Genomic DNA, 72089 nt, shown 5'->3' with positions numbered 1-72089 from the left:
ACGCGAATTGCACGTAGCACAGTGCAAACTAGCGTAGCGTAGCGCAGCGGTCATTTTGTGCTTGCTCGTGGTCCTCAACGTCAAGTTGGCGACCGCGAGCAAGCAAAATGACATCCCGGCTAGACTTTTTCCTCGTTCCCGATCAGCAACATCAAGTTGCCAATCGCGAGCATGGAAAATAAACCTCCCGGCGACATTCAACACGGGGAGGTCAGGTTTCTCATTGCTCATGACCGCTCGCGTTGAGAAACTACCAGTCCGCGTTGAGAAACCTGCCGCTCGAGTAAAAATCTACTCGAGCGGCAGAAAACTGCAGCTCGCACTGTGCAAGATGCCGTTTTCAATGATTGCACAGTGCCGGATGCTTGTCCGCACTGTGCAATCATTGAAAACGGCATCTTGCACTGTGCGAACAGGGTACTACGCAGTTCGCATAGAGCTACGCGTAGCTCAAGTGGTGTGAAGTGCACTTCGCGTAGCACTACTTCGCGAACTGCGCCCAGGGTTAGTGTAGACGCTCTTACATACCCCAAAGTCTCACCGTCTGCATCAAGCATCAAGCATGAATCCTCAGTGACAGCAGGAACAAAGGCAGATGTAATCGAAAGACTGATTAGCTGGACTAAAAGAGGGCAAATAATTGAAGGCCGTTTGCTGATGATATGTGGAGGGGCCGGATCTAATAGAGAACCTGAACAAGCATTTACAATGCAATGGTTTTGCCTTTGTTAAAGTTTGAGCTATTGGCATTGCTCTTGACAATATTTTTATTTATGTTTTTTTTAACATAAATAAATGGCATTGTCATTTACAATGCCACTAGCTTGAACTCTCGCAAATGACACACACAAACACCCACAGAGAGCCCCCCCAATACACACTCAGAGGCCTCCCCACACACACACCCACACAGAGCCCCCCACACACCCACAGAGCCTCCCTACACACTGCGAGCCCCCCCACACACTGCGAGCCCCCCCACACACTGCGAGCCCCCCCACACACTGCAAGCCCCCCACACACTGCAAGCCCCCCACACACTGCAAGCCCCCACACACACTGCAAGCCCCCCAACACACTGCAAGCCCCCCAACACACTGCAAGCCCCCCAACACACTGCAAGCCCCCACACACTGCGAGCCCCCCCACACACTGCGAGCCCCCCAACACACTGCTGGGGAACTAAAGCACTCCAGCAATCCCTGACAGAACATGCGCAAGCACAGGCAACAAGCACTGGTAAAGCTAATAGGTGTGGATTTCTCAACGTTTTCAAATACATGTGCAGCACTGCAAACTTGGGAAATGATTAAAACAAAGAGCACAGAGGTACGAGGCACAGCACGAAGCCAAGCATTGATAAGTCCGTATTAACTCTCTGAAGAACAGCATGCGAGCACGAAGGAAAGCACAACAAACGTGTATTTACATTGCTGGAATCAAAGTGCGACCACTGAGATGTATATATATACACACATACATACATCATGTCAGCACGAAGGTGAGCTCTAACTTATAAATACGCTGCTGGGATCAACATGTGATCAGAGGTAGATACACACTGCCAGGAAGGGCGTTTAGGCAGAACGGTGAGCACAAACATGGGTATGCACTGCAGAACAACATGTGAGCGCAAACATGTCAACACACTTTAAAGAACAGTGTGTGTGTACGAAGGTGTGATCAGCTAGTAATCAAGAGTGTGAGCACAGGATACTTTTTATTAGTTGCGGGGATCATGTTAGTGTAGGGCGAGCACAAGCACATGTATGTGCTCCTGAGATCATCATGTGAGCGTGGGCTGAACACAAGCACATGCATATGCTGCTGAGATCATCATGGGAGCGTGGGGCAAGGACAAGCATGTATATGCTGCTGAGGTCATTGTACACTGCCTACGCTACAGTGCTGGATAATGTGGTCTTCTGTGAGGGTTACCATTACAGCCTCCACCACAGCGTGCTCGAAATTGCTCTAAATGTGAGCTCTCGAAAATAAACACACTGATCCCACGCTGGACATCCATGTGTGCAGGGAATTCAGCAACGGCGCGAAAAAGAAATCTTGTATGAACTTCAGTCAGCTTAAGGATTCGACAGAACATTTGAATTTTGGCCAAACGAAGTAATTCCAGACATTTCCCTGTATGTTTACCTATTGGAAGCTTTACTTGGGTGAGTGACTCCATAACCCCCAGGCTTGTTTCTCCTAGACTGAAAGTAGCTGCCCCGTTCACGGACCCTCGGGGCATGTATGCACCCCCAAGAAACAACCAACCACAGTGCGCAGCTCCAACAAGCATACCGGTTCTGTGCATTGCATACACAGGCAACCTAGTCCAGTACTTCATTCACTTGACGCTTTAAATAAGATTTCCACATCGAATGTATTTGCACAGTATAGTTAGGTAATTGCTCCAGCAGTAGAATTAAATGTACATTTTCTAAACGTGCCTTCTGCCAGAAGAAAAAGCCCCATCCTAGAGTGGCACATTCCCTCCCTTGGCCTACATCTCACAACTCCTGATGCAGGATAACACAGGGCCGCCTCGGAGGCAACACTGTTAGCATGCACTGGCTCCATCTGGGACCGAAGGGCTTTTCTTAATTTCACCGTCTGGTGTCTGACCATTTTCTATTACATGCACCTGCCTGCCGCGGTTGTGGGGGCTCGCTGGGCATGCGGATGGCTGGCTGGGCACCACACATCCAATGCCTGCATTATCGGCAAGGCCAGGGACGATGCTATGTGCCCTCGTGTAAGCTTCACAGACAAAAGATGGAAAGGACTCGCAGCGACATTCACTTACGCACCAATGAAGGTACCGAGAACAAACACTGCTACGAACATGCAGCGAGCTGGGCGGGCAGAACCACTAATGCACACTCACGTGAGCTGCAACCCCACCGGACACACTTCTATACAACCTCCTTTAAACTGTAAGGAATTAAGACAAAAACATTGCTACCCGTGTTCGCCTAAAGTTAGAGACTGACGGAAATAGACACAACCACTTACAAAAAGCATTTTCAAACCTCCATTCTTTTGCACATACGCCGACTACTGTTCACACGGCTTTACATGTCATTTTAAAATGGTTTTTTTCTTTGCTCACACCTATGTTAAGCGAAAGTTTCTTAGTGTTTACAGTTCCCAATTTTAACAATGCTCTTTAATAAAAAAACAGTCGAGTACATAATCCCTTTAGGGTAATAAAATAAATATAACGCACACTCTCGCAGTGGGCGTGTCTGCCAGTGATGGTGTACAGAGTGGTTTGTGCTTTCTATAATCTGTGCTGCTCTCAACTGGGAGAGCCACAGTTTAAGAGGCAGCGAGGTTAAACGATTACTCCATAGTTAGCCAAACGGCAGGAGAAACATTGCAAGCAAGCATTTTTAAGACACCTCAGATGGAGATAAGCCGATTACACGTGGCTGTTTGTTTTGATGGTAAGTCAGCGCGTCAAGCACCCATTTCATGTTGGCTCCTGTCTGATCAGCGCGGAGCCGGAGTTAATTTAATAATCCGAGCTGTAGGAGGGCTGACACCATGCCCCAAAGGGTCCCTGCATGAAGACGCAGAAGTGCCGGCAATGCCGGACCAGATTCGGGGGCGTTCCCGGCTTTCGGCTGACGTCGCGTGACGTCGGCAAAGGCCAAAGAATCTCGGGAACGCCCCCGAATCTGGTCCGGCATTGACGGACAGGCCCCTCGTCCAATGGCTAGGCTCCATTTATGGAGCCAGCCAATGAATGACGAGGGCCGACCCAAAGCCACACTACAGTTCTCATCAGGTTTTCGCCTGCGCGAAAAAGATGCGCAGAGCGCATCTTTTCGCCAGGCAAAACCTAACAAGCATTTACAATGCAATGGTTTTGCCTTTGTTAAAGTTTGAGCTATTGGCATTGCTCTTGACAATATTTTTATTTATGTTTTTTTTAACATAAATAAATGGCATTGTCATTTACAATGCCACTAGCTTGATCTCTCGCAAATGACACACACAAACACCCACAGAGAGCCCCCCCAATACACACTCAGAGGCCTCCCCACACACACACCCACACAGAGCCCCCCACACACCCACACAGAGCCCCCCCACACACCCACAGAGCCTCCCTACACACTGCGAGCCCCCCCCACACACTGCGAGCCCCCCCACACACTGCAAGCCCCCCCACACACTGCAAGCCCCCCCACACACTGCAAGCCCCCAACACACTGCAAGCCCCCCAACACACTGCAAGCCCCCCAACACACTGCAAGCCCCCCCACACACTGCAAGCCCCCACACACTGCGAGCCCCCCCACACACTGCGAGCCCCCCCACACACTGCGAGCCCCCAACACACTGCTGGGGAATTAAAGCACTCCAGCAATCCCTGACAGAACATGCGCAAGCACAGGCAACAAGCACTGGTAAAGCTAATAGGTGTGGATTTCTCAAAGTTTTCAAATACATGTGCAGCACTGCAAACTTGGGAAATGATTAAAACAAAGAGCACAGAGGTACGAGGCACAGCACGAAGCCAAGCATTGATAAGTCCGTATTAACTCTCTGAAGAACAGCATGCGAGCACGAAGGAAAGCACAACAAACGTGTATTTACATTGCTGGAATCAAAGTGCGACCACTGAGATATATATATATACACACATACATACATCATGTCAGCACGAAGGTGAGCTCTAACTTATAAATACGCTGCTGGGATCAACATGTGATCAGAGGTAGATACACACTGCCAGGAAGGGCGTTTAGGCAGAACGGTGAGCACAAACATGGGTATGCACTGCAGAACAACATGTGAGCGCAAACATGTCAACACACTTTAAAGAACAGTGTGTGTGTACGAAGGTGTGATCAGCTAGTAATCAAGAGTGTGAGCACAGGATACTTTTTATTAGTTGCGGGGATCATGTTAGTGTAGGGCGAGCACAAGCACATGTATGTGCTCCTGAGATCATCATGTGAGCGTGGGCTGAACACAAGCACATGCATATGCTGCTGAGATCATCATGGGAGCGTGGGGCAAGGACAAGCATGTATATGCTGCTGAGGTCATTGTACACTGCCTACGCTACAGTGCTGGATAATGTGGTCTTCTGTGAGGGTTACCATTACAGCCTCCACCACAGCGTGCTCGAAATTGCTCTAAATGTGAGCTCTCGAAAATAAACACACTGATCCCACGCTGGACATCCATGTGTGCAGGGAATTCAGCAATGGCGCGAAAAAGAAATCTTGTATGAACTTCAGTCAGCTTAAGGATTCGACAGAACATTTGAATTTTGGCCAAACTAAGTAATTCCAGACATTTCCCTGTATGTTTACCTATTGGAAGCTTTACTTGGGTGAGTGACTCCATAACCCCCAGGCTTGTTTCTCCTAGACTGAAAGTAGCTGCCCCGTTCACGGACCCTCGGGGCATGTATGCACCCCCAAGAAACAACCAACCACAGTGCGCAGCTCCAACAAGCATACCGGTTCTGTGCATTGCATACACAGGCAACCTAGTCCAGTACTTCATTCACTTGACGCTTTAAATAAGATTTCCACATCGAATGTATTTGCACAGTATAGTTAGGTAATTGCTCCAGCAGTAGAATTAAATGTACATTTTCTAAACGTGCCTTCTGCCGGAAGAAAAAGCCCCATCCTAGAGTGGCACATTCCCTCCCTTGGCCTACATCTCACAACTCCTGATGCAGGATAACACAGGTCCGCCTCGGAGGCAACACTGTTAGCATGCACTGGCTCCATCTGGGACCGAAGGGCTTTTCTTAATTTCACCGTCTGGTGTCTGACCATTTTCTATTACATGCACCTGCCTGCCGCGGTTGTGGGGGCTCGCTGGGCATGCGGATGGCTGGCTGGGCACCACACATCCAATGCCTGCATTATCGGCAAGGCCAGGGACGATGCTATGTGCCCTCGTGTAAGCTTCACAGACAAAAGATGGAAAGGACTCGCAGCGACATTCACTTACGCACCAATGAAGGTACCGAGAACAAACACTGCTACGAACATGCAGCGAGCTGGGCGGGCAGAACCACTAATGCACACTCACGTGAGCTGCAACCCCACCGGACACACTTCTATACAACCTCCTTTAAACTGTAAGGAATTAAGACAAAAACATTGCTACCCGTGTTCGCCTAAAGTTAGAGACTGACGGAAATAGACACAACCACTTGCAAAAAGCATTTTCAAACCTCCATTCTTTTGCACATACGCCGACTACTGTTCACACGGCTTTACATGTCATTTTAAAATGGTTTTTTTCTTTGCTCACACCTATGTTAAGCGAAAGTTTCTTAGTGTTTATAGTTCCCAATTTTAACAATGCTCTTTAATAAAAAAACAGTCGAGTACAAAATCCCTTTAGGGTAATAAAATAAATATGAGCGCACACTCTCGCAGTGGGCGTGTCTGCCAGTGATGGTGTACAGAGTGGTTTGTGCTTTCTATAATCTGTGCTGCTCTCAACTGGGAGAGCCACAGTTTAAGAGGCAGCGAGGTTAAACGATTATTCCATAGTTAGCCAAACGGCAGGAGAAACCTTGCAAGCAAGCATTTTTAAGACACCTCAGATGGAGATAAGCCGATTACACGTGGCTGTTTGTTTTGATGGTAAGTCAGCGCGTCAAGCACCCATTTCATTTTGGCTCCTGTCTGATCAGCGCGGAGCCGGAGTTAATGTAATAATCCGAGCTGTAGGAGGGCTGACACCATGCCCCAAAGGGTCCCTGCATGAAGACGCAGAAGTGCCGGCAATGCCGGACCAGATTCGGGGGCGTTCCCGGCTTTCGGCTGACGTCGCGTGACGTCGGCAAAAGCCAAAGAATCTCGGGAACGCCCCCGAATCTGGTCCGGCATTGACGGACAGGCCCCTCGTCCAATGGCTAGGCTCCATTTATGGAGCCAGCCAATGAATGACGAGGGCCGACCCAAAGCCACACTACAGTTCTCATCAGGTTTTCGCCTGCGCGAAAAAGATGCGCAGAGCGCATCTTTTCGCCAGGCAAAACCTAAAAATGGCATTAACTAAATTGAAAAAGGAGTCCATTTGGATGGGGCAAAATTGTCAGGCAAGGGATTGATGAAATAAAGGGCTCAAGAGAGGTAGGTGTTTCAACTTTCTGAGCCTCAGGAGAAAAAGTGGCAGAAATGTAAGCGGCTTTTCTTTTTACAAAAAAAAAGGCATCTTACCCACTGAGTCCAAGAAAAAGGTTTACTATGGAAAAAAGTCTTTAGGAGAATTTGAAGGTCTTCAGTTCTGGTGGCATAAGAAAAAGACCAGGCTTTTCTAATGACTTTTGCAGTGCTGGTTTATTTTTTTGCATATTTATGTAGTGCGAACTCGACCCGAAGGTATTGGAGCTCTTTACATGAGCACCGTATTTACATTACACATTCAGGCACAGGGAGATTAAGTGATTTGCCACAGAATCACAGGATGTGTACGCGACCCGAGGCTCGATACCCTGGGTTCCAGCACCAAAGTCGGCAGTCTAGCCGATGGACCACTTCCTCTCTCTGGTTGAGTTGTTTGCCCAAAGCACGTTCAAGGCTCTCACAGAATTTCTTAAGAGAGATAAGAAGGCTATTAAACTAGTGGGCTGGAGGCTTCGTTCTCTTGGTGGAAGAAGATGCAAGAGGAATAGTCATATCAATAGCTATAGGTAACCAGATGCTAACAGAATTATCAGGAAACATCCTTTCAGACGAAGCTGGAATCACGATGTACCAACAGAGCCCTAGCACTAGAACGAACACGGCATTAGCACTCATTCATTCAGCACGCAATTAGTTGCTTTTAGGAGGGTGCATTGGTGGAATAGTGTTGGATTTAAAGTCCAACACCTTCCCTACCGTTGCGCAGACTGGAGTTGTAATAGTAAATTAAACTATTTCAACATCCAGCACCCCCCTAAGGCAAGTCATTAAAACGACTTGCATGCTGAACAAATGCGTCCTAAAGACGCGTTCGTTGAATAGAAGGCATTCTGAATGCATGCGTCCTAAACACATGCTGAATACCGTCATACATTCGAATTATCAGCCTCATTCATGAAAGATGCAAGTATAGGTTTAGATGCACAGAGGAGTTCACAGAAAACTGAAAGTAAGTTAAGGCCAATGTCTAACCAGGGTGGGCATCAAAGTACTGTGGGGGCTGGGGGGGCGTGCAAACATCCACAGAGAGGGAGATAGATATGGCACAGTGGTAAGACCATGTAAGAGAAATAGGTGGGTCTAATCTAAGGCTGGTTAAGTTAGTAAACAGCAGATTTAAGAAATGACATGCTTTATGAGTAGGTGCATTAACCTATTGTAAAATCTGAATACCTTTCAAAACTTAGTGAGTTTGCCAACAGTAGTGCACTTGAGAATCTGAAATCTGAATCTGATAAGGTGTTAAATATGAAAATGTTATGACATGGGGGCAGTGTCGTCAGTTAAATTGAGAGAGAACTTGTGTTCCGGATCCTGAATATGAAGAAGGGGAATAAGGATGGTCCCCATAGGAAAAGACCTTAGAGAGCATTATCACTACCCACAAGTAAGTGATGAATAAGTTCCTCTAGGTCCTCTATTTTTGGGAGGTCCCTTTAAATACAGATTGTAGCACCAGGACACATCCTGTGGTGCAGGTTTCTAGGGAATTTCCTGGGCCACTTGGCAAATCCATGCCAGCATCCATTTTGTTGGCAGAAATGTTGGCTCCTTCTTTGACCTTGGCTTTTGCTTTCTCTCGTCTATTCTTCAGGATCAGATCCACTGGTGTTGCAATGCGTTGCCACATCAGATGGTCACAACATCCGAGATTGGCCAGAGCGTTCCCAGCCCTCATTCGTGTTAGATGCAAGCATGAAGGATTTCACAGAAACGTGAAGATAAATGTTTAGACAAACGTCTAATCGGGACGGTAACAAAGTACTGACGGGGGCATGCAAACATTCACAGAGAGGGAGATAGATAGGGCAGAGAGGTCAGACCATGTAAGAAAATACACATGTACAAAATTTACCACTGACCAATGAGTACTCAAGATGGTGGAGGCTAGGAACATTGGAATGAATGCACAAAGCGCTTCATCTTCCACCCAGTAAGAAACAACTTTTGCACATTAAAGAGCTCCAGCAGGAATTTCTTTTTTTCAAGGGAGTTGTTAAAAACTACCAAAGGCCCAAACAAAACTCAAAATCCCTCCTGGGAGCATACTGGCCGATCATGGAGCTCTGAAAACTGAACAATTCCCTAAAAAACCAGTCATTCTGATGGTCCCCCATGTAAAGGTTCTATTGCTGCAGGGATGAGAGTTCCTCACCTCTAGAAATACAGGACACCTGTTGTCATGTCCCCATACACGAGAACCAGAGGCAGTATCTGAGATTTTAGGTGACTGTGAAACATTGTCAGTTCAAAACCCTCCCTTTCGACTTGAAATCCATCACCAGGATATTCACAAAATGTCTTGCCTGGGGCACCACCGCCAGTCTTCAGTGGCAAGCCCACTAAGTATTCCCATACCTGGTTTTGTAGCTAGGGGAATCACCCTCAGCAGAGGAAGCCTACACCTCCACAATGGCTTGGATTAGTCTATTTTGCAAACTGGGAATGACACTCAATGTGCAAAAGTTTTCCGCCTGTCCCCCTACTCAGCTACAGTATGTGGGAGTGATCCTGGATACACCACTTACAAGGCCTTTCTTTCAGTAGAAAACACTGTATAACCACTGCCATTAGCTACAAACGTCTGCTGACCTGAGAAGATCTGAGTCAGGACTCTTAAGTCACACCTAGGCCTTACGTTGTGCTTCACTTTTGACTTTTTTAATAAAAAAGTTGTATTAATATTTTCCGTGAGCTTTACATTCCAGACACATCATATATATGTGCTTTTCCTTGTTCATATTCACTAAATGACATATATATGCCTACAAGCTGCACACATTTTCACATATTGTGTGCTTTTCTGGTTTTGTGGTTGCTCATGCTTCAGCCCACTTCATTCTTTTATCTTCCTCTGCATTCATTGACCAACAGCGCCCCTTTCTAGACCCCCCACCCCCCCACATTTCTTTCTGGTGTCCAATTTTGCAGTTGACCCATTTAATAAAGCCTAATTTTGGTAAATGGGTTTCTAATTTATCAGATCACTAGCATGACTATAGGTTCTCCTTTTTTGAGCCTCCGATCATCTTATGGCACTACTAAGATGTATAAAGGTCGTAATCACTTCCATCCATACATCTGCTATAGGTGTTTTACATATGCCCCTCTGCTCCTCATCTCTTTGGGTTGCCCTCTCTGCTATGGCCCAGCTATCCACTGCTCTCCTCCACCCGGTGTGTGGTGGTCCCTCTGATGATCACCAGTGTTGTGCTCTGTCCCTGCAAGCGACAACCACGTCCAGGCTTACTAATCTGTTGCCCACTTTGATTGCTTACTGTGCTGGTATAATCCCAACAGGAACACTCCCATCATAAGCAAGGCCCTTCTATTTAGTGTGCATTCAATGTCCGCCACAAACCTTGTCCAGAAGAGTATAATTAGGCAGCTCCATACCATACTGGGGCCCTCGACTCTCTGATCCCGATGTGTTGGTCCAAGTGTCGTCAGAAGGAGCCGAGCCCATGGTATGATAGTGCCTTGGCATCTCTTAAAAGAGACTGCAGACAGGCTGAGAGATTATGGACGAAGTCGTTCGACCCGGAACTGAAGATTTGTTACCTTGCTAAGATCAAAATCTACCAGAGGGCAGTGGGTCAAACACGAGCCTCCTTCTATGCCCATGAGTTTCAGAATTCTGCTAACCCTTCGAAACTCATTTTCAAGGTATTAAAGGACTTGATGGCTAAGAGAGCAACCGCGGCGGAAATATGTTCGGACACCCACTGCGAGTGCCTGGCCTCTTTCTTTCGCGAAAAAGTGCAAGCCATTTATCGCACTTTCCCTATGGGCTCCTCCACTTTAGAGCGGGTTGGTTGCACTTTGGGTGACGGGGAGTGTCTTTCCATCTTGCCCCCCTTATCTATGGAGTTGTTTGACTCTCTCAGTCTTAAAATTAAGTCAGAATCTCCGGCAGATCCGCTGAAACCGGCCCAACTTAAGATTTTGGCGCCGGTCTGTCGCACCCCGGTGCTGTCTCTGATCAACCTGTCCCTCTCCTCTGGAGTGGTTCCGGTCAAATGGAAGCAGGCTGTAGTCACGCCAATTTTGAAGAAGGCGACCCTTGACCCCCTTAAACCTGAAAACTACAGCCCTATCTCCTTACTTCCGTGGGCCACGAAAGTTGCGGAGGCCCACGTGAATGCCACTCTTTCAGACCATCTGGCTAGGGCTAACATTCTCGACCCTACTCAGAACAGGTTCCGTGCGGGTCACAGCACGGAGACGGCCCTCCTCTCCATGGTCGAACATCTGCGTTCCGTGCTTGATGCTGGTCGGACGGCGGCACTATTGTTATTAGATCTCAGTGCTGCCTTCGACACGGTCTCGCACAGGATTCTGCTTCAGCGACTTGAGGAAGTGGGCGTCTCTGGCCTCGCCCTATGCTGGTTTCGATCTTTTCTCACGGATAGGTCATTCCAGGTGGCGATCCCGCCCGGTAAGTCGTCATCCTACCCGTTAGATCTGGGGGTCCCTCAGGGGTCATCGCTGAGTCCCACTCTTTTTAATCTCTATGTGAGACCGCTGGCTGCGGTCGTCAAACGGTGGGGCCTGACGATGGTCTCCTACGCAGATGACACGCAGCTGGTGGTCACACTGAGTGGGGACTCAGATTTGGAGGCTCCCAGGTTCTGCGATGGTTTACGGGCAGTGGCTAACTGGATGAATTCCAACTGTCTCCAGTTAAACACCAAGAAGACTGAGATTATGGTGGTTGGTAAACAGGCGGCACTGTGGGGTGACAAGTGGTGACCTTCGGACTTGGGTGTGACTCCTTCTCCAGCATCGGAGATAAAAAACTTGGGGGGGTGGCTTGACCCATCCCTCAGTTTTATCTGTCATACCAAGAAGGTGGCGGCTTCTTGCTATGGCATTATTAGAGGACTTCGACCTATCCTCAAATTCTTTGATGCACCCACGAGACAACTGGTGGTTCAAGCATCAGTGTTGTCTCGGTTGGACTATGCCAGCTCACTACTGGCGGGGATTAACCAATCAGAACTTTCTCGGCTGCAGCGAGTTCAGAATGCCGTGGCCCGAGTGGTGACAGGTTTGCCTAGGCGGTGCTTGGTGTCTAAATCCTTGCGCTCTCTCCATTGGCTCCCTGTGCAGCAGAGGATTAAATTCAAGGTTCTCTGCCTTGCATTCAAAATCCTCAGGGGTACAACCCCCCAAATCTTAGAGAATTTGTTAACACCTTATGTTCCTTCGCGCACTCTTAGATCTCTGGGTCAGAACTTAGCAGTGGTCCCGCGTTTTAAATTGAGTAGAGTTGGTGGCCGCTCTTTTCGAGTCCTGACGGCAAGCTGGTGGAACTCTCTTCCTCTGCAAATCCGGGCCATAGATGAGCTCCTTCAGTTCAGACGGGCCATCAAGACCTTTTTATTTGCTTAAGCCTTTATGATGTTTTTCTTTTCCCTTTTGTTTCCTTTTAGTGCTGTGTTATGTTCGCCTTATCAAAGCGCCAGGACGCCCCTTTGCTGGGGCAGCTGTGCGCGGAACAAATAAAAATAACATAACATAACATAACATATGTGCAGAGTCAGTATCAAGTGAGGACCAATGGGAACAAGGCGTAGTGTCTATCTGCATCATGATATTCCATCGAAGAGGGTATGCAGTGTGCAGGTAATTGATTTTGTGTATATTTAAAAGGGGTGTTCCCGGAAGCCTTATGGGCTTGTTGTAATGTCTGCTCCCATTCCTCCCCCCTGAATGCTGTGCCCAGTGCTGCTTATGACTCACCTCTTTCTGCTGACTATGGATGAGATCGATCAAGAGAAGCTGAACTTCAGTGCCAGCCATTGACGGGGTGATATTGCAAAAGTCTCTCACCATCTCAAGCAAGCTTTGTTGTGGGGGAGCTTTACAGAAAACCGCAGCAGAGCTCTGCCTTTTCAACCTAAAATGGACAGAATAATGTTGAAAGCAGATGCTTCCGTACAAAGTTGAGGAGCTGCCTCGCGGGTGCTTTCAGGACAAGCCAATGGTCAGAAGAATAGGATTCCCCCGCGTCAACATTTGAAAACCATGGACTGACCTGTGAGGGGTCCAGTCATGACTGGTGAACTAGGCCATTCTGATCAGAACTGACCACACACCCTCCATGAGTTATATCACCAAATAGGCGGCTTCGTGGTTCTGCACCCTATAGCGAAAGTACCGCTATTATGGGACTTTGCAGTAGCTTCATAACCCCAGTTAGCCCATAATTGCATTTTCTATTGAGGGGAGGACAACAATAATATATCACAGCAGCCCTCTTGAAATTAAACTGTAAGTTGATTTCTTTCTTCTCTTGTGCTACTCAGGGGGCCCACTAGAGAGTGAAGATGTATTCCGCCCGGGATCGGACAGCGTGGACTTACCTGTGGCAGCCAGAATTAGAACCCAGGTTTCTATCCGCAGCTTTGGGGAAAATCCATGCAAAGTGGCTCGAAGTAGCTCAAAACTTTCTTGGGTGCTGGAAAAGTGTTTTTGTGCAAATAGCGTTTTTTCTGTTCCGGGCCACTTTGAGTCAACGGTGTGTTACCTGGGAGGTATTTGGATGGTGCAGCTCAACCACCTATGTTTTTTCACACACAACCCTAGCTACTAAAAGTATCAGACTGTGTAAAAAACATAATGCTTTCATGAGGTAGGTGCAAAGTTGGAGAAATATATGTATTTCTCTAAACAGTTGATACATTGCATGTGGGCTACATTATACAGTAAACATCCAATTTGCAAATTTTTAAAAAATTGTCTTAATTAGGATTGTGTACTGGAAGTGTATATTTCAGTGCAGAACCTATGCTAGACATCAGGCACACATCTGCTGCAAAGGTTTTGTTCTTGCCGCTAGGCAGCCGGTTTGTCAGCGGCAGCCAGCACAGGATGGGGCAGAAGAGAAGAGAGGAGGGGTGGGAGGGAACGTCGTTAGACGATGGTATAGATATAATTAAATAAATGAAGAATAACTATTCCGTCATCTGTTGACTCGCCCCGCCCTACCACGCTTACCTGTGCTGGCCGCCGCTGCGGTTTGTGCTCCAGTGCAGAGGAAGAGAGAAGCAGCTCAGCGTATTTAATACATGTGGCTCTGAACTTCCGCCGCACCTTTGTGCTACACATCTCAGCAATTGATTGCTAAAAGTATTATATTTTTACATATATTTGTTGAGCTAAATTTGAGGTATTTTATCTATTCTTAGCTTGTGTAACAGCACAAAAGTGAAACCATATGAAGCAGTGACCTTCACCCTTTGAAACTTTACACTGATCTTACATGAGAACCTATACGCAGCAGTAGTCTCCTATATCTATATCTATATCTATACCAATATTATAAAGAGAGAGCCCAAACCTTTGAGGCGGGTAATCTCAGGAACCACAGCACCAATCACAACACCCAATACAGCGTTGGAAAGGGCAGTTGCAGCAGGACATAGGCTATGCAGACGCCCACCATATACATTTAAAAGGTAAAAGAACCGTGCCAGCAAAGTAGTCCCTTGTGGGCGTTTCTGCGTTGTGCAGTGGGTGTGTGCTGGGGGCGTGACAAACGCTGGGGGCGTGTGGTATGTTCCGCCCTTCATGCCATGCCTCATAGCGTGTGCTGTGAGCGTGTGCTGTGGGCGTGTGCGGGGTGCGTGATTATGCAAAAAAAAAAAGCGAGCGTAGTGCCCAATATTTCTTTGTTTTTTCTTCCCAGGCTCTGTACATTCCAGCTCCGGGTGTCGCCCCGGCTCCCTTTAAATACCCCTGCACCCCATAATCATAACCCACCCTTACTCCTTAAAATACCCCAACACCCTTAAACACTAACCCATCTTAACCCTATAAATATACCCTGTACCCCAAAACCCAAACCTAGCCCTGAACCCTATAAATACCCCTGTACCTCAAAACCCAAACCTACCCCTGAACCCTAAAAATACCCCCGTACCCCAAAACCCAAACCTACCCCTGAACCCTTAAAATACCCCTGTACCCCAAAACCCAAACCTAGCCCTGAACCATAAAAATAACCCTGTACCCCAAAACCCAAGCCTACCCCTGAACCCTAAAATACCCCTGTACCCCAAAACCCAAACCTAGCCCTGAACCATAAAAATACCCCTGTACCCCAAAACCTAGCCCTGAACCCTTAAAATACCCCTGTACCCCAAAACCCAAACCTACCCCTGAACCCTAAAAATACCCCTATACCCCATAACCCAAAACTATATCTGAACCCTTAAAATACCCAAACACCCCAAAACATATACCTCAGTACCCCAAAACATATACCCCTATACCCATACTTACCTTATCCAAACATTAAAAAAACACGCTTTTACCATTCATGCATTTACAACGAATTTAGTTGTAAATGTATGCGTGGTAAAGCATATATAAAATGTAATGCCATGCATTATAATGGCATTGCGGAGTCATGGTACTTTTGTAATGAAAGTATGCGGAGTGATGGTAAGCGGAAAGAAAGTTGCGGAATAATGGGTGTTTACCCTCCCCCGGTAAGTACATTGGTGGCACGGCGGCCCACATCTCCAGCAACATACTCATATTTTTTCACCACCGATTTGAAAAATGCACAGGTCTCTCTCATTGATGGCCAGCACCGACATACACTTTTAGACACACCTCCTGCCACAAGTTCTAGAATTGCGAACTTTAGAGCTGGGGAAATACGTTCGAATCTCGGCATCAACTCAACATCCTGTGATTCCAGGCAAATCGCTTTGTCTCCCCGTGCCTACCACAAATGAATGTGTTCTACTGTAATGTAAATTGTGCTCATGCCATGTTGTCGAGTTCGCGCTATTTTTGTGATTAGTTATTTTAAAGTGGTCAGCCCAAAATGCTGCAATGCAATTCCTCTTAACCTCTTCCACACTGTGGAGCTGTGCTCATGACGAGCTGGGCTCGTCATAACGGCCCCGGTCCGCCCACGCGCAATTGATTCCTTGCCTGTGCTGGCGAATTAATCAGTGGGTGGAGTCGTGACGAGCTCTGCTCGTCACAAGCGCCGCGGCCCCTCCCCATCCCCCCGCACCATGAGGGAATTACCCCCGCAGCGAAGGGGTTAACATGGCAGGTTGTTTACATCGAAGTGTATAAAGCAAATTCTGTTGCTTCAAATGCTAGCTAACAAGTGACATTTATTTTGTTACTGTGAGCCTCCCAAAAAATGGATGCTCTGCATTTCATTAATACGTTATACATGCATCAATATTTGAATGAGAACCATAGTTAACACATGCAAGATGAGATTTGCATACTGCCCAATAAAAAAGGGCACAATGGTGTGATCGAGCCGATGTGGAAGTGCAGGTGCCTGATATTAGGTACATTTGCCACCCAGCACTTACAAACAATGAGAACCTGCTTGGCACTCTGTCCAATTGAAAAGGCATTCATGCAACACCCAAAGCACATAATATAATGCTCTTTACAAACCATTAACATTGCAATTCCCTAAATACATGGGGGCAGATTTACAAGCCCTTTGCGCCACTTTTGCGTCACTTTTCCCATGTTAAAAGTGACGCAAAAGTGGCGCAAGGGGTTTGTGAATCTGCCCCAAGGCGACCAGAGACACAAGCAAGGCCAGTGATGACTAACAAGGAAAGTGAAAGGGCTTGGGGGGATGGTAAAGAAGAGAGGGAAATCCGCCAACGCAGATTCCATGATATTTACCCACAAGAAGCAGGAAAAGCAGCAGGGGAAGCAGAAGGGGGTTCTGTGGGAGCAGTGTGTAACTTGGGGAAGAGAAGACATCATACACACTCAGCATGGACTATGACTCTGCTTTTGTCTATTAAATGCACCCTTTAATTTGATAACTTCCATATATACGCGCAGTGCTTTGCTGAATTAAAAGCATGCATGTGTGATACAGGACGAGATTCCCATATGTAGCAGGTTAGCAGTCCTGCTCTTTAGTCCTCTTACACCCGATGTACTCCCGTCTCCCACCTCCTGCTCGGACCAGGCTTGGCCCGAGGCTATAAATAAATGGAAGGAGACCTCTCGGGGTCTTATGCCCGAACCAACACGTGAGTGTGTGCTAGTGTGTTCATGGACAAAGGGGCAATTGGTCGAGACAGCGGCCTACCTGCCATAAGGGTAGGACGCAACACCAAGAGACCGTGGAGCAGCTCCAGCTGCCCTTCCTGTACTTTTAAGTCCTTAAAAATCATAAGGGACACCATTAACTTGCCTTATACGTAAGCTAAAGCCACCACGCTGCGGCGCCTGCAATTCTAATACTCTTGAAGCAATATTTTCTTCTCTGTCAGACCTCAGAAACACAGGCTATTCCAAAGGCAGACAAAGTGAAACTAACTGCTCCTGTGCATCGCATGTTCGTTTAGGCTGTGCACCACCTGGAACTGCACACTGGTACAGGTAGGTTACTGTTTCACACCGCTTCTTAACCTCTTGAGCGCTCATGACGAGGTCAGCTCGTCATGAGCCACGGCGCTCCGGTGCTCATGACGTGCTGAGCTCGTCATGTCCGCGCCCGTTAGATGGTACGCTCGCGCGCTGGGCAGATTCCCCTGCTGTGCTGAGCGTTCCATTAAAACGGGCGCGGTCATGACGAGCTCTGCTTGTCATGAGCACCGGAGCGCCGTGGCTCATGACGAGCTGACCTCGTCATGAGCATGGGGGCGCTGTACGCGCCCCCGCCCCCCCCTCCCAGCACAGTGGGGGAATCCCGCCAGCGGCGAAGGGGCTAATTGACCCAGTGCAGGGCACATGTCCTAAAAAAAAATTGGGGGGACGCTGACATCACAACAGGAAGTGAGGTCACGAAAGGTAGCGTGCACTAAGTTGAAGTTTATAGTTATCGAGCTCCCGGTAAAATAAGTGGGGGGATGCCGTCCATCCGCGTGGTACCCCGACTCGAGCCCTGACCTAGTGCATACAGCTCACAGTCTGAATTTGTGACCAAGCAGGCCTGTTTCTCCCAGCTCAATAGTCGCTGCTGGAGTTCCGCTTCTTTTTTTGTCTTTTTTTCTAATTTAAATTGCGTGAATACAGGAGCATTGATGGGTGTTAACAATGACCCTGTCCATTCGGCCATTTCCTTCTTGTGATGGATAGAGTTCCTCGACGCTCCTTGTCAGGCCCCCTCACCTGAAAAGGAGGCTTCTTGAGAAGCCCAATACAGAGAGAAACATGAACAGCGGAAACTAATCTCAGCTTGATATGTAATGGAGGGGTCGCAAGCCCTAAAAGACATCCATGCAGGGTCACCCACATTTATAGAGGCGAGAATAACAGCGTTTGAGGTTTGGCTTGAGCTTTCATAACCTGAACTTGGTACCACGCTTACACTCTGAGGGCACAGTTTATGCAATCCCTGCATCACTTTTGCACCACGTAAAGCGGTACATGCGTGTCTTTGAGTGGCCTCTTATATCATGAGTAATGCGATGCAGCGCAAAGTGCTGCGACGCCTCATTGTGCGCCTGGGAAGTGTTCCATGGGCGTGACGGTGGTTTTTCCACACAACACCCATGGATTTTGACGCTGCCCCAGACTTACAAAGTGATGTAAACCTGGAGAAGTGTCAAATCTGTACGCCTCGCGAAGTGAGTCGTACAGAGGAGAAATTTTAATTTCTCCTTGTTTTTTCCTCTTTCCATGTACTCTGCAGCATAGATGGAAAGAGGAAAACGCCTCGTTGGATTGTTTTCGTGCAGGAAGGTGCCCCTTCCTGCACAAAAACAATCTTGCCAGCAATACAGACACCCTTGCACAATGGTGCAAGGGTGCCCACATTGGCGCTAGGCTCCCAACACGGCACAACCACAGGCATAAAGGACAGGAATTCACTGTAGTTTATAAATACGGTGCATTCCTGCTCTTACTTTGGCATATGGCAGCACAGCAAGATGCCCTGCTGCACTACCCTACGCCAAAATCACCTAAATGAGGCCATGAGTTCCAGAGGGCACTACTGTCCTTGCCTATGTCTTCAGTCATTGGCTGAACTGCACTTCAGATTTTCTTTGAGTTACTTTAGGCAACAACCAATGTGAAAAGCCCTTCAAATGATAACAAAGGAAAAAGGCCATTTTAGTTCTCGGCTAGACAGCGCACGCGCTGGCTCGAAGAGGCGTGTTGTGTTTAATCTGTGGGCTTCAGCCCGTCCATAGTCTTATCATTTCCTAGCTCCATGGTCGCTTTCATATGCTTTGTCCCCATCAGCCCATGGCATGCATCTGTCATGCCTCTTCTTGTGTTTAGCCCTCCCCAGAACATGGACCAAGTACTAGTGTCCATCCACTGCTCCCATTTTAGGAGCTACCTTTTCTTCGTGTTTGAGCACTCCACATGAGTTCCTGTGTTTTTTTTAACAAGAAATTCAATTGAATTTTCAGCGTACCAGGTGGGCGATGCCCAGTAATAAAAGATACAAAGGAAAGACATGTAATAATATCTCCGGCTATGTTATACAAACCCCAAAAAGCTGGCAAAACATCAGACCAAAAAATAAACCATAAAACCCCCCACCTCCCCCAAGGCGAACAGTACATACTTAGGGAACATTACATGTAGACACCAAGGAATTTCCCAGCCACATTACATGTGCATCAATACACTAAACAGGTAAGTTGTTCACCACTGATTGTTCAATGGGATCGCGAGTGGCAAACTGCGACACTGGGGGCAAATCTATTCCTCTGTAGTCGGCCCACCTAGACCAGATCTTTCGATGCTTCTGTGGACATCCCTTTTTCTGAAACACTATAACCTCTGCAGACACGCATCTATCCAGTGCCTTTTTCCAGTTGGAGACGGCGGGAGGGGACGACTCCTTCCAGTGTTGTGCTATATCATGTTTTGCTAAGGTGAGGAGTGCTTGTGTTTTTACAAGCTCCTTGTTCTCCTCCCACCCGGGCTTCATTTCAAACTATGTATAGATTATTAAACTGCACTAACTGCAAGGCAGCAGAAATGCAAGCTGGTGTTATGTTCTTTTTTTACAGTTTCATATAGCGGGAACGTGACCTGAAGGTATCGGAGCGCTTTACATGAGCACCAGTTGCATTACAGATGAACACATTCATTTTTAGGATCAGAGAGATAAAGTGATTTTTTCAAAATAACAAGATGTAGATCCTCCTGCAGAGACTCGAACCCGGTTCCCCACCTTCTATTTTGCCCAAACCAGCTGTTATGCCACATCCTCTCCCAAAAGAATATAAACTGCACAGTTCCCAATTTGTTGGTATTGTGGACGGAGATTGCTTTCATTTTTCTTTTTACTTCTCCCTCCCTATCTATTACCTCGCTTTCATGCCTGCTAAACAAAAGATTTATCCGGCCTAAGCCAAGTTCTGTCTTCCCTCCCTATCCCACTTTCAGAGACAGTAGCGCTGGCGCTGTGGTGCGTGTGCGCACTTGTGTGTTCCTTCAGGGGAAGAAACTGGAGTGACCGCCATATGCTTAGCATTTTAAAATGACCTTCAGTCATGCTCAACAGCAGCCATGCTGGTATTCAGCATGGTTAAAAGACATTGAAAACCCCAATTGCTATTGGATTGCTGAGACCTATTGGCTTTGCCAGTGCTTGTTTCAATGGTTCTCACTGCACCGAGCCAACACTGCGAAGCCAGTAGCAGTGCAGGCTGGCAGGTAAGAGAGTTTAAAGCAGCATTTCTGACTATCAAGTCGTGCATAGTTTGATATCAAGTTGTCAGCCAATAGCCTCCTTCATGGTCTGAAGTAGCAGGGTAATTGTGCAGCTGACTCAGGCTCTGCATGGATATAAGGGGAATTCATGTTTTATGAAGTTGTTTCTAGTAATAAGGTGTGACATTACGGAAAACAATATGTTTTGCACTAATTAAATGCTGTTGTTTTCACTGAAGTTTAAAATTAGTGATGTTTCCATTGAGAGTTATTTAAATCTGTAACATACATATCTGAAATGCTACAGTACTGTAATCGTACAAGAGGTCTTTAACGTATTCTTTCCTTCTCTCCCAGGCAATGGTTTACCATGGCATTTCAAGTTCACGCGGAATTTTTCCTTGCTGAGGCGGGCCTGCTCTTATGATAAAGGTACAGAGCGTTGTCAACCGTATAAAACATGAATGGTGCTCCAGGCAGGTGGTGCTAACCAGGTGATTACCAGTCTTTCTGATCTGTGCTCAAATGTTACATGGACGATGCCTCTAGAAACATGCAAGGTTCAAAAATATATGTGTGCAATGGACCAAATGTCTTTTCTCCATTTTATTCCTATGTAGGCGCTATTTGCACACGGACGCCTACGATTACAAGTGCACTGTAAAGCAGACAGGCTTAGCTTAGGGTGATGTGTAAATATTCAAATTCAAAATAATAAAAATCCTAAACCTAATACAAAAATAGAGTAAAATGTAGCAAACACAATAAAATCAAAATGACAAAAATCCAATAAGGGGAACCAGAGAGATTAATTTTAAAGATTTGAGGCAAGGGGCATCAAGAAGCACACTGCTTCAATAATATTCAGTGGTCGCAATAGACTGGGACCTAACAGCAATAGCAACAAGGTTCAGCCTGGTTTTACCGTCTGATTTAGGGATATATTTACATCGTGGTGTTATGTATACTCCGTCTCAACAGCAAAGGAGTGTTCATAGCACCAAGACTGTGGTCTGCTCGTCAGATTTATATGTGGGCGGACTTTAGTGTAAGCACAGTGGAGACTGCTCTGCCTACGGAGTCGAGCCGTCAATGGCAGATCTCTAACTATGTCTACCTAATTTACAAGGGTGGATTAGAGGTCAATTTTCAGTTCCTGCAACCTCCAGGAAAACCTTGGCGGTAAGGAGCAGTGAAAACTGTTAAATGCTCCGCTCACCATGGGAGACTACTCCTATGGCGAGCGAAGTATACTCTTCCATATTTTCAACCATTAAAAATCCCGCTTCACAATTTTCTATTGGTAAATAAAACAGAAATCAGTTTGATGTACAGTTCCCTCATGTTGAGGGAGCCATGCACCAAACTTCAAAAAGCATTGACAGGAACTGCTGTGGCGATGGTTCCTGGCAAAGCTTTATGTATGATGGTCAGCTTAACTGTCATTTCTAAATTTGGCGGTTCCAGTTGTCTCGGTCTGGCTGATAAGTTTTCCGCCAGGCCCACAGAGATTACTCCATCCATAAAATTATAAATTGGGCCCACAGTTTTTCAAGTCTCAGTCCACCACATGAATACACTTCTATAGTCCCTGTGGAACTCAGGGGAGGCACTTTGAGACTCGCAGAGTGTCAGGCTGAGGTCAACAGCAGGTTCCAGTTTAGGTCCAGTTGCTACTGGTCAGCTGGTCAGTTGCAGGAAAGGCCTCTTGTAGCGTGTTTTATACCTGTAGCTTGAAAAGGAAGTCAGCCTTATGACCTTTGTAGTCCACCTCTTTGTCCTGGGTACAAGAGGAAGCAAGCCCTGATTTTCAAGGCTCCTCTAAGGTCACAAAAAGCAGGTCTAGTTCTCTTCTGTTCTTTCTCAGTGTTCTGAAGTGGGTGTCTGAAGATGCCAACTTTATACCTGGCTTGAGCCAGTGAGTGGCAATGACTCCTGGGCACATCCTAACCAATGGGGTAAAAGATACCAGAGTTAAAACCTACCCACTTTGGTGAGTCCTCGGCCACACTAAACTTGGGGGTATATGTGGGAAGTGTACTGTGGTAATTCTTCTGTCCTACCACATCTAATACCTAAATCCAGCTTGAAGTTTACACTGTACCCCCAGTAAGCCCAGAGACAGAAGTCTGGTAGAATAAAAGCAGGGCTTTCTAACAAACGGAGAGTGAATACACATGAATTTTTTGAAATCCCGTTCCTGTCCTTTCAAGTGTGTCCCCAGTGTTATATCTAAACCAGGCAGACATGTCAAGCCAGCTCTGACACTCCTGCAGGATTCAACAAGCTCATATCGGCCGAGTCAAAGTACTGTTAACAGTCTTGATCAAGCTGGGATGAGGGGGGGTGATTTGAATGCCGGGATGTTTGAAGCCCCGAAGGATAGGGAGACGGGAGACACTCTTAATAATTCCCCCACGCAAGATCTAAATAGGGTCCCTAAGCCAGATCAGTAACAGCATATGCAATGCGTTTTAAATATACCTAGAGGTCATAAAACCTCGGCAGGAATCAGAGCACTGCATTGGCTCCCTGTGCAGCAGCGTGTGGAATTCAAGGCTGTATGCCTGGTTCATAAAGCATTGTACGGGGGAGGGGCTAAGGACGTCCACATTTTTTTTATTTCCTATACCCCCGCTCGCGTCCTAAAATCCAGTAATCTGGGCTTTCTCCAGATTGATAGGATTAGGCGAGTGAGATGGGGTGGAAGAACCTTTTCAAACTGTGCAGCAAAGTTATGGAACAAAATGCCAACAGCCATGAGATTTCAGTCAAATCTACAAACCTTTAGGAAAGATCTGAAAACGTGGCTGTTTACCTCAATATAGCTCCTGTAACATAGCCTGTACCACCTCCATAACACCACCGCCAAGACGACGCGGCATTCAAACGCTTTACAAACTTGGGCATAGATGCATCAAGGTAAAATCCGCTCGCAAAGGGGCAGATTCTCAGAATCTGCCCCTTTGCAACCAGTATTTTTGCATTTGGGATGCATCATCCCAAATGCAAAAATCGCAAATTAAGAAATCGCAAAATTACAATTAGTTTGCATTTAAGGAATCTCAAAATGAGATTCCTTAAAAGCAATGCATTAAAGTTTAAAAAATAGCGATTTCGCTAATAGGGCTCGCAAATTACCATGAAGTTGAACTTCTATGTAATTTGCAAAAACTTTGAAAAATGCACTAAAGTGCATTTTTCAAAGTTTAATGTTGCGCACACACATGCCCTAAGGGCATGTGTGTGCGCAACATATGTGCGCAGATCAATTTCAGGGGTGCAACAGGGTGTCCTTTGAACACCCCTGCACCCTTGAAATCGCATTCTCAATTTGCGATTCGCTAATTGCGATTCGCAAACTGAGAATGTCTTCCCATTCATTCCTACGGGCCTCTAGGCCCATAGGAATGTATGGGGAGGTATTCCTTAATTGCGACTCACAATTTGCGAGTAGCAATTAAGGAATTTTAAGAAATCGCTATTTTTTAAGTGATTTCTTCATGCATTGCATTTTGCTATTCCTTAATTGCGAATCGTTATTTTTCGCAAAATGGGTTCTTGATGAATCTGGGGGATATATCCTATCCTATCATAACATTGTAATGTCAAAGAGGATGCTCTCAGCCCCCACCTTTCTGCTAAGTTTAAAGTTAGTTGACTTGTCAATTAAAATTTCATGCTGTGTAGTCCCTGTGAGGCATTTCACACCTTTGCCACACTTATTCAAAAACTAATCCCTGTCTGGGAAAAGTTGGAAAGCAGTTGCATATTACCCTCCAGGATCTTCAGGCAGGGAAAATATACATTTCTAAAAGTTAATTGTCCTTACTGTTTATTAAAAAATCAGACTTCACTATTTAATTGAAGTGTTAATAACTATTAAAAAGTGTTGTTTAAATAATTTTTTAGCTAGTCTCATTCCCGAGATACAGTTTTAGGATATTTCTCTGTACCCTGTCTTTCTGCATAGGAGAGGTAGGTCTCCCACAGGTGGAAAATAGCTTTTGGGTGCTAATCACATGTTATCATTAAGGTTTTACATGTCCTACTTTTAAATACTGTGCATCCTGCCTTGTGGGCTTCAAGGCAGGGTGCATGATATTTAAAATATGGGTTGAATTATTAATATTTAAAAGGGAGTTTTTGAAATGTCAAAAGGGTTTATTTTAACTGGTAAAAATACAGTGTTTCAATTACCGGAATAAGTATACAAAGGTATTCTTGAAGCAATGTTTTTGAATGGCACAATAGGTGCTGTAGTCCACTAGGGACATTTAACTTGTAGGCACTGGGTACATTTAGCACTGTATACTAGGAACTTATAGGTGAGTTAAATATACAAATTAGGAATACGACAGTCTAACAGTGTTAAAGGGGAGCACAGGCATGTACCACTGGTTGGCAGGATAAAAGTGCACAAATGTCTAAAGCCAGCACAAATATACGGTCCAGCAAAACGATGCAGAAATGGTGTATTTTCTACAAAGCTGAACGTAAAATTCCAGAAATTAAGTGATTTATGCCGGCATAATTCATATTTTTCTCCTCTTAGTTAATACCTACAACCCCAGTAGGAACTGGATGAAATCTGCGCATAGACCTTTGTGTCTGATTTTGTCTTACTGATATCAGATCTCCAACTTTGTAGTTTCTTGTCTACAAACATTTCCTTTGTTCTGCATAATGTTTCATTTTTTTTAACATTTCATCCCTCTTTGCAATTTGTGCATGTTCTTTAGGAGGTTTCAAAGGCATCTGTGGTAAGCGTGTTTGTTTAGACTGTCCAAACATCAACTCTGAGGGACTTTTCCCAGTCGATCTATGAGGTGTGTTCCCATAATCACGTAAAACTTGACACACAACTTGGTTTATAGAAATGTATGTTAGTTTTGCCCTTTGTACACTTTTTTTTAAAGTAGCCATTAGTATTTCTGCTATTGCATTTGCCTGTGGCCAGAGTGAAGTAATCTTTCTATGTTTCACTTCAGTGTATTCAAGAAACTTGTCAAACTCTTTTACATTAAAAGGTGGACCATTATCTGTCTTTAATATTTTTTGTATACCCCTGGCAGAACACATGTAATCAAGAATAGGTAGTATCACCGATGTAGTGGTGGATGATACTGATTTTACAACTGGAAATCTTAAATATTCATCAATTAGGACAAACAAATATTGCCCAGAGTCTAATGGCCCATAAAAATCACATGCTAACACAGACCATACTGCATCCAGTAGCTTAGACATGTGTAACTCTTCAACATTTCTTTCTCCTGTTGTACACTGACAGAAATGATAAGGCTGTATAATTTCTCTACTTGACTGTCAAGTCTTGGAACCACACTTTGTCTTAACAGAGTTTTTGTCGCTGATATTCCTCTGTGACTTTCATGTGCAAGATTAATGACACATCTTTCTAAAGTATTGGGATGACTATTTTGTTCCGTCTTATGAGAATGCCCGAAGAAGTTATCGATAGCGCTGCCTGTACATTTTTAAATGCAAGAATATCTCTTTTACATATTCCAGGTTGAAATGTTGTCATGGCATTGACATGCTTCCACTTGTTTAGACTTATTATTCTTTTAACTTCTGCCAGAGTATTATCTTTGTTTGATTTATGGATTAACTCTTGTTCTGATATTGTCTCAGGAACCACTGATGTATTTATGTAATGTATATTTTCATCTGTTTCATCCATTTGCTTCTCGTCTACGTCAATAGGGTGTCTAGACAAATAATCAGCTGGATTATACTCTTTTCCAGTTTTATGAATTATTTTGAAATTGTAGTCCATTAATCTCATACCACATCTTTCAATCCAAAGAGGTCTTTTTGCCTTTCGATTTCCAAAAACAGCTGTGAGCGCATGGCGATCTGTCATTATCACCAATGGTTTTCCAAAAAAGAAGTCATGGTAATGCTTGCATGCCCAGACCACTGCCAAGCTTCCCTTTTCTGGTTGAGAGTACTGTTTCTCTGCACCCGTTAATCTCTTACTGGCATGTAACACTATAAACCTTGGGGTGCACAGTCTAAATATTGTGTTAGTAATATCGACCTACAGAAATATCGAGTCTGAAATATCGATGGTAAAGAATATCGAGGTCAAGAATATCGTTGGACAGAATATCGACCCTAAGGTAAGTAATATCGAATTTTATTATATCGATTTAGTAATATCGAAGTTAGTAATATCGATATCAAATATATGGATGTTACTAATTTCAATGTTACTAATATCGATATTTGTATTAGTTATGTATTTTATTATGTATTTAATATGTATGTGTTATGTTTTTTGTTAAGTATTTTACTTGTTTTAAATAATATGTGTACTATTTTTATATATTAATAATGATATTTTTAAGTTAATTTTATGTTTTAGTACTGAAGCAGGTTGTGGGTTTATAGGGGAATAGGGTGGGAAGTAATTTAAATATATTCAATTAATTATTATTTTTTAAGAATTACAAATTAATTTTAATTAATTTTTGCATTTAAGTTTTGTAGCGGGTAGTGGGTTTATAGGGGAATTGGGTGGGAAGTATTTTAATTTTAATTAAGTAATGATTTATTTTAATTTATTGGTATTGATAGTTAGTTCAATTGTAATTTATTATTAATTGGCAATTAATTATTTTAATTGTTAATTTATTTTTAAAATTGGTAATTAATGTTTGTAATTGGTAATTCATTTTTTAATTGGTCATTAATGTTTGTAATTGGTAATTATTTTTTTATTGATTATTGTTTGTAATTGGTCATTAATTTTTTAATTGGTAATACATTTTTTAATTGATTCATGTTTGTAATTGGTAAATAATGTTTGTCTTGGTAAGTAATTTATTTTAAATTGGCAATTCATTTTTAATAGTTGGTAAATAATGATTTATTAAAAGTATTTTTTGGTACAAAATTTAATATGATTGTAAAGTTTTTCAATTAATCAATTTTTAATAATAAATATGTTCTTTGTTTTGTAAAATATTTCATTGTTCAATATTTATTATTTGGTAACTAATATTAATTAATAAAAATGTATTGGTATTTATTGTTAAATTATTGTTACTACATTATTTAATTGTAATTATGTTTTTAATAATTATTAATGGGTATTTGTAAATGATGAGTTATTTCAAATTTAAATTAATTATTTTGAATGCAAACATTATTTATAAGTATGTTATATTTAATTTCTATGCTATCCACCGCTTTCCCTACGGTTGCACTCTCTGGAGTGGGAATAGTAATTTTTACCCCTATGCTATCCAATGCTTTCCCAACTGTTGCGCTCACTGGTGATGGAATAGTAATTTTTACCTTCCCGCTATGCAACGCTTTCTCTACTGTTGCACTCTTTGGAGTGGGAATAGTAATTTTTACCCCTATGTTATCCAGTGGTTTCCCTACTGTTTCACTCACTGGAGTGGGAATAGTAATTTTTACCCACCTGCTATCCAACGCTTTCCCTACTGTTGCACTCTCCGGAGCTGGAATAGTAATTTTTACCCCTACGCTATCAAACACTTTCCTTACTGTTCCAGTCACTGGAGTGGGAATAGTAATTTTTACCCCTATGCTATCCAACCCTTTCCCTAATGTTGCACTCTCTGGAGTGGGAATAGTAATTTTTACCCCTACGCTATCCAACGCTTTCCCTAATGTTGCACTCACTGGAGTGGGAATAGTAATTTTTACCCCTACGCTATCCAACGCTTTCCCTAATGTTGCACTCTCTGGAGTGGGAATAGTAATTTTTACCCCTACGCTATCCAACGCTTTACCTAATGTTGCACTCTCTGGAGTGGGAATAGTTATTTTTACTCACCCGCTATCCAACGTTTTCCTTACTGTTGCACGCTCTGGAGTGGAAATAGTAATTTTTACCCTACTCTATCCAATGCTTTCCCTACTGTTGCGCTCCCTGGAGTGGGAATAGTAATTTTCTACATTCCCACTATCCAATGCTTTCCCTACTGTTGCACTCTTTGGTGTGGGAATAGTAATTTTTACCCCTATGCTATCCAGTGCTTTCCCTACTGTTGCACTCACTGGAGTGGGAATAGTAATTTTTACCCACCTGCTATCCAACGCTTTCCCTACTGTTGCACTCACTGGAGTGGGAATAGTAATTTTTATCCACCCGCTATTCAACGCTTTCTCTACTGTTGCACTCTCTGGAGCTGGAATAGTAATTTTTACCCCTACGCTATCAAACACTTTCCCTACTGTTCCAGTCACTGGAGTGGGAATAGTAATTTTTACCCACCCCCCTACGCTATCAAACACTTTCCCTAATGTTGCACTCTCTGGAGTGGGAATAGTTATTTTCACTCACCCGCTATCCAACGTTTTCCTTACTGTTGCACTCTCTGGAGTTTGAATAGTCATTTTTACCCCTGTGCTATTCAACGCTTTCCCTACTGTTGCATTTTATGGGGAGTGGGAATAGTAATTTTACTTTCTACGCTATCCAATATTTAAATTACTGTAGTTTTTTGGGGACTTTAAATAGTAGCTTTATTTATTTAGATATTTAATATTGTTTGTATTATTTTAGATAATGTAGTATTTAATAATTTTAATAATTATACTTTGAAGGTATATTTAACTTTTTTAATTTAATAAATAATTATTTACTTTTTATGTTATTATTTTATGTGTAGATGTATTTGAAATTGATAGTATTTATACATTTGTAATAATTATTTTAATTACTTATAAGTTATTAAGTAAGTTTATATTATATATTTTATGTATGTTTAATTGATCTATCATTATATATGTATCATTTATTAATTGTAAACATTATTAAATATTTGTAACTGTTTATTTTATTTATTAGTATTATTTACTTTATTTTACACATTTATTTTTAACTTTAAAAAACGATATTTTTAATGACGATATTTTTAACATCTATATTTTAGTTTCAATATTTTTGTACTTGCCTTGTTGTAGATAGGATGTCAATATACTTACCTTCGATATTCCAGCGTCGATGTTTGTGTAGGTCGATATTTTTTGAGTCAAAATTCTGTCAGTGAATCAAACCTTGGGGTATTTTTGCCAATTTTATGCAGCAATAAGATGGCACCTAATCCTACTGGAATTGCATCTACCTCCATTTCAGTGTATACATTTGCGTGAAAATACTTCAAATTTACTGCTAACGCTATATCATCTTTTACTTTTTTTGAATGCACCTTTACACCCCGTACTCCAGATGACCGATGAATGTCCTCGCTTTCCTTATTAATTCTCTCAAAGGCGAACTAACAGCAGCAAAGTATTTCGAGCAAAACTACAACCAATGCTAACATATAAGAGCTAATCAATGCGTGAGAGAGATGCGATGGCCCTGGATAAAATATTCACCAGCGCTTACAGAGCTATTGATCAACGTGGCCCCGCCCAAATATGCTTAGGATTTGGTCTACAGAAAAAATCAGTGGAAAGGAGGGGGCATATATAAAAAAGCTGTCATAAAATCAGAGGCACTGAACCAGAAACGCTAAACTCACACATATGGAGAGAACGGTCATGTCACCGGCCAGAGAGTATCTGCTTGATTCTCTTACAAGACTGAGACTAACCAACCTTTGGGCAACCTCAATAGCTCACCAGAGTTTCAAAAAGGTTGTAATAAAAGTAGCAAGAATGACATCCATCACAGAAGACAAGGAAACATTGGCGAAAAGGGCACATGGCTGGACAGTGCTTAATGACTATAAAGCTCTCAAACCTCAAATGTATTTAAAATCAGGACTTAAAATGAAGAAAAAAGAAAAATTCCTAAAGTTGCGTTTTGGCATTTTACCAATCCTCCCGCATTTGCCGCCTTGGAAAAGGAGACCAGGTGAGCAGACTTGCTGACTATGTGGAAAAGGAAACAAGGACCTTGTGCATGTCATCTGTATCTGCCCTAATCTAAAGGACATAATAATCACTTTACCCGGAGGATGCGGGAAAACCACGATCATAATCGGCCCCTTACTTTGGATCCGGCCGCATCCCTTTGCTTGATATATATGGCCATAAAATGTTAATTTCGGATAGCAATCTCACATTTATCTGGGCTTAATGTTAGCCCTGCTTTTAGAAGTTTTTGACACACTGCTCTCAATACTTGGTTATGCTCACTTTCCGTTTTTCCAAAAACTAGAATGTCATCACTATAATTCATTGAATTCTTAGTGGCCTAATAACTTTTTTTATGATCTCTTGAAAAAATTCTGCGGCTGAGCATATTCTAAAATGAAGTCTTTTGTAGTGAAATAGTCATAAATGCTTTGAAAAACTTGTGATATATCTTGATTTTACATCGATGATAGCCTTTGCAAAGATCCAATTTTGAGAAAACTGTTGCCCAATTCAAAATGCTTATCATATCGTTCAAATGTGGGCCTGGATGCATTTCCCTCTCAATTGCAGAATTTGGTACTCATGTCGACACAAATTCAAATCTGACTTGTGTTCTTCTTAGGCACCACTACTATTGGAGATACCCAAGTTGTTAGACAAGTTGCCTGCTCAATGATAATAAGTAGTGAATTAATTTTTTGTTCAACTTTGTCCTGCATATGGATTGGGACTCTCCTGTGCATACATTCGAGTGCACATTGGCAGAGAACTGAGAGATAAAGGCATCTGCTCTGGGAGACCTAATACTGTTCATCGTCGTAGCAACAAAGCCCTATCAGGATAAGTAGCTAGAATGCTGCTTATGGACGACGTTGCTGTTTCTGATGTGCTTAGTGGCAGTTACACATTTAGACAAGGAGTCTGCAAAATCACTTAATTATTTTGTTATTATACTCAGAATTTCTGTAAAATTTTACATATACATTGTCGAAAAATAGACTTTGGGTGCCTTGAACGAAAACTGAATGCTTGTGCACACCTGCACAAGCATTCAGTTTGGGTAGAGGTCTGAGGTGAAAATGTGTCTCGCAAAACACCCATTCTGCTTGAACCAGTCTTAAGCAAAACATTTCCTGCTGCAAGAAAGTGTGTGAAATTTCATACTTGTGCAATGTTGGAAATTTGCCATAATTTGCATGAAGCAAAATATTGAGCATATGTAAATTACATGACCAAAACAGAAATTTCACAGAGGCCTACTAAAAATCTGTTAGAGCTTGCGAAACATCCAGCTCTTATTGGAAGGTAAATTCCCGGGTCAGTCCCCAAGGGCACCGACCCTGTTTGAGGTCAAAAGATGCCTGATCTCACCTTAGCCCTGCCACACTGCCAATCTATACACCCAGTCTCTGAGGCAAAGAGAATGACATTCCTGGTACCTGCGGCACATAGACTTTCAACCCCCGAAACCTGCAGCACAGAAACTGCCACCCAAGTTGTCTGCATACCTAAAGAAAACATCCCGACCTTCTTAGAACCTATTGGCACCTGCAGCCCAACACTGTTGTCTCCAGAAATAGCAGACAGTGGTCATCACCCTTTCACCCCACTAATCGCTATTGGCTGCAGCAGAGAGATCATCATTACTTTAGAATCCTCGAGATATCCCTTTAGGCTTTAAGGTGTGACCCTAAGCATCAGCATCTCTTGTCCAACCACGTTAAAAATAAGAGGGGCTTAGACTTCCTCGCAATCGAGAGGGTCCATCCCTCAGAACACATTGGCAGTGGTTCCTTCCAATTAACTTCTTCCCGCTGGATAAGATTCGAAAAAGATGTGTGCTCCAAGAAAACACATTGAGCTATCTGTTGTTCGAATTGCTGTAGGATCATTTTAACGAATGCATCAATAATAAGACTACATGTTGTTGCAGCCTTTAAAGGACTAGGGGTCATGGTCCTTCTTGAAATGCATTGTAATGAATACAAGGTTTTGAGGGTCCCAAAAAGGAGCACGTATAAGCACTGACAGATTTTAGTTACAAAATAAATCATGTGTTGGTGAGTTTACGATGTTGATAACGTTGAGCTCTGCTAGGATTTTATTAATCAATTCAATTCAAAATCTTTATTCGAATACAATAAATATCCATAAAAGCACATTTATTAATCCTATTTGAGAGAAAATGGTTTTCTCTTATGATTTTTCTCAGAAGTATGGAAGCATGGACATCATTTAGGGGTTGCCAGAGGTCGCTGCTGCAACCTCTGGCATGCCCCTAGCACTGCCTTTGCGACACGTAGCGCCGGAAGCGACAAAATCAGTGGCAGGAATAGAAGCAGCTTGTCCTTATGGACGGCGATGGGGGCTTGCTCGCCTCATTTTTTGTCAATACTTTATTCTAACAATAGCGAATATTATATTATTCGCTATTAGTTTAATAAATGAAACCCAGTCGCGGCCAATAATAATTGCGGGCGGGGGGTCGTGCGGGGAAGAGGGAGGAGAGGTTAGTAATATAATTTTTTTAAACGACCTGTCTGCCGGCGGTGTCCCGTGTTTTCTCGACACCAGTCCTGCTTGCCGCCTGCTCCTGCTCTCCTGCCTCCGGCAAGAACAGGGATCAGGCAGCCTCCCTCACCTCCCCTAAGCCAATCACAACGCTGTAATGGCAGCTTTGTGATTGTTGGGGACGCCGCCCAGCCAGGGGCTCACGGGGAGGTGCATGGAGAAAGGGCAGAGTGTGCATGACTTGTTTGTGGGGCCCCAGAGGGCCTACCAAACAGTCATTGCTCCCTCAGGAGTGGGCAGACCACTCCTTCCCTGCTCTCAGAGCAGCCCGCCCACTCTCCACCCACAACCAAAACCTTCTGTTCTGCTTTCCCGCAGTGCGAGAAGCAGAAACATAAAATGGTAGAAAGCAGTTTGGAGACAATCCTCTGCACTAGTGGAGGAGCAGCACAAGGGGCGGGGGAGCATCGGAGGAACAGGTGGGTGAAGTCAATGCGAGGGGAGCAGCAGGGAGTAGAAAAGAACATCAGAGAAGCATTAGGCGGGAGGAAGGCGAAAAAGGTTTTAAAAAGCTTAGTGGGGAAGAACTAAGGTCATAATAGCGAGTTTATAGAGAGATTAGAATTACGCCCTTAACTCGTATAATGGAGAGGAGAAGACATGAGCACACTGGGTTGGTATTTGAGGGGGGAAAGTAGCACATGAGGAAGAAAAGACTAATACACAAACACTCTTGTGGAATGCTGAAAGAAAAATAGTTTCCTGAAAGCAAGCACTAGAATGAAAAAAGGAGAGCACAGGAGTGGTCCTGCTACAGAACCTAAAAACAGACTTAAGTAGTTGCAAATCAGCAGGCCTGTAGCAAAGTGGGAAGTGTGATGTGACACCAGACTAGCCATAGCTTTAGGTGAGCCGGGGGGGCAGCATGGGCTCTCTGACTGGACACTCAAAGCGGTGCACCGGCCTCCCAAGCAGCCAGGCCAGCCACTGAGCATGCACAAGCTCATTCCCCTCTGTAGCTTTCATTTCTGTTGCTGTGTCAAATTATGTGTTTGGTTCATACATACTCCCCCCCCCCCCCCCTTCAATGGGGAATGGTCTGTTCATACTGCATTGCCTCCTCACCCCCATCTCTTCATTGTAACAGTGTCACTGCCTCGCTTTTGGGGGGACGAAAACACTGTTCAAATACTTTAGTCGCTTCTTGTAAGAAACCCAGTGTGGGAGTTTACAAAATTCACCGTTGTAGATTGTTTGAATCATATTCTTTGAATTATTGCAAACATACGCATAATGTGTAAACTGTGAAAAAGAAAGTCAAAAAGCACCCCCCAAGTAATAGCACATTTGGTACCACAGTCTAGTACTAAAATACCATAAAGAATGGTGGCAATCAATCAATCAATCAATCAGAGCATTTATATAGCGCACTACTCACCCGGAGGGTCTCAAGGCGCTGGGGGGAGGGGGTCCGCTACTGCTCGAACAGCCAGGTCTTGAGCTGCTTCCTGAAGGCGAGGTGGTCCTGGGTCAGGCGGAGGTGGGTCGGAAGGGAGTTCCAAGTCTTGGCGGCCAGGTAGGAGAAGGACCTTCCTCCTGTGGTGGCTCTTCGGATGCGGGGGACGGCGGCGAGGGCGTGGCTGGTCGATCGAAGCTGGCGTTTGGGAGCGTAGAAGTTGAGGCGGCTGTTGAGGTATCCTGGTCCTTGGTTGTGTAGGGCTTTGTGTGCGTGGGTGAGGAGCCGGAAGGTGATTCTCTTGTTGACCGGGAGCCAGTGCAGGTCTCTCAGGTGTCCGGAGATGTGGCTGCGGCGGGGGATGTCCAGGATGAGTCGTGCTGAGGTGTTCTGGATCCGCTGGAGTCTCTTCTGGAGTTTGGCGGTGGTTCCGGCGTAGAGGGAGTTGCCGTAGTCCAGACGGCTGGTGACGAGGGCCTGGGTGACCGTATTCCTGGTCTCGGTGGGGATCCATCGGAAGATCTTACGTAGCATGCGCAGGATGTTGAAGCACGACGAGGAGATGGCGTTGACTTGTCTGGTCATGGAGAGGGAGGAGTCCAGGATGAAGCCCAGGTTGCGTGCGTGGTCTGTTGGTTTGGGTGCGCTGCCCAGGGCGGGGGGCCACCAGGAGTCGTCCCAGGCGGAGGGTGAGGATCCCAGGATGAGGACTTCCGTCTTGTCCGAGTTCAGTTTCAGGCGGCTGTTCGACATCCATTTGGCTACGTCTGTCATCCCTTCGTGCAGGTTGGCTCTGGCGGTGGCGGGGTCGTTGGTGAGGGAGAGGATCAGCTGGGTGTCGTCGGCGTAGGAGATGATGTTAAGGTTGTGCTGGCGTGCGATGGCTGCGAGGGGGCTCATGTAGACGTTGAAGAGTGTTGGGCTGAGCGAGGAGCCTTGAGGAACGCCGCAGATGACTTTGATGGCCTCCGATCTGAACGGGGGGAGGCGGACTCTCTGTGTCCTTCCGGCGAGGAAGGAGATGATCCACTCCAGTGCCTTCTCCTGGATTCCGACGTTGCTGAGGCGCTGTACTAGGGTACGGTGGCAGACAGTGTCGAAGGCCGCGGAGAGGTCCAGGAGGATGAGGGCCGCTGGCAGACCCTTATTAGTTATCAAGTGGTGTGAAACAATGACAGTACATTATGCTGATGGGCAGGACGAGCAGCAGTGAATGCACCTTTTGTGGCTTTTCAGCAAATGCTAAGGTTTATATTGGTACAACTATGAGCCCTGGTTACACTCTTGTACAAACAGTGAGTAGTTTCCTGTGGAGGGAAAGAGTGGCCATGCAGCCTAAGAGTTAAAAAGAAACACTGGTATGCTAGATAGGGAATGTTGTGGAGAGAGGGAAAAGAAGGTGAGCTCACTTCCAGCTCCTAGGCCCACTTTTCTTTTTCTTTAACTTCTTTTCCTTCTACTCCTTCTTTTTTTCTACTTCTACTTGTTCTGATTTTTAACCCTTGTATGATAGGATAATATGACACATCTACTCAAAGACCACTGGAATTAGTTTTTTCTTCTGGATCAGAACAGAGTAGGTTTACCTCTTTCTTCTTCTTCTTCTCCTTCTCCACCTCTTCGTCAATCTTTTGGCTATGGAAGAGCGGTGGTAGAATACTATGACCCATCCACTCAAGGAGCCCGGGAATTAGTTGTGGGTCATGTCTCCATAAAGAGCAGATTCTTCAGCAACCAGGTCTAACAACCACAGTCTGCTGACAGTCAGATTTGCCAGGAAGAAGGAAAGAGTGTAATGGGAAACATCCTTTACAACGCAACTTTTACCACGCAATGCTTTTACATCGCAACTTTTACAACGCAAACCATTACAACGCATTGCGCTGGGGGCGATCTAGGATAGGGAATAGATTTAATTTACTATCCAACACCTTCCCTACACGGGGACTGGAGTTGGAATAGTAAATTAAACTATTCACTATCCAGCGCCCCTTAGCGCTATGCGTTGTAACAGCATGCGTTGTAAAAACTGCGATGTAAAGGCATGCGTGGTAAAAGCATGTGTTGTAATGTCCTACATCCAGTGTAATGTATGATTGTCAGTAGCTGGTAGGGATGTGGACCATTCAAAATCCTGTCCTTCTCCCCTCTTCTCTTCTCCTCTATCTCGTCACTTGCTGATGAAAACATAGGGGCTGATTATGATGGAGGTCATACGACCGCCGTCGTGTCGGGAACGGGATGGCATGCAGGGAGTCGGCGGTCCGGCCAGACAAATTACGGCAGTCAGAAACATGCCTCTTAGCATTGAGGCTTGTATTGCGGCCCGGAAAAGGGCTGCAGCACACGCCTCACCTCTAAGAGACATGTTTTGAAACATCCCTGCAGGCACCATGCGGTGCCTACCACCGAGTGCAGGGATGTCGGTCCACATAGCGGAGGGTCCCAAAGTCACTTTCTGCCTGCCTTTTCATGGCGGGTGGACCGCCATGAAAGCACAGGCAGATTGGACATTGTAATCCCTACGGCGGTGCCTGAACAGGCACCGTCCGTATTGTAGGGATTACTGTCCCTCCGACCGGCACCTTGAGCCCGTCGGATGCGTGGCTGATCTTCTCTCCGCAAGATGCCTCCACATCCTAATGCAGCGGGCAGACCTGCAGGCGTCCTGACATTGCCTGTCTTACCGCCATCTAATCAGGCCCAAAGTCCAGAAAAAATTAGGGCGGGCCAAAAGAATGGAGGTAGAACAGGTAAGGCAACATAATTCCTATCCCAGCCTGTGAGCAGTTCACTTCATGGAATTTGAATTTTTTTAGAAATGAACTGTTATCAAAGAATGTGATAATTGTTATTCTTCCCCACCTCAGTATTTCCAAACACTGTTTATCACTCAAAACTCAGTTATCTGACACAGCACAATTCTGAAGCAATTAGCAAACAGAACCAGACAGGTATACTGTGCAACCTTCAGGTTACCATATTGAGGAATTTACAGTCAGAAATGTGAATACCTCAATCTTTACTTTATTTTTCCTTCTTTTTATGAAGCATTTAAATCCGGTCCAGTAACTTTAAAGGTCTGGTGTTAGTCAATACCTTTTGATTTTACTACAATGACTTGTATAATATACTTACAGGGGTTTTCCACCATCTCTCTTCCTCTATTGGTCTCTTCTTGAGGCATTCACAGTTTACTTCCGCTCACTACAGCATCAGGCATGGGCTGGCTCAGCCTGCCTCCGCCACTGGCTAACTTAATTTTGAGTGTCTGCATTTAGCCATTCCACAGCCGCACAAAAGGGGTTTCTCTTCACGGTCAGTGTTATTCTTTTTACTTTATCTTTATTTTAGTGTTGCCTTTGTTTGTAGATCTCCCAGACGAGAGCACAAAGCTCACTCCAGATATATCAGTTCCTGTCTCCTGCCAATGCTGTTGTAAACTTATTTTGATGTGGCCTTTGTTTATTTATATCACTGCTGCTTTTTCATATCATACCAGCTACTCACATGAACTCTGAATTTGAACTCATGAGGGTGCTCTATCTTTAAAATCCTGTCTGTCTTCTTTCTGTTATTCATGCTTTCTTTCTTTCTTTGATTCTTTCTTTCTTTCTTCCTTTCTTTCTTTCCTTCTTTCTTTCTTTGATTCTTTCTTCCTTTCTTTCTTTCTTTCTTTCTTTCTTTCTTTCTTTCTTTCTTTCTTTCTTTCTTTCTTTCTTTCTTTCTTTCTTTCTTTCTTTCTTTCTTTCTTTCTTTCTTTCTTTCTTGCTTTCTTTCTTTCTTTCTTTCTTTCTTTCTTGCTTTCTTTCTTTCTTTTTCTTTCTTTCTTTTTCTTTCTTTTTCTTTCTTTCTTTCTTTTTCTTTCTTCCTCCTCTAGAGACTTAGCTGATTCCCTCAGTGTGATTTGTCACCAATTTATGGGCACAGCTGGTGTGAATCTTTAGGACACCTGGGAGGTGGGGCGGTGTTCTCTTGCTCTCAGCGAGTGTCCGAGTGCAGGGCACACTGGGGGTAAAAGGATGGGGTTCCCTTGCCTCCTTACATCCCTTTTCCCCCACATGAGATGAAAAGTTGTGTAAAAATGCAGAACAGAGACTCGAGGGTTGTCTCAGCTCTTTCCCAGCCTATCTACTCTAGTGAGATCTTTCTTAATATTTCTAAGACTTATCTGCCGGTCAACATTTCTCTCTGTGATTTTTTTCACTCTTCTCACTATCTCTGTCTCTTCCTCTCACTCCCTTCTCAGCGTCTTTCGTCTCTATCTCAACTTTTTTCCTCTGCCTTCTATCTCCTTATTTCGTCTTTTCTTTCTCTTCCTCCCTGCCATCCAATGCTCTCCCATCTGTCTGTCTGTCTGCCTCCCTCTGTCCCCATACACTCACTTTTTCATGTTCTGTTTCTTTCTTTTCACTTGCTCTAACCATTACCCCCCCACCCCCGCGCTCTCTCAAATTGCTTATGCTCTGATTCTGTTGAACTCTCTAAGCATGGCATCTTAATCCACAAGGGTCAAAGTACAGTCAATGGAAAAAAGGGTCATGTTTTCAAAGGTGCAGCAGGTGCAGTGACACCGGGACCAAAAGCTCAAGGCACCCCACTAGACACCTAATATTGCAAATTTTACTACTAAACAGGCACTCACAAGTGCAGTTACCTTGCAGACAACAAGGGTCATAATTTCAATGGTGCAACAGGTGCAGCAGCACTGGGTCCAATAGTTGTCAGAACTTCTCTGGACACATAATATTGCTATATTTCACTACTAACCAGGCATTCACAATTTCAGCTACCTTGCAGTTAACAGGGTGGCAACGTAGCCAAAACCTCTAGGGACCCCACTAAATCCAGATTATTGCTAAAAATTGGACACGAAACAGGCAGTCACAATTGCAGTTACCTTGCATGCACTAGGGTAATGATTTCAATGGTGCAGCAGGTGTAGTGACACCAGCAACAACAGCTCTAGGCACCCCACTAAACACCTAATATTGCTTTATTTTACTACTAAATAGGAAGTCACAAGTGCAGTTTCCTTACAGACCACAAAGTCATGAATTAAATGGTGCAGCAGGTGCAGTGGCACTTGGCCCAAAAGTGGTCCGAACTCCTCTACACACCTGATGTTGCTATGTTTTATTTCTATACTGGCAGTCACAATTGCAGATACTTTGCAGTTAAAGGGACATCATTTGAATGGTGCAGCAGGTGCAGTGGCAGTATGGACAAAAGCTCTAGGGACCCCACTAAACACTTAGGGGCCCATTAGGATGGCGGGCGCATCCTGTTGTGTGTAGGGACCCCCCGCCAAAAGGGCGGGGGTCCCGTTGGGGGTATTAGGATGCGCCCGCCACAGTGGCGGGCGCATCCTGTATCTTTAGCATTGCGTCGGGCGGTGCTGAAAGCACCGGCCGCCGCAATGCTAGAGATACATATTGTGCAGTACAAAGCACAATGTGACGGACACCGTGCGGTGCCAGCCACGTTGTACTTTGTAATGCTGGAGGGAACCATAGGTACCCCCATGTGCACCCCCCACCCTCCCCGGAGTCCCTGGGGGCCCGCAACGGACCCCCGCAGGGTGTCTCTGCATGCCTTTCCGTGGCGGCTTTGCCGCCACGGAAAGGCATTGGAAAATGCCCATGCTAATATGGCTGGGGGTGTCTGATAGACACTGCCACCATATTAAACCTTTTCCGCCCCGTTCGCCTTGCGACCGGGGCGGAAAAGCGGTCTTTCCGTCCGCCGCGGACCCCCCAGCCATACTAATATGGCGGGGAATCATTCCGGGACAGATGGCGGGCGGATTGCCCCCGCCAGGCCGGTGGTGGTTACTCCCGGCCTGGCGGGGGCAATCCGCCCGCCATCCTAATGGGCCCCATAGTATTGCTAAATTTTACTACTAAACAGTCAGTCACAAGTGCCGATACCTTGCAAACAACAGGGTCATGATTTGAATGATGCAGCAGGTGCAGTTGCACCAGGCCTAACATTTGTCAGAACTCCTCTAAACACATAATATTGCTATATTTTACTACTAAACAGCCAGTCACAATTGCAGTTACCTTGCAGACAACAGGGTCATGATTTCAATGGTGCAGCAGGGGCAGTGGAACAAGGACCAAAAGACCTAGGAACCCCTCTAAACACCTAATCTTGCTATATTTTACTACTAAACAGGCAGTCACATGTTCAGTTACCTTGCAGACAACAGGGTCATGATTTGAATGGTGCAGCGGGTGCAGTCGCACCGGGATCAAAAGTTATCAGAACTCCTCTAATATTGTTATATATTACTACTAAACAGGCAGTCACAAATACAGTTATCTTGCAGGCACTGGGGCACGATTTGAATGGGGCAGCAGGTGCAGCGGCACTGGGCCCAAAAGTTGTCAGAACTCCTCCAAACACATGATATTGCTATTACATCAATTAATTCTATTATTTTCCTCTTTCATTTCAGTTTTCAAAATGTTGCTATTACTTACCCACACTATACCACTAGTAACAGCACAATATATTGCCTTTTTTAATAAACAAGTCTTAACACTTAACAGGCTTTTTGTAACTTATATTGTACAACTACTTAGAAAGCTACAACTTACAAAAAACAGTTTATCATTTATCACATAAGCGAAAGCTAATGCATTTACCAATGTTTCTTTTTCCTTCTTGCCTCCCTTCTTTCTTTTATTTTTTTGGCTTCCTCCTTTTTTTCTTTCTTTTTTTTCTAGCTCTCTTCCTCGCCTTTTTCCCCAAAGGCACGCTCCTGGCAGCTAGTGCCTGACCTATTGTCTTTTTTTATACCTGTGTTAGCCAAGACTTTTTGATTTGCTAAAATTATTTGTATAACATAGTTACCTATAGTAGGTTGTTATTTGCATAATACAAATATCTGCAGGGTCAGTCAGTCTGTGGTTCTGTAAAACACATTTTCTTCCAGCCACTCCAGTATGCATCAAGGGGCAATGCCTCAGCCAACTTTAGCCATTCGTTGACTTCACTGTGAGTTACTGCTTGCTTTTCTTTCACAAGGAGCACAATAAGTTCCCTTCAGTGCTAGGGTGTACTATAGCAATATGTGCTTTTTGGGGCCCAAGACAACATTTTTCCTTTAGTCAATGTTTTTGTGTAGATAGAAGAGGGCACAGTGTTTCCTAAAACAACAAAGTTTTGCAAAAGCTGTGACAAAACAAAAAAATTGCCAAAAAGGCTGGCACCAGTCCTATTGGCTTTGCCAATCCTTGTTCTTTTATTGTTGAAACACAATGATTTTTCATTGACTGTGCCAAAGTCCCTTCTCTTGTATGTTGGTGCAGTGTTTAGCGTTGTTTTTATGATCTGTAATGTGTAATTGCATGATGTTAATGTGAAAGAAATAATTTCTTTTTCTATCTGTTTTCTCCCTTAGATTCCACCTTCTGGATCATTTAGAAGACCTGGATTACAGTTTATGCTCTAAAGAATGATGTGGTGCAAAAAAAAAATCTGGGTATCTTTGAGCATATTTGCAATTGCTTGTTTAACAGTGGTTTTGTACTCAAAGAACTACTATTGGATTAAAAGAGAACATGTTCATTTTTGGCAAGAGCCTTTCCCCTCTCCCAATGTGAGTGTTTCAGGGAATACAATAACTAAATTAAGAAACAACAGGACTTTCATCATCGCGCCATATCAAGATCATAGGGACGGGAACAACATTCGCACAATCGCTATTGTTCACGAATATGAGAAACAACTTTATTGCTTCATTCCCTGCACAACAAACAACAATGTCTACGTAGTAAAGGCGGTCTTAGACATGCATAGCGATCGATTCGGTTTCCCTTATGTCACAACCGATATCCTTTGTTCAGAACCAATAAACTGTCACCCCAAATATATCGCAATCGATCCAATCCAGCATGCGTCTATAGATGAACTTTCTGTGTTTGCAATACAGAACCTACAGCCATCAACATCACTGTATGTGAATTTTACTGTGTGCATTTCCACCATGTTTGCAAATTATGACAATGTCTTACAGTTCACCCAGGCAATAGAGATGTATAAACTGCTGGGGGCCGGGAGGGTCACAATCTATAAAAATAATTGTAGCCATTCGATAGAAAGACTTTTGCAATATTACGTTGCTGAAGGGATTGTAGAGGTGGTACTTTGGGCCATCGAAAAGTACGTAACTCCAGCAAATGCTTGGCACCACTCAATGGACGCCAAGGATATTGGGTACTATGGACAGTTGGTCACCCTAAACGACTGTATGTACAGGAATATGTACCGGAGCAAGTATGTGATACTCATCGACCTGGACGAAATAATCCTGCCCTTCAAACACCCTGATTGGACGAGTATGATGGACGCTCTTCAGAAGCAAAATCCAGATGTTGGGGCATTTCTTTTTGAAAACCACATCTTTCCAAAAGGCGTGTTCAGCCCGATTGACGGGTTCAACACATCGTCTTGGGAGGCTGTGCCCGGCGTGGATATCCTGAAGCATATTCACAGGGAGCCTGATAGGGAAGACTACTTTAACGCCAGAAAAATGATCCTCAATCCCCGAAAGGTGGTTCAGATATCAGTACACTCTGTTCTAAAGGCTTACAAGAGCAGTCAGCATGTTCCACTCAATGTTGCACTTGTATACCACTGCAGAGATCCTCTTCAGCCTGCTTTGCCTAGAGCATCCCTCATTGAAGATCCAACCATCAGAAAGTACATGATCCCATTGATTGAAAATGTTAACAAGGTGCTTGAAAGGAATAAGTTCTTGAATAAAACTGCAGGCACCTGAAGGGCAGGTGGAGATTACTGACCACTATCCATTTGTTCCTGTGAAGCACCACCTTGGATGCCTGTGGAAAAGAGTAATGCTCTGAGGCTGCGCTACGAGGAAGACAAGATTAAGTGTACGGTCGGGTTAGGGCGACAAGGGAACATTGCTAAATCGATACTTGTCCTTTTGGCTTACCTGGGCTGTCACTCAACAATATTGATTTGCATAAGGTGCTAACTCCTGTGGAGTTTGCCAGCCAACATCCTTCATTCATCTGCTGAGCAACCAGAAATGATGAAATTCACCTGCTACTCTATACAAAAAGTATTGCTCAAATAACTTTAACAAGATTGTTTAGTCTCAGGTTCTTAGAAGGTCCGCTTTTGAAGTCAGAGGGTCCTTCTGCAAGTGTCCTACACAAAAGACTCCACTGTTTATGGCAAAGTGGGTAGCAGTCCCGACTGCTCGCGAAAGCAGCTGCTTCATTGAAGAAAATAATTTTTTTTGTAAATGTTCCTGTTGATGCTGCAGTTAAAACAACATATGCACATTTGTTGAGAAAGGGAATTGGTTCTAAAAAGAAACCGCGTCGATCAATTTGTTATTTATTGTGAAAATCGTCTATGTTAATCATGTTATTTTATGGAAACCTGCTTTGCAATATGCTGTTTCCTGTTGTACAGTCAGCCCTTTCATCATTGATCCCGAGTAGTTTCATGCCCATAGTTAGTCTCAAATGGAGCAATTCTCGAGCATGTTCAAAATCAACGCTAAATTAGGTGCACCAAACATGGGTCTACTATTGTCAACCTCCCAAACTCCATTCAACATAAAAAAATAAAAAATACAAAATAAAAAAATAAAATAAATAATTTTCGTTAAACATTCAACATAATCAGGATTTAAAATGTTGTCTTTACAAATGGCATTTTTAAACAGTGAAACATGAAATCTGAATATTCTGCCAGTATGTTGGAATTTACACAACCTCAATTTTAGGGCTGGGGTGGACTTGTGCGCAGTTCACAGACTTGCTGCCTTCAAAAGTAGATAAACACAGTGGAAACACTCACTAGTGTCATGGGCAGAAGAAAGTGGTTTTCAAGGTTAGGTCAAGGATAGGAAGGGATAACCTCCCTATTATTTTGCTTCGACTACACTTTTCCACTTGTCGTATTGCTACCTGCTACGCTTGTCAGTTTTCATTGAACACTGCAGTACGTAAAGATTTTTAAGAAAGCTCAACAGATTTTTAAATAATTTCATAATCATTTGTTCCAGTTGTTGGATTTATTGTTCCAATTGTAGTATTCATTTTACAGGAGCACATTCCGAATTCTTTCCATTTACCTTTTGGGAAATGGTCTGATGGAGCCCAAATCCACAATTAGAAATATGTGGCTCACACGCATCTGCTGTTCCTTTATTACCCTCATCATTTTCCTGTGCTGACACTACAGTCAAACCCAGGTAGAAGTGTAAGAAGAAATCAGGAGTGGCCTAGGCAAACCACTGGTCCACTAAACTTGTGTTCACACCATTTTCCAAAAGCAACATTTGCACTCTTTGAAATTACACCTACATTATACTTTTTAAGACTTCCAATGGGTTAACACACTACAAGCTAGAGAGAAGTTGGGCGCACACCATTCCAGACAGAAATTAAGAATGTCCTGAGTTCCATAATCTGTACATATCCAGAGGAATTAAATAGTCTTTGTTGGTTTCAAATCTATTAAATATGAAGGAGGGGAAGACTGTGATTATTTTTACTACCCCTAGTACAGTCCAACTACCAACAGAAGTAAATTGAGACAACCACAACTAGAGGTCAGAGCCTATCCAAGCACGTGTGTTTGTGTGTTTTGGGGTGGGGTGGAAGATACCATGACTCATGAATGTGGTTTTACTGTTAGTATTGTCATAATATGAAATAAAACCTTTGACTGATGTAATAGATATGTGAATGCCTGTTTATTAGTACTCCATTCTGTAATTGGTGCGTTATAGGCCACATTTATTTTCATTAGCATAAACGTGCATGTAGCGGGGTGTATTTCATTTTCTTATGTTAACTAATGTTACGTAAGTCACAAATGTTAATAGTTAAGAATTAATGAACTTGGCATTTGTAAAGCACAGCAACCACCTCAAGAGGCATCTTGGCGCTAAATACACTGTAACAAAGAAAAACCTGTCCCTCCAGAAAACAACACTTAAGATCGAATGAACAGCCATGTTTTCAGGAGTTTCTGAAAGTAGCAAAGTTGGCAGCTTGCATCACAGTGAGCAGAAGATTCTTCCATGCCTTTGCCCTGAGAACAGATATAGACCACCTGCACACCCCCAGTTTGAAGAAAATCAAATCTTCCTTCTCAGGGGTCTCACTAATACTTGATAACAAAGAAGTTGGTACAGAAGCTGAAACATGACTAGACATCTTTATTAAACTTAAATAAGTGAGACTACGTCACACAGAAGCCATAGCAACTTAATGAGGCAGTCTGAGGAATACAGAAAACAGAGGCCTTATATATGCTTAGGGTTACACACTCAGCATAAAAGTAAGGGGCAGTCCTAGCTTTTGCAAGCATGCAAAATACCTAATATGGACATACAAGATCTGCCAAATATTAGCGAATAGGAAAACATTCAAAACAAGGCATCATGTAACCAGAACATCCCCCTTGAGTGGTGCTTTTGCCCAACCCGATAAGTCAATCAATTACACCACCTATAGGTCAATCAGTAATGGCAGGAGATGTCTGTATGCTTCAAAAGAAAGGTTGTGTAATAGGAAAACACAGGGAGAGAATAGCGAAGGCCAAAAGATAAAACACGGCACAAGAAGAATACTAAAGGCTAACAGATAGTTGATACAGGGATTAAGTAGTCCAGACAAGAATTAGTTAGGCCAGCTGGTGTCCGAGATTGGTTTCAAAACAAGGACAGAGGGGGTTTTCAACACGTTGCAGTCCAAAGGGCAAAGACACTTTGTGAATCATGCAGCCTGTGTAAAGGCAACACAAAATGGAGTTGAATGTAAAATGGAGTCAAAATTATAGAACCTCAGACCCTTCTTTTGCCATTACATAGGCAAATCCTAATTCATTGCTTAGGCGAGCATTCTACTCATTTCATTTAAGTAAGTATATGTAAGCTATCAGCAGGAATACAAAAAGAACAAAGCATCGGGTCATAATCAACATTAAGAAAGTAATGACCACTATTACAAACAGGATTATAATTTTTTCACAACCCTAGGCAAAAGCAAATCCTAAAATTATTTAGCAAACATTTTCAGGGCTCCTATGTATTTCAGTGACTATTGACAATGCCAGTAAAATAATAAGAATCAGTCTCCTAACACCCATTCTATGCAATAGCACGGTAACTGCTTGTGCAACCATAACTATACCCAAATTCCGTCTAAACCTCTCTGGCAGGCTTCTATTGTCCATCAAATCTGCTTCTGTTGTTTTCTTCCGCATTGGGCCTCTTGATTCAGGCCTTTCATGAAAATAGTGCTTCTCACTATCGGTTGGAGTGCCTGTCTGGCAAACACTCACAGCTCACTTGAAAGTCTCAATGTCTCAATGCAGTGCACCAATGTATTTCCTCTGCGGCAGGCGCTACAGATATTGTGCTCTTCATTGGTCATGGGCACAGATCATCTCATGCAGGCCCAAGTACTATTAATTGGGAAAGAGCAACAAACTTTCACACTCAGCAACACTTTCAGGCTCCAACACTCGCTATTCAGTGTCAGAGGATGCTCGGGCTGCTCTTTCATTTAATTTTCTTTTCATCATGGGTACCACAATGTAGTGCCTTTTGCCAATCTTGGATCCTCCGGTCCACTGCCCTTCCGTTGGAGCAAAGAAAAGGGGGTGTGTGTGGCCAAAATTCAGGCCAAGGGGCTCAAGGGACTGCACACTGTCAGAGGTTACCAGCACATGACAGGTGGAAAACTGAAGCCTCAAAACAACAGGAATCCTTCTCTTTTGCTCTTTTGCACTGAAACTCTGGTTCTGTGATGTCCAATGCCGTCTGATGGAGCAAGTGCGATGCTTTAGAGATACCATTGATGGCACGCTGGCGATCGCTGTCCAGTCTTGCTACTTTCTGGGTGCTGGGACTGTAGGGCCAAGATGTCTGCCTTTCATCTATAGCTGTCACTGATTGGAATTAGGTTTACATCAGTGTTCCGCAGGTTATTATGACTTAATCCCGCAGAACCTAGTGATGTAGGAAATGTGACACAGTTGTTAGTTTCCTTCAATTTAGTACAAAAACAGTTTATTGTATTTAACAAGGGGACTGCAAGCAGGTGGCCTGCAATCTGCGAGGGAGTGGCCATACGTAATGAGGACAATTCTGGTCTAGAACACACTGTTATTCTGAAAGAATTCAAAGACAAAGGCAGTAGGCAAAACAGTGCCTCTAGCCTCTTCAATTGGGTTTCCATGTGAGAGCATATCCTCTACCATCTAAGGGTAGATAGCTACATGGGAATTCTATCTGAATGGATGTCCTCACACATGGTGACATCGTCTAATGGGGTAAACATGTTTTCCTCAATGATTAAGTCTAGGTGTTCCTAAATTCCTTATCTAGAACATCTCAAAAGAAAAATCGCATAAAACAGATTATCAGGGACATGTAGATACCTCCCTTTTAATAACTGTGCATCAGGTGCACTATGCAATACACAGGCTAATGATCAAATGTGGAAACAAAAGACAAGAACTAGAGAGTCCTGGTATTTCCATGATTAGAACACATCTGATCCACCAAAAATTGAGGAAGCAGGAACAAAAGGGTAAAAATCCAAATTAAAATAGTCATTGAAAATTTGTCATGTTCAAAAAAATAAATGTAAGGTATCTCCTATTGAGGTGGAAAACTTGTCTTACTATAGTATTGAGTCAGTTAACCAGTCCATCACTACCCTGACAGTCAGACTGGAAAACATCAAAGTAGGCCTAAAGAAAATTCTTAAAAACCAGTCTGGTTATACAAAAGGGAATTATACATAATATGGGTGTCTCTGGTACATTACTGCAGTCTGGAAGTGTGAACCTGAACAATACACCAACTGGTGAAAGGAATATGGAAAAGGGAAATGGAACTAGGACACAGCTAAAATCCCCAATAACTAGGCACGATGCGACATCGGTCAGGGGAAAAGTGACAAAAGAAAAATCTATAGGAAGAACAAGAAATTACTTGGGTGATAGTCAAGCATGTGACACAATACCAAGAGTATGGGTGATACACAAAAATCAAAAATAGTTCACAAATGTTAGCTCTACCACTGGCCGCTAAACCATATACGGTAACCTCAGCTAATGTTCCAGTTCCTTCTTCAGGGAAAAATGAAACCTTGTTTCCTTTATGGTACAAAGCCATACACTACTTAGGAGGCAGAACAAAACTGACTAATGTAATATAGAAATTAGGTCACCATGTACAAGAGTCACAGATCTATAATTTATCCTTACGTCCAATCAGGATACATAAATCTAGGGCTGCCTGTTCCTTAAGGGAAGGGGGCAGTAGCGTGACTAACTGCAGGTGACACACTTTGATCCTGTATATCTTTTATTTTTCTTCAATACTACTATAGCCAAATTTGACATACACTGGTGAAGTGTTGTCTGTCTTGTTCACATCATGAAAATATCATATCTGTGAAATTTAGTATCAGAGCAAATCCACCCAACTGTTGTGCAGCGATATGCATCGTCATGAAAAATCCCTTCACAACACAGGGCAACTTGTAATAGTATCAGAAGCAACAACATAAAACAAAAACATGCATAAAATAAAAAATAAACGCACATGTCAAGCCATCAGATATACTTGCTGTATATCAAGCACAAAAAGCATAGACAAAACAATAGCATATGTAAATGAGCGGTGACGCACACACTTCATGTCATGTACTTTATGCACTGTGAACCTGCAGCCCAAAACCCAATATTCGGGCCTGCTTAATTTGTCAGGCTTAAAATCCTCACCCTCCTTTTGACAGCAGATCACCAGTTAGTGGCGATCGGCTGTCAAATACAACTTACTGTGTCTCTTCCGACACAAAGAAAAACCAGAAACCTCCCTTTTAGAGGCCCGTTTAGCAAGGTCATTCTGCACTTCACAGAGACAAGGCCCTTATTTACAAGGTCACAGATGTCAACATGACAGCCTCCTTCCATTGTTTACAGGGAAACTAAAGATAGCACCTCAGCGCGACTTGAGCCAGCCTCTGCAGCTCTCCTAGCCCCCAGCTTCTGCTCACTCTGAAGCTGTCAAACACAAAAGGCCTTCCTAATTCCTCCTAACCTGCAATAATTCACTCTATTTTGAAAAATAATTTCTCCTTTTTAGGGGCTAAAAAACTATCTCTATTCTCAGATTTATTAAACAACATTTACTGTGAATAATTCACAGAACCTAATAACACACATACCAGTTTTTAGAACAAATGCTTGTTGGAATGGTACTCATTTCATCAACCTTAAATGGATGAACGTCTCAGTAGGTCTAGCTAGAGTTAAAACCTTCCACCCTGATATTAAACTCAAACCTTTGCACCGGGCACATTGGCTCACTGAGCCATTTAAAAAGCAAACCCAAATGGGAACAACCTGTAAATTTGTATTATACCTAAATGTATGCATTTACTGAAGCCTAAGGCACTTTAAAGCTATTGTAAATGGCAAGAATGCTGTTTGAATGGTCTATTTTACCCAATTTTGACTTTGATATTTGGGGCACTTAAAAATAAATATCCTATAATTGTGTTACATATTAATCATCCTCAGAATGTTCTTTACAGATTGCAGGGATTGGACATTAGACATATCTCATGTAAATCTTTAGAAAAATGAGTTTTTTACGCCTGCGCCAAGTGAAATTCTATATGCTAATGTCCTCATTATGCAGTGCAACACAACTTAAATTAAATTATAATGCTAGGATGTCACAGTATGAGTATTAAGCTTCATGAATAGTAAAAAACGAATTTTGTAGCACTTATTTTTATTAATTATTTTTCATAATTAATAATTATTTTTAATAAACCCAGTCATTTTTGATAATTTCACATATAAAAGCAAGCTGCATCCCTTGCCTATCATTTTTAGAAGCATTCATTTATAAGCCTAAGCACAGAAGCCTAACTTGAAACATGACAAAATTTGTCGCCACATTTTTTCTTTCTAAAAAAGACAATTTTATTTAGCAACAGAACCAAGAATATGCGTACAAAAATGCTTAAAGAGAGGCAACCCCTTAATTGAAATGTCTTCCTGTAATACAAAATAATGAACCTTAGTTTTGGAACCTTTTGAAAACAACATTCTGAAATGCAAAGATTCACCCGTGTTTAACTGAGGGCAAAGTCCTGGCTTGAGTAAATATTCCTGTCTATTCTGTGACCTACAAAGACAACAGCTATTTGCTCAGTGGCAATAAAAGCTCTCCTCTCAGTATTGTAACATGAGCATGGTGGCAGTCTTTTTTAAACTAAGACATATCAATGCGTGTTCTATAATATGCGTCTGAGTTCAGCAAAAAAATTTACTTTAGCTGAAGTGTTTGCCTGTTAATATCTAATACAATGTATGTAAGTAAAAAATACTATACGTTTGTTTTTCTACAAAACACACAATTTTCGTTTTTGAGGCTTTTTTATTCCTAGTGAATGTGAATTTTTAATTTGAGTTTTTAAGCATTTAGACATTTTGCTTAATAGACTGAAAACATCAAGAAAAACCACAACCACACATTGAGCTCATTTCAGACATAAACAGAAAGAGGTCAAACACTCAGGACACACAATCGCTATTCACTCACAGAAGTTGCACTAATGGGAAAACCACATAGACATTTAAACACACATTTAACCCACAAATCAATACTCAGGACAGAAACAAAGGACAGCCCACAGACTGTACTTAAACCAAACCATTTGTAAATACTAGTTGTAAGTCATATTTACAAGAAGCGCTTCTCAATAGTGTTCCAAAAGACTGCAAAAACAGCCCAACAGACTGATGTATATCCAAGAAGCGAAAATACACTCAATTCACTAGCTTTAGCTGGCAGAACACCAAAAATCGTTCTGCATATCTTCATTCAAAAAATTGCACAGAACAAAGGATCCTCGTTTGTATTTTTGTCATATTTTAATTCCCTGAAGATAAAAATTCACCAAGGAAGAAATATGTTTTTAAACCTAAACCTATTTAGATATTCTTTCTAGGGGAACCGGCTAATTTACTTCACATCAAACTATGGTACCTTTCAAAAAGAAAAAAAAAATAACACATTCTTCCATGTCAGCTTGAAACAGGCATGCCAAAAATACTGCAGAATATGCAAGTATTATAATCAAAGTAGTGCTTAATGTACTTTTTGTACGTGCACCGTTCAACAAAACCAGATAGAGAAAAATGTCCTCATTACCTGCCTACACAAATTGCAATTTGCATATCAAATACATATCCAAAGTTGGCCAACACAAATTCCAAAAATCCAAAGCTACAGTAAGCGTTACTAAACTGCCTTACTTTTAGCAATTAAAATTTTATCCAAATTCTAACTGCCAAGTTCTGAATGACCTAACTGTCTTTTTTAGAATACTCACGCCAAAAAGGTTCTCAGTCAGGAGTGACATCATGTGGAGGATCAAAATCAGGAAGATCAGAAATATACTGGGCTGCAGAGACAAAGAATCCCCAGAATCCCTGTGCACAGAGTACCTCCTAGCTAGAGTCCCGTCCTGTCCTCCTCAGTAGATTTCAGTCTCCTGACAAGATCACTCTCTCAGATAGTCACTTCTCTGATGAAGGCCAACGTTGGGCGCCATTTGAAGAAACTCAAATCTTCCTTCTCAGGGGTCTCACTAATACTTGATAACAAAGAAGTTGGCACAGAAGCTGAAACATGAAAAGACATCTTTATTAAACTTAAATAAGTGAGACTACGTCACACAGAAGCCTTAGCAACTGAATGAGGCAGTCTGAGGAATACAGAAAACAGAGGCCTTATATATGCTTAGGGTTACAAACTCAGCATAAAAGTAAGGGGCAGTCCTAGCTTTTGCAAGCATGCAAAATACCTAATATGGACATACAAGATCTGCCAAATATTAGCGAATAGGAAAACATTCAAAACAAGGCATCATGTAACCAGAACATCCCCCTTGAGTCGTGCTTTTGCCCAACCCGATAAGTCAATCAATTACACCACCTATAGGTCAATCAGTAATGGCAGGACATGTCTGTATGCTTCAAAAGAAAAGTTGCGTAATAGGAAAACACAGGGAGAGAATAGCGAAGGCCAAAAGATAAGACACGGCACGAGAAGAATACTAAAGGCTAACAGATAGTTGATACAGGGATTAAGTAGTCCAGACAAGAATTAGTTAGGCCAGCTGGTGTCTGAGATTGGTTTCAAAACAAGTTCAGAGGGGGTTTTCAACACGTTGCAGTCCAAAGGGCAGAGACACTTCGTGAATCATGCAGCCTGTGTAAAGGCAACACAAAATGGAGTTGAATGTAAAATGGAGTCAAAATTAAAGAACCTCAAGTTTGTAACCTGAACTTTGGGATAGATAGCAGATTATTACAGGCAGAGCTCAGCCTCCTCAGTGGAAGGTAGGGAGTAAAAAGTTCAGATAGAAATTTGGGAATAATTTGATAAAAGTCTCTGTAAACAGTAGTTAAAGCTTTAAAAACAATCTGTTTACCAACTGGTAACCAATGGCGCTCCTACAAACCCTCTGTGATGGAGGTTTGATGAGGGAGTTGAAGAAGAACTTACCCCTGACACTATTTTACATGGGGGCAAAAACACAAATCATTGACTCCCAAGTTCTTTCATGTATCCATGTAATGGCTTCCGAAAGGCAGTTTTTAAAATAAAAAATTTGTTCAGAGCTGGTGAAACTTTTGTCACGAAGTTGCGTATCATCCGCGTAAGGCATAGTGGGGATACCAAATCATTTGATAAGAGTAATAAGTGGGGACATCTTCAAATTGTATATGTGTATATGTCCCCCCTCATTATGTGTTTATGTCCCTCCTTATTACTCTACACCTTGTAGGATCTAACTCCTTGCGGTGTTAGACCCAAAAAGGTGTCTGTATACAGGTGGTGGATTCTGCTACGGGGGAGTTCTTCAGGACTCTCAGTTCCCCCAACTGGATACATTTCTGACTTCCAAAACTCCCAGCTGCTCCTCCCTCCCACTTTGCCATTTATGGCGGAGTCCACGCAGTGGTGAGCTGTGACCCTTGACCCTGCTTCAGGGCCAGTCGCTCCACGCACTGCGCGACTCCCCGTAAGTGTGCCCAGGCTTCCCCCCTGCTGCCACGAGTTCGCCGCTGCCCTGCAGCTGAGTTGTGCCTGTTTTTCTTCCCGTGATTCGCCGCTGCTCCTGCAGCTGAGTATTCTGTGTTTCTGTACTTTGTGTCTGTATTGCTGCCCGTAACAGTATTGTTCTTGCCCCCTCGCCTCAGTTTTTCCCGCTCTGTACTCCCCCGCTCCCCGCCGCTGCTCCCCTGCGGCCCCGCCCCTTTCTCTTCTGTACCCCCTCCCATTCGCCTCCCCGCTCCCGCCTCCCAGCTGCTCCTCCCTCCCACTTCGCTATTTATGGCGGATTCCACATGTACGCGCAGCGGGTGCGCCAAAGGCAAGCCCGTCTTCGCCCGTCCGCGCCTGGACTGCGCCCAGCGTCAGGACCCCTGGCCCTCAACGATACCAGCCCACCCGACTGACCTACGACGCCGCCACCCTCCACGCTCTCAACACCAGCCGGAACCCCGCCTGCCACCGAGCCACCCCAAAATGCACCCACGGACCCTTCACCTGCCAAGCCTGCAAATTCACCTGCTTCCGGACCTGCACCGCACCCACCAGGCCAGACACCAGCAACAATCACCTCAAGTGCATCCTGCTCAGCACCCGCTCCGTCCACAGGCACGCCATCGGACTCTGGAACCTCCTCGACACAACAGCACCAGACGTCGCCTTCCTCACAGAAACCTGGATGAACGCCTCCTCAGCCCCCGACATTGCCATAGCCATACCGGATGGCTACAAGATCACCCGGAGGGACCGCATCAACCAAACCGGAGTAGGCATCGCCATCGTCCACAAAAACACCATCCACATCACGACCAACTCCGACGACACCCTCGCCGAGCACCTTCACTTCCAGATACACACCGACCCCAAAACCACCCTCAGAGGCACTCTCATCTACAGACCCCCCGGGTCCACGCACACAGTTCAGCGATGCCATTGCAGACTTCATCAGCCCGCACGCCCTCACCTCCTCAGACTACATCCTCCTGGGGGACCTCAACTTCCACCTGGAAAACAACAACGACAACAACACCACCACCCTGCTGGACAACCTCGCCAACCTCGAACTCAAGCAACTGGTGAACACCCCCACCCACTACGCCGGCCACACGCTTGACCCAGTCTTCTCCTCCAGCAACCACATCTCCTTCAGCCACTCCACCGGACTTCACTGGACAGATCACAGCTGCATCCACTTCAACTTCAGGAAAACAACGACCCACCACCACCCGCAACTGGCACCCCGAAGATGCTGGAGCAAGATCACCACCGACCAGCTCCCCACCTGCCTGAGCCAAAACCCCCCACCAACACTACGGACTCCAACTAAGCAGCCCATAACCTTACACAGTGGCTCACCATCTGCGCCGATGCCCTCGCACCGCTGAGGAATCCTCCCAGCAGACCCGGCAGCAAGAAAACCTTGTGGTTCATCAACGACCTCAAGACTCCAAGAAATCCTGCCGTACCCTCGAGAAAGCCTGGCGCCACGACCAGTCATCAGAAAACATGACAGCCCTCAAGAATGCCATCCGCAAACACCACCAGCTGATCCGCACCACCGAAAGTACAGCATTCAGAGAACGACTAGACAACAACACCCACAACAGCAAGGAACTCTTCAACATCGTTAAAGAGCTCTCCAACCCCAGCGCCAGCAACAACAACATCACGCCCTCGCAAGACCTCTGCGACGCACTCGCCACGTTCTTCCACCACAAGATCGCCAACATACACAACAGCTTCAGCGCCCAGACCATGCACTCAACCACCGAACCAATGCCCCCCACCACCACCCTCTGCGCCTGGACCCCTGTCAGCACTGAAGACACCACCCACGTGATCAACATCATCCACTCCGGCTCCCCAGCCTACCCCTGCCCACACCACATCTTTAACAAAGCCAGCTCCATCATCACACCCCAACTCCGGAACATCATTAACAACTCCTTCGCATCCGCCACCTTTCCAGAGAGCTGGAAGCACGCAGAGATCAGCGCCCTATAGGAAGAAACGCACCGCGGACCCCACTGACCTCAAGACCTTCCGCCCCATCTCGCTCCTCCCGTTCCTCGCTAAAGTCATCGAGAAGATCGTCAACAAACAGCTAACCTCCTTCCTCAAGACCAACGCCTCCCTCGACCCCTCACAGTCCGGATTCCGAGCAAACCACAGCACCGAGACCGCCCTCATCGCAGCCACCGACGACATCCGGTCCCTGCTCAACAACCGGGAAACTGCTGCCCTCATCCTCCTCGACCTATCGGCCGCATTCGACACAGTCTGCCACCGCACCCTAACAAGCTGCCTACACCACACCGGGATCCAAGGTATGGCCCTGGGATGGATCACCTCCTTACTCTCCGACAGAACTCAGAGAGTCTGCCTCCCTCCCTTCAGCTCAGCGGCCACCAAGATCCTCTGCGGCGTACCTTAAGGCTCCTCGCTCAGCCCCACCCTCTTCAACATCTACATGACCCCCCTCGCAGCCATCGCACGCCAACACAACCTAAACATCATCTCCTACGCTGACGACACTCAGCTGATCCTCTCCCTCACCAACGACCCCGCCACTGCCAGAGCCAGCCTCCAGGAAGGAATGAAAGACGTCACGGAATGGATGAAGCTCAGCCGTCTGAAACTGAACTCAGACAAGACGGAAGTCCTCATCCTGGGACCATCCCCCTCCGCCTGGGACGACTCCTGGTGGCCCCCTGCACTGGGCACCGCCCCCAAGCACGCGGACCACGCACGCAACCTAGGTTTCATCCTTGACTCCTCCCTCACGATGACCAAGCAAGTCAACGCCGTCTCATCATCCTGTTTCAACACCCTGCGCATGCTTGGAAAGATCTTCCGGTGGATCCCCACCGACATCAGAAAGACGGTCACCCAGGCCCTCGTCACCAGCCGACTGGACTACGGGAACGCCCTCTACGCCGGAACCACAGCCAAACTACAGAATAAACTCCAACGCATACAGAACACCTCTGCACGACTCATCCTGGACATCCCCCGACACAGCCACATCTCTACCCACCTGAGAGACTTGCACTGGCTCCCCGTCAGCAAGAGGATCACGTTCAGGCTCCTCACCCACGCTCACAAAGCTCTCCATGACATGGGCCCCGAATACCTCAACAACCGCTTCACGTTCTACACACCCACCCGTCAGCTCCGTTCCGCCAGCCTCGCCCTCGCTACCGTCCCACGGATTCGCAGAACCACCACCGTAGGAAGATCCTTCTCCTACCTGGCTGCCAAGACGTGGAACTCCATCCCCACCCACCTACGACTGACCCATGACCAGCTCACCTTCAGGAAGCAACTCAAGACCTGGCTCTTCGAACAGTAGCAGCATCCCCCCTCCCAGCGCCTTGAGACCCTTGCGGGTGAGTAGCACGCTCTATAAATGCGCCTGATAGATTGATGGTAGAGGCTTACATACCCATAAATAACCTTTATTTTGAAAAGTGTATGACGTAATATTTTATCATATGGATCATATATATCATTAATGAGCTTGAAGGCATACATTGAGCTTGATCTTTTTTTACGGAATTGGTTTATTGAGAAATAGGATTTCTTAAATACAAAAAATGACAAAATCATTACAATGTTATTAGCGGATGTACTTCACCCCCCACAATCATAGCAAATAGACAATCTTTCAAGAACATGTTGTTTCCAACGTGCCACACATTGCACGATAGTCACCTAAAGCAAGAGGTCTATTGAGATCACTGCTTGGTTTCCATTCATCAAGTTACTCAGGGGCTTTGCTGACTGGCTGCTGCTCAAAGTCACCCAAAGAAAATCTGCAGCCAATGAGTGCAGATCAGCCAATGACGGAAGCCATAGCTGAGGACAGCATTGCCTTCAGGAACTCAGTGGTGTCTGGTGGTACCAAGTTATAGTAGTGAAAGATTCAGCAAAAACTAAAAACACTGTTACATCTTTATATTTGTGGCTTAATTTGTGCCGGGGCTTGCCGGTGCTTAGCACCGGCACCTAATTATCAGGGCCGGGTCTACAGTCACGCATTTATGCACGTCAGGTCAGTAATTTGATTTTATAATGAGTGGCAGGCACTGGCACAGAGAGCATGTAGAGAGCGTGTGCTGCTGCTGTACGGACCGTAACAAGTGCTGCTGGCCTGTCACTGTGTTAGAAAGTTACCATACCGTACTACTGGTTATGTTAATAATGTGCTGATGACTGGAGATAGGAATCAGATTGATGGCATCATGGCAAGTTACTGTCTTAAATGGTCAGGTGACGCTATTCATCCTCAATGATTGCAAGACTTCCGGCTCGGCGGTCGCGGATTAGTGTTGCCGGCCCAGTGGGCGGCTAAGCTAGTTGGCGGCGGCGCAGGGCTTTGCCTGGGCTGCCTGGTCTTCTTCTGCGGGGGTTGGGGGTGTGCGCAGCAGAGGCAGCGAAGCGTGTGCGCAGATTTTGCAATTAAATGCGGTCACGGCCGCACCTCGCCACCGCACGGAGTATCCACCGGTGGTGGTTCGTGGTTGAACTCCGCCACTGCCATTCAAAGTCGCGGGTCCTGGTCCCTGGACGATATCGAGGTGGACTCGGTGCAGTAGACGACGACGACTACTGCTGCAGAAGCACCAGGTGAGGGTGAGGCATGGCCTGGGCCCTGGGGTAGGGCGGCGGCCTAATCATCGTGATTTACATAAACTGCACAGGTGAGGCAGAGAAGGGCCTGGCTGGCAGGCCACAGGCGCCGTGATTACTGTTTTTTAAAATTTTATTTATCATTTTTATTGTCATTGGTCTGATGAGTGGCCGCAGGCCCGCGGCCCTTAGTTTATAATGTTGTAGTGCAGTGGGGTGACTGTTGTTGCGGGCCGGCCCGGGCTGCTTGGATGGATCAGTTCTTCTGGCCCTGGGATGGATTGCGTTGGTGGTCGCGTCAGTGAAGGACATTGTTGGTGGCGTAAACTGACCGCTGCTCTACAGTCTGTACATAGAGTTAAAGTTAAGCCCCAGCAGGTGAGTCATGGCCTGGGTAATCCGGCGGAGCCTAATCATCATCATGGGTTAAAAATAAAGCTGCGCAGGTGTGGCAGGGCCTAGCAGGCGCCGTGATTATGTTTTATTTAAATTTTTATATTTATTGATGCAGTAGTGTCTCACAGTATCTCTGCAGTGGCTCGGGCGTGGCCTACGTTTGATATTCTGCAGATGCGGGCCGTCCCAGGCTGCCTGGATGGATTTGTTAGACCTGTCAGCCCTTTGGGTGATCACTCCTTATTTTTTTTTCCCTTTTTGCCTCCCATTTTCGTTTTGTCCACTACATTTTTGGTGTTGTCCTTAGGTCTCTGAGCGCTCCATGATTACTAATTAACCATGAAGCGCAGGTGCTCCTCTAAAATGGAGGAAGAGTAGGTGTTCCATCACAAAATGGTGGCCTGCTAACTGTCAAGATTTACCTACACAGCTTGGGGCCATAGAGATGTCATGAGGGGTTCCAGAAGACACTCTGGGCCCAGGCTATATAAGATGGAATGTTGTGCGGCCATTTTGTGTGTGGTGAGGAGATCCTAGTTGAGAAGAGCGGTCCGCTGGGAGTACAGGCTGTGGAGTGAGGAGGCTGGCACATGGTGGAAGTGTTGACTGCCTTCAGGGGGCTGCTACTCTTTTATGTGATGCTACCCCTAGCCCATTGATCTGGCCCCAGGAGGACATTGACGCTTAACTTGACAACACACACCAACAATATGGAGCATAGAGGGAATACAAATTCTGGTCGCCCTCCACTCAAAAAGTCATAAACAACCACAAGACCAGAATCAAAATGACTACAGGAATACTAAATTATCATATTTCCTAATGTAGTCAAACAGAAGACTTGTAGTTTTCTACATAACCCTCTTTGTACTCTAATCAGTAGTATTTGTATATAACATAAAAACCCTTTCTCAGCACTTTGTTGACAGTTTGTAAGATATCAGGGACTCATAAAAAAGCATTCAGTCCCTTACACACACTCATTTGTGCAAAAAATTTGAAAAAAAGGCGAAATGACCCCTCACGGGCGCAACACCAAGCGGGTAACTGGCAGGTACTCACCAGATAAGCCCATTTTTATCATCATTGGCGGACATTAAGCCCAACAGAAAAGGTGTCCAAAAGAAAATATCAGAAATGTAAAGGTGCGTGCAGTGAAGTGAAAAAGTAAATCGCACCTCACAGTGTGGGAAAAGAGTGGTTAAAATTGAAGGGATTCACTCGATACACAACACTTTTATTCTTTTACTCAGTGAACCCACTCAAATTAAAAAACAGCTTAGGATGCTATGTATGCATACCGCTGTTAGATGCCAACATGTTTCTCTGCTTTACACATTTTATGCAGATTCATCAGGGCCAAGCTTTTTTCCGCCACAGCACCGAATATTGGACGCGTCAATCTAAAAAAACTGTCAACAAAATAGAAATAAAAACACATAGACATCATGTATAAATATAGCTCCTCTAGACATGTTCGAAAGCTCAATAGATACTTCATTGAACATATTTACCCTCTGTTAGCCACCGTGTAGCCTACCGGCTCAGTGGTTCAACAGCTAAAAAGGTTCTATACGTGTAACCTTTTTCCAGCAAAACAGTGCTGCAACAGTCACGTATCTGTGGAGCAGACAATGAACAGTTAGCCAGTGCGTCAAAACCCACAAAAGTAGCGAGTCCCTCACTAGTCATCTCCTTATCAAAGAATGTATGTTGTGACAGAATCGTGGTCCCAAACCTGCGTCGCTTTAATTACTGCACATCTTTAACTTGTTTCCCCTCTCAAAGTGTACTCGTAGTAATTGAATCCTCACGCCCTGTACCCCTCTCCCTCTCGGGGTTCAACTTAGTCAAAATGTCTAAAAATCACTAGAGAGTTCCCTTCATCGGAAACCCACAACTCGTATCCTCCCTCGTTACTACCTAGGTGACATGAACTATAATGTCTCCCTTTTCACGTAGTAAACCCCGCTACATTCGTTCGGGTTACCACTCACAAGGATCTTAACTTGACAAGACAACAAGTGCCATAAGTAGAAGACCGGATTGAGACCTAAGAGAACTTGACCAGCCTGGTGAGGGTGAGTGCGGCCACCTTGCGGAAGGGGCTGAACCTTGGTACAATAGTCCCCTGTACTAATTGCCACCCCGCGCCCTGCTTGATCCGTCACCTAGTTGCCCTGCTGTGACCCGCTGAACCTGTCACCCGTGTCCTCGGACTTACCTGGTTTCCCCGCGCTCTTGTGGCCTCACCGCCGTTGCCCTGGCGGGTCTTCTGAGCTAATAGCGGAATTCCGGAATATCGGAGCCGGCAACGCTCTGGGCGTCCGGTCCGCTTGGCCTGGCGTAGGGGAGAGGAAGGAGTACGGGGCTTGGAGGAACATCGACTTCCCCTCTGAGGAGAACGAGGGGAGTCCCGGCGCTGACAGGGTGTGCGTGGCCGTGAGAAGTCAGTTACCAGGCAGCGGACGCTGGAGCAGAGTCCCGCCCCGGTATTGACAGGAGGGAGCGGGGCGGGCTTGAAGGAGGAGCGCCCTGGCTAAAGGGACGAGCTGCCGAGAAGGCGTGCCTGATTTCCAGTGTGAACTCCGCTTCGAGTATCGTGAAGGGAATGGCCCGAAATAAGGAGGAGGAATTGTTGTGGAGGTGCGCCCTGCCTCTGGTAGGGGTTTCTGTCATTGGGGCTCGCCTCAAGTGTTAGAAGGGGAGTGCAAGCGAGGAAGCCCTAACCCCTTTTAACCACCATCCATTGGACAGCATACAAGAACTTCCCCGACAGAAGTAAGCAGGGAGTTAAGTCAAGGGGGAAAACACAACTCCGGAGAATTAAACCACAGGAGAGGTGTACTTTTTAATATCGGATTTGAAGCTGTCCAGGAATCGGGGCATTGCTGAATAGACTTTAGGCGGCATGGCTGCTCACTAAGACTCATTTACTCTTGCCTGATTTAATACATGACGGTTAATGGGAGGCCGTTCATTTTGCTATCTGGCGGTCACTCACTGGAACAAACTCCCCTTAGAATTGCGTATGGAACCCTCCGAAAGGAGGTTTCGCCTGAGGCTAAAAACACATCTCTTCCCCAGAAGTTAGGAGACGGCGCTTAGCTGTCCAGTTTAATTGTTCTTGTGTTGGGCTTGTTTTTAGAATGGAATGTATCCACATCGCAGGGACACACTGTCTTGAGTGTAACCATGCACTTTATAAATGGTTTTATTATTATTATTATTATTATTTAATGCTCTGCTAAATCTAATGTATGCCATGACCACCTAGGATAAAGATCTTTTGTAACTAATGTTATGCATGAGTAGCTTGATGTATAATCCTGCTTTGTCCATTTGTAGGCACTGCTCTGTGTGACAATTAATTTTACCCAAAGGTGTGAACCAAATTAATGAGGTGTTCTGTTAAAATATGCCTCTAAGCCTTCTTAATCGCTCTTAAAATTTAAATGCGGGTTGGCCTGAAATGGGTATATGTCTTAACCTGTTGTTAGAGATGCAAATGAATAAGGTTCACCAACATGATATGAACTGATAGCTTGTGCTTTGAGAGACGGGAAATCTAAAGTGACGTAATTAAAATGATGAAACGTTTTGGCTGATACAACAAAATTAATCTAAAAGGAAAGATAAAGCTTTTCTACTTTTCTAAAAACTGTGTCGTGTAAATATTTTTATGTGGTGGTACGCTGGGTTACTGTGCGCAGTGTGACGCAAGTGCAATACAGAAGTCCTGGAGTTAGGCCTTTCTACTTTGTGCCAGGCTACCCTAGTTGGACCGGCGACCCCGAGTCCAACATATTGGTGTTCAGTGGTGGGATTAGGGCTTGTGCTTGCGTTCACTTGACAGTGGCCTAGTGTGCTCCACGCACCCTACAACAGTATTTTGTTTCCCTTTTCTGATGGGAGTTTTCTCCTAGTTGGTCTCCCTAATTGGATACTTTTGGTTTTTCCAAATTATCCCTATCTGGTGGTTAGTGGAACCTGCAAAGAAGGTCCCTTTTGACCAGAATCCCGTTTCGTAATGTCTGAGGGCCCGTCTGGCAAAATGGAGTTCGAGTTGGCTGAGTTAGAGACTTATTCAGTGGCGCAACTTAGGGAATTTTGCCAGGAGAAAGGGGTGTTCTTCAAGCGTGGTGCGAAGAAAGCAGAACTCCAAACCAGCTTGAGAGCTTGGGTAACAGCTCACCCAGATGGGGAAAAAGGGGAGGAAGAAGGGGACCCTGACACCATCATAGAAGTGGACATGCTGTGCCAAACCGAAGGGGGGGAATCTGTTACCAGGTCCTGGGACACCTTCGAGGGCGGGCAGTAGTGTGTCTGGAAGGAGCCTGTCCTCAGCAGAATTAGCGGACAGGAGGGAGAAGAGACAACTAAAATTAGAGTTGGCCCAATTGGAGAAGGAGCGGGAGGAAAGGAGGTTTCTCCATGAACTTACTTTAAGGGAGTTAGACCTCAAAGCTCTACGGATAGGGACCCCCAGTAATCCTATTGGTGGCAGCGTACCTAAGGAAGTTACCAGGGAGCCCAGACCCTACTTGCCCAAAGATGTAGTCGACAGTTTTAGTGTAGGAGACGACATTGCCAAATGGTTGGCGGCCTATGAGGTCTCATTAAGAGCCCATGGGATTTCAGAGAGTCATTGGGGGGTGGCCTGTATAAGTACATGCCTCCAGTAGGGAGGGATGCTCTCTTAGCTTTGGAGCAGGAGGAACAGACCAATTACCCAACAATGAATGTTGCCTTGATCAGGAAGTTTGGGCTGACCCTTGAAAAATATCGACAGAAATTTTGAAACAGCCACAAACTAACTACACAAAACTGGGTGGACTTTCTGGACTACGCTAAGAAGGCATTAGAGGGCTGGGTGCAAGGCAGTGAGGTTACCGATTTATGAGGAGTTGTACAATCTGTTCCTGAAAGAGCACCTCCTCGAGAAATGTTTTCCGGAGCTGCGTCAATACCTGGTAGACTGCAAGCTGACTAGCCCTAGGAAGCTTGCAGAGGAGGCTGACATCTGGGCTAGTACCCGGGTGTCCTCAAAGAGAACTGGAGGGGATTCCCAAAGGACTAGTCAGGGCGCTCCCCAGAAGAAAGAGGGGGGAGACAAAAAGAATGAGTTCTCGAACGGCCCCCAAAATAGCTCACAAGGGAAGGGGTCAGGATTCACTCCTAAGGTTACCCAACAAAAACCCCCGTATCCTGACCGAAGTCAGCAGCCTAGGATTGTCCGATGTTACGAGTGTGGCGAGGTTGGGCACTATAAGGGGGATACCAAGTGCCTAAAGAGACCACACCGGCCTACTGGAGGAAAAATCCCTGGGGTGGCAAGTGTAGTGTTCGGGGAGGAATTGCCCTTAGACAAGGGAGGTGAGTGGGCAGGGATAACACTAGTGTCACTGGGAGACAGCGAGATGGTTCCTAAGATCCAGGTGCCCCCAAATACCACCAAGTATGGGCAGTGGGTCACCATCAACGGCCAGAGAGGGGAGGCTCTGAGGGACACAGGTGCCAGTATGACCATGGTAAGGAGTCAGCTGGTGTCCCCAGAGCAGGTGATTCCAAATGTACTCCACCCAGCTGTGATGGCTGACGGCAGAATCGGTCATTATCCTGTGGCCGAAGTTTCCTTTGAGTTTGGAGGGGTCACGGGCCTTCTACGAGTTGCAGTGAGCCCTGCCGTGCCAGTCGATTGTCTGTTGGGAAATGACCTAGAGCACAATGCTTGGAAAGAGGTGGAATTCCGGACACATTCAGAAATGCTGGGTTCACCTGATTGGACCTGTGCAAGCACACGGTCCGCGACTGCCCAGAGAGGGAGTTCGCAAGGGCTGGAGCCTGGAACAAAGGCACAGCCAGCTGCCAAAAAGGGGAGGATCCGGGGACAGGGAAAACCTGCCTCGGCGTCCATACCCCGTGAGATGGGTGGGGCACCTGAGATGGTGGTCCCGGAGTCCACGGAGGGGGAGGTTGTCTCCCTGGAGGACTTACCTATCCCTGCGGAGTGCCATGTGGAAGGAGGACCTACCAGGGAAGAGTTTTGTCAGGGGCAGAAGGAGTGCCCTACCCTGAGGGTCTGAGGCGGGAGGCCGAAGCCCAGACAGCAGGTAACATTACAGGGAACTTTCACATCTACTGGGAGGATGGTCTTCTCTACAGTGAACCCAAGGCTCCGGTGCACGGTTCGTCACGGGCCTTGGTGGTTCCTCAGCGTTACCGAGCCTTTCTCCTGGAGTTGGCTCACGAGATTCCTTTGGCAGGACACCTAGGCCAGGACAAGACCGTTGCCCGGCTTGTCCCCCATTTCTATTGGCCTCAAATGAGGGTTGTGTCCGTCACTTTTTGTAGGACGTGTGTGTCCTGCCAAGCCAGTGGGAAAACAGGGGTTAAGCTGAAGGCTCCTCTGGAACCACTGCCCGTCGTTATCACCCCCTTTGAAAGGGTGGGCATTGACATTGTTGGGCCATTGTATCCACCAACTTCTGCTGGTCACAGGTTTATCCTGGTACTGGTGGATCATACTACCCGGCACCCAGAGGCTATTCCTCTGAGGAACGTTACTGCACCTGCGGTGGCCCGGGCCCTGATGGGAATTTTTACCCAAGTGGGTTTCCCCAAGGAAGTTGTGTCCGACAGAGGGGCCAACTTCATGTCAGCATACATGCAGGCCATGTGGAAGGAATGTGGAGTTACTTATAGGTTCTCCACCCCTTACCACCCACAGACCAATGGACTGGTGGAAAGGTTTACCAAAACCTTCAAGGGCATGATCAGGAGTCTGCCTGAGAGCCTGCGGAGGAAATGGGACATCCTCCTACCCTGTTTGTTGTTCTCATACAGGGAAGTGCCACAGAAAGGAGTGGGATTCAGCCCCTTTGAGCTTCTGTATGGGCACCCTGTTAGAGGACCTCTCAGCCTGGTGAAAGATGGATGGGAAAAGACTCCCAGGAGACTTCCCCAGGATGTGGTGAGTTGCATGCTGGCTTTCCGTAGCCAAATGGCTAAGTTGTGGAAGCAAGCTTCTGACAACCTTGAAGCCAGCCAGGCAGTCATGAAAGAGTGGTACGACCACAATGCTCACCCTGTGGAGTTGGAGCCTGGACAGAAGGTGTGGGTCATGGAGCCTGGAGAGCTTAGTGCCCTCCAGGATCGCTGGACACGCCCCTTTGAAGTGGTTGAAAAGAAAGGCAAGGTCACTTACTTAGTGGATCTTAAGACCCCCAGGCAACCCCATCGGGTGCTTCATGTCAACCGCCTCAAACCCCACCATGAGAGACCCGAGGTCATCTTGATGATGGTGACCGATGGGACAGAGGAAGAGGAAAGTGAGCCTCTCCCTGATCTCTTTGCGTCCCAAGAGAAGGATGGGTCGGTGGAGGGGGTGATCCTCTCACCATCCCTGACTGCCGAACAGCGGAAAGACTGCCGTCAAGTCCTGGAGCAGTATTCCTCGCTGTTCTCCCTTATCCCGGGAAGGACCCACCTGTGTACCTATGATGTGGACACAGGGGACAGCCCACCTGTGAAGTCCAAGTCCTACCGGCTGCCAGATAAGGTGATGGCCAGCATCCACAGTGAAGTCACTAAGGTGCAGCCCCTCCAGGCTAAGATTGAGACTATCATGGTCTGGGAACCCCCAAGACTCAAACGGAGGTCCGAGCTTTTCTGGGCCTCACAGGATACTACCGTCGCTTTGTCAAGGGATATGGCACAATTGTGGGCCCCTTGACTGAGCTTACATCCAAGAAACATCCTCGACGGGTAGTCTGGACTGAGGCGTGTCAACGAGCTTTTGACACCCTAAAGCAAGCCATGTGTGCGGCTCCTGTCTTAAAGGCCCCTGACTTTTCCAAGGAATTTATCGTCCAAACGGATACATCAGAGCATGGCATTGGGGCAGTGTTATCGCAACTCAATGAGGAGGATCTGGACCAACCTATGGTTTTCCTTTCTAGGAGACTGCTTCCACTGGAGCAGAGGTGGAGTGCGATTGAGCGGGAAGCTTTTGCGGTGGTATGGGCTCTGAAGAAGTTGCGGCCATACCTGTTTGGCTCGCACTTCCTTGTTCAGACTGACCACCGGCCCCTTCGTTGGCTGATGCAAATGAAGGGCGCGAATCCCAAGTTGCTAAGATGGAATGTTGTGCGGCCATTTTGTGTGTGGTGAGGAGATCCTAGTTGAGAAGACCGGTCAGCTGGGAGTACAGGCTGTGGAGTGAGGAGGCTGGCACATAGTGGAAGGGTTGACTGCCTTCAGGGGGCTGCTACTCTTTTATGTGATGCTACCCCTAGCCCATTGATCTGGCCCCAGGAGGACATTGACGCTTAACTTGACAAGACAACAAGTGCCATAAGTAGAAGACCGGATTGAGACCTAAGAGAACTTGACCAGCCTGGTGAGGGTGAGTGGGGCCGCCTTCCGGAAGGGGCTGAACCTTGGTACAATAGTCCTCTGCACTAATTGCCACCCCGCACCCTGCTTGATCCGTCACCTAGTTGCCCTGCTGTGACCCGCTGAACCTGTCACCCGTGTCCTCGTACTTACCTGGTTTCCCCACGCTCTTGTGGCCTCACCGCTGTTGCCCTGGCGGGCCTTCTGAGCTAATAGCAGAATTACGGAATATCGGAGCCGGCAACGCTCTGGGCATCCGGTCCGCTTGGCCTGGAGTAGGGGAGAGGAAGGAGTATGGGGCTTGGAGGAACATAGACTTCCCCTCTGAGTAGAACGAGGGGAGTCCCGGCGCTGACAGGGTGTGCGCGGCCGTGAGAAGTCAGTTACCAGGCAGCAGACGCTGGAGCAGAGTCCCGCCCCGGTATTGACAGGAGGGAGCGGGCGGGCTTGAATGAGGTGCGCCCTGGCTGAAGGGACGAGCTGCTGAGAAGGCACGCCTGATTTCCAGTGTGAACTCCGCTTCGAGTATCGTGAAGGGAGTGGCCCGAAATAAGGAGGAGGAATTGTTGTGGAGGTGCGCCCTGCCTCTGGTAGGGGTTTCTGTGATCCGGGCTCATCTCAAGTGTTAGAAGGGGAGTGCAAGCGAGGAAGCCCTAACCCCTCATAACCACCATCCATTGGACAGCATACAAGAACTTCCCGACAGAAGTAAGCAGGGAGTTAAGTCAAGGGGGAAAGGTGGGGGAAAACCCAACTCCGGAGAATTAAACCACAGGAGAGGTGTACTTTTTCCTATCTGATTTGAAGCTGTGCAGGAATCAGGGCATTGCTGAATAGACTTTAGGCGGCATGGCTGCTCACTAAGACTCATGTAATCTTGCCTGATTTAATACATGACGGTTAATGCTCTGCTAAATCTAATGTATGCCATGACCACCTAATAATAATAATCCACATTTGTAAAGCGCGAACAATCACCCGTAAGGATCTCTAGGCGCTGGGGGCCGTCGGGAAGATTAAGCAAGCTATTGCCCAGAGTCACATGGTGCTGGCCTAACCTGCCGCCGGTGCTGGGGATCGAACCGTGATACCCAGATTCCAGCGTCAGTCACCCTGGCCGCGGCGCCACACCTCTCCCTTAGGATAAAGATCTTTTGTAACTAATGTTATGCATGAGTAGCTTGATGTATAATCCTGCTTTGTCCATTTGTAGGCACTGCTCTGTGTGACAATTGATTTTACCCAAAGGTGTGAACCAAATTAATGAGGAGTTCTGTTTAAAATTTGCCTCTAAGCCTTCTTAATCGCTCTTAAAATTTTAAATGCGGGTTGGCCTGAAATGGGTATATGTCTTAACCTGTTGTTAGAGATGCAAATGAATAAGGTTCACCAACCTGATATGAGCTGATGTGATAACTTGTGCCTTGAGAGACGGGAAATCTAAAGTGACGTAATTAAAATGATGAAATGTTTTGGCTGATGCAACAAAATTAATCTAAAAGGAAAGATAAAGCTTTTCTACTTTTCTAAAAACTGTGTCGTGTAAATATTTTTATGTGGTGGTACGCTGGGTTACTGTGCGAAGTGTGATGCAAGTGCAATACAGAAGTCCTGGAGTTAAGCCTTTCTACTTTGTGCCAGGCTACCCTAGTTGGACCGGCGACCCCGGGTCCAACAGGATTCAGTGTCGGTTCGGTTCAGGAAATCTGCGGGGGTTCAGGGTGGGGCTGTGCGCATGTTTTTTTAATATTGCAATTGTGCACACATTCGCTGCTTTGCCACACCCCAGTGAATTTACAATAAAGGGAGACACAAGACGGCCTCCAAAATTGAAAACCATTATGAATGCACTGCCTATCACCGATGTCCGATCCAGAGAATATTGTCACAGCAGTTACGTCTAAATTGTTGTGGCTTACCAAATTCATGGTAAAAATAGAATATCTGAAGGGCATCTGTACAGAGAGGAGCAGCCAGGGGGGCATGGTGGATATGCAGAAAAGCCTCAGTACTAAGCTTATGTGCCCAGACTCCGTGACTATGGGATATCCACTTGGATATGAGGTTGTACACATTCCAAAATGTGGCAAGCTTCATGGGCGTAGGGAAAGTGTTGTTGTGTCCTATTGTCTGAAGACCAGATGTGATGTCCATACTGTTGACCAGACCTGTAGCCTGCAGGTTACAGTGGTTATCATCCCAAATATTTAAGTACCCATGTCAAGCTTATGGATGGTTAGCGTGTTATGGGCGAGGTGCAAGAGGTCAGTAGTGAGAAATGTTGCAGCTGTTCCTTGCAATCCTTAAACATCATTGAAAGCTTCAATTTGCGACCAATTGCTTGTATGTAGAGGCCAGGGCAAGTATTTTCCAGTGTTATCTCCTCTTACTTCACCGGAAATATCAGTGCAGATCTTGCCATAGCAGTACTCATTGGATCTCCACTGCAACAATATCCAGCGTCAGTGAAAGATGCTCAGCCAAGCCCTCCCTCAAAGCGCTCCATTGGCTCCCCATCCAAGAACGTATCTCTTTCAAAGCCTTGTGCATCTCCCATAAAATCTTACAAGGCAAGGGCCCCCCAATACTGAGACCTCTTATTAAGCCACACAAATCAGCCCGACAACTCAGGTCAGACGACCTGTTTCTGGCTAGCGTACCCAGAATAAGGAAAGCTCGCACTGGCGGCCGTTGCTTCTCTTATAACGCCTCCAAGCTTTGGAACAGCCACCCCCTTAACATCCGCAAAGAAAAGAATCTCCTCTCATTTCGCAGACTGCTGAAAACCTGGCTGTTCCCCCAATAATCCACCTCCAAGAGTACTGTCAAGCCTTACTTTAGCGCTGGGACGCCCGAGGGTAGCTACGCGCTCTAGAAATCCCGAATCAAAAATCAATCAAAAAGATAAGACATTGGAGCTAGTCAGCATGGCAGGTAGTCATTTTTCATTTCCCTGTAAGCCAATTTGCTACCCATCACTGCTACTGCAATCCCACAAGATGGCCAGGCCACGGCCTGTACATAGTGAAACAGCTTTGGGGTATTCATCTTCTCTCTATTACGGCAGCAGCACTGATATTCATAATGGACATCGCCGCAGTACTCCCAACATGGCCGCAGCCTATGAAGAGAAAAACATAGGTAGTCCTTTCTCTATTAATATTAGACTGTAGGGCTGTTGTTTTAATGAATGCCTGCAAGGCTCCTTCAGACTGAAACCAGATGGGTCTACCAGGCAATGGAGGGTGGATCAAGTAGCAGTGTGTTGAGTATCAAGGTCCAGATGAGAGGGTTGCTGGGCAGATAGTATTAATGGGGCCAGTTATGGCAGTGCAGACTGTGAAGGGATTAGGGAAGACGGAAAAGCTCAACAAGATGGAATTGTGGCTAGCGTTGAGTCTTTGCTTCATTCGTCCACTTCAGTTCTCCAGAGCCTAGATGGCTCTAAGAGGCAGCATGGAGATCATACAGGTACAAAGGCAGCATTTTCCCGAACCCAGCAGGAGTATGCGGAAGTCCCATCCATTTGAGCCTGATCCAGGCATGGAGCCTCCGGTGCATGAGTGCACGTAAGGTGGAGCATCAAAGGTCTCTGGGAAAGAGCCACTGGGTCATGGCTCAAAACTGGTGGAGGATTGATGCCCAGGTCAGTAAGCCAGAGCTTCGAGTCAGAGTAATGATAGTAATGTGGTACACTAGCGGACCATGGCAGTGCCTCTGTGGTAGAGTTCAGGACTGTGGTCCTGTTCGGAATTGAAGGACATACAGGCAGATTCATCAACGAAAAATCGGCTCGCAAAGGGCCAGATTCTCAGAACCTGGCCCTTTGCGAGCGCAATTTTTGCATTTGGGATTCATCATCCCAAATGCAAAAATCGCAAATTGCGAAATCGCTAAATTGCGTGGAATTGCATTTAAGGAATCTCTATTTGAGATTCCTTAGATGCAATTCATGAACCATTTCTGAATTGCGAAATCGCTATTTTTGGCCGCTATTTACCGCGAAGTCTGACTTCGTGGTAAATAGCAAAAACTTAGAAAAATGCACTTTAGTGCATTTTTCTAAGTTGGATGTTACACACACACATGTCCTTTGGACATGTGTGTGCGCAACATCAGTCTACATTTACATTTCAGGGGTGCTACAGGGTGTCCTTTGGACACCCCTGGCACCCTTGAAATCGCATCCTTATATGCGATTAGCAAATTGCTAATCGCAAATAAGGAATGACTCACCATTCATTCCTATGAATGGGGAAAAGGCCCATAGGAATGAATGGGGAGTCATTCCTTATTTGCGATTAGCAATTTGCTAATCGCAAATAGGGAAGCTGTAGAAATCGCAAATAAAATTTCGATTTCTACATGAATCACGTTTTGCAAGTCCTTAATAGCGATTCCTTAATAATCGCTATTAAGGACTCGCAAAACGGGACAATGATGAATCTGGGGGATAGTCCTCCTGCTGTAACAGCCTAGATGAAAGGCATCGGGGAGGTGATAGGAATTGTAAACTGCCACAGCTCCGTATTGGAGTACAGGTGGAGGCTGGAGTACAGGTGGAGGCTGGACCTGGCTTCAAGATGGGTCTAAACTTGGAAGGACATCATGAGGAGGCTGAGCGGTTGAGGCTTTAGAGGAGTCTGTGTAGGATATATCTGAGCTGTGATGAAAGCCCTCGTGGCTCTGATTGGTTGGGATGTGGCATCAGGAGTTGTGAGTCTGCTTTTGACCAGACACTAGACTCCCGAACTTGGGCTGCTTCATAGGGAGGTGGGACTGACAAAGTTAACTCCAGCACTCAAAAAACTGCAACAGAGAGCAGGGGGACATAGGAGGCGAAGTCTGGGAGCCCTTCCACCAGCAT

General features: G+C 45.3%; 1 protein-coding gene across 2 annotated transcripts; it reads left to right on the top strand.

Annotated features, from left to right (window-relative positions):
* Positions 1-21163: 21163 nt before the first annotated feature.
* On the top strand, positions 21164-45366 carry LOC144754016 (uncharacterized). 2 transcript variants are annotated; one of them, XM_078641532.1, is made up of 2 exons: positions 21164-21242; positions 42059-45366. In XM_078641532.1, the coding sequence occupies exon 2, from the start codon at positions 42113-42115 to the stop codon at positions 43436-43438; it is 1326 nt and encodes a 441-aa protein (XP_078497658.1). In that variant the 5' UTR covers positions 21164-21242; positions 42059-42112; the 3' UTR covers positions 43439-45366. The 2 variants fall into 2 exon arrangements, with proteins under 2 accessions (XP_078497658.1, XP_078497657.1); XM_078641531.1 differs by having other exon boundaries at positions 21170-21304.
* Positions 45367-72089: the final 26723 nt, after the last annotated feature.

Source organism: Lissotriton helveticus, chromosome 5_1, assembly GCF_964261635.1.
Source record: "Lissotriton helveticus chromosome 5_1, aLisHel1.1, whole genome shotgun sequence".
Lineage (NCBI taxonomy): Eukaryota > Metazoa > Chordata > Amphibia > Caudata > Salamandridae > Lissotriton > Lissotriton helveticus.
The sequence above is the reverse complement of the archived record's forward strand: the minus strand, read 5'-3'. Positions and strand labels throughout refer to the sequence as shown.

Excerpts from the sequence above, each read along its gene's own strand:
- LOC144754016 (XM_078641532.1), top strand. The coding sequence starts at position 42,113 with ATGATGTGGTGCAAAAAAAAAATCTGGGTATCTTTGAGCATATTTGCA.